At 40.2% G+C, this 58,518-nt stretch overlaps 2 protein-coding genes across 6 annotated transcripts; one reads left to right on the top strand and one right to left on the bottom strand.

The window, feature by feature from the left end:
* Positions 1 to 7,499: 7,499 nt before the first annotated feature.
* On the top strand, positions 7,500 to 53,392 carry MAPK6 (mitogen-activated protein kinase 6). Of its 5 annotated transcripts, none has more exons than XM_047766335.1 (7): positions 18,767 to 18,925; positions 24,958 to 25,001; positions 38,272 to 39,464; positions 40,320 to 40,464; positions 43,258 to 43,422; positions 49,736 to 49,937; positions 51,152 to 53,392. In XM_047766335.1, the coding sequence occupies exons 3-7, from the start codon at positions 38,910 to 38,912 to the stop codon at positions 52,251 to 52,253; spliced, it is 2,169 nt and encodes a 722-aa protein (XP_047622291.1). In that variant the 5' UTR covers positions 18,767 to 18,925; positions 24,958 to 25,001; positions 38,272 to 38,909; the 3' UTR covers positions 52,254 to 53,392. The 5 variants fall into 5 exon arrangements, with proteins under 5 accessions (XP_047622293.1, XP_047622291.1, XP_047622292.1 ...); XM_047766336.1 differs by lacking the exon at positions 24,958 to 25,001 and adding an exon at positions 19,647 to 19,779; XM_047766337.1 differs by lacking the exons at positions 18,767 to 18,925; positions 24,958 to 25,001 and adding an exon at positions 7,500 to 7,518.
* LOC125120754 (basic proline-rich protein-like) lies at positions 18,796 to 19,446 on the bottom strand. The gene has a single exon (XM_047769192.1). It carries the CDS (start codon positions 19,444 to 19,446, stop codon positions 18,796 to 18,798), a length of 651 nt encoding a protein of 216 aa, XP_047625148.1.
* Positions 53,393 to 58,518: the final 5,126 nt, after the last annotated feature.

Genomic DNA, 58,518 nt, shown 5'->3' with positions numbered 1-58,518 from the left:
CCAGAGTGAGGGCCGAAAGTAAGACTTAAAAACCCTTACCCAGAATACATGTCCTTTCCTGTCAGATTGAAACATTGGCCCTTTTAGGGTAGAAGGGTCTCAAGATAGTCAACTTGCCACCAACTGGTTGCTTGGTCTCCATGAGGAATGGTGCCATATCAGCTGATCTCTTTTGCTATCAAGTTGGGCATTTGACAGTGGCAATAACTGGATCAGCTCAGATAAGTGGGAACCCATGCTAAAGGGCCCCAAATATCCTCAATCTCTGCCATATGGTCACTTCATTCAAGTGTCCGTTGTGCCAGTACAGAGGTGGAGTCAACTGGCTGAATCATTTTATATTGAAGGATTTACACCTGCCATTTTTGCCATGTCTTTTTTTTTTTTTTTTGTCTTTTTGTCCTTTTTAGGGCCTCACCTGTGGCGTATGGAGGTACCCAGGCTAGGGGTCTAATCAGAGCTGTAGCTGCCGGCCTTCGCCATAGCCACAGCAATGCCAGATCTGAGCCACATCTTCAATCTACACCACAGCTCATGGCAACGCTGGCTCCTTAACCCGCTGAGCAAGGCCAGGGATCAAACCGGCAACCTCATGGTTCCTAGTCGGATTTGTTTCTGCTGCACCACAACGGGAACACCTGCCACGTCTTTTTTGCTCCTCTATTCCTATATTTTGCTGTCTTTTGTGTTAAAAATTATTTTCTACTGTAACACTTTAAAGTTCTCTTGTCATGCAGATACACATACACACATATATACGTGCATATATACTTAAGTTATTTTCTTAGTGGTTACCCTGGGGATTACAATTATCATCTTAATTTATAACAATGTTGTTCAGAATGATACCAACTTAATTTCAATTATATACAAAATCTTTCCTCCCGAAGAGTTCTATTCCCTACACCCTCTTTGTTTTCTTTTGCTTGTACAAACTGAGTAGTACCCTTATTGACTGCCCATCTATTTTTCAGCAAGTGACACCATGTTTTATTAATTTGGTCCATAATGCTCTGTAGGTCAGGTGCCTCTTGTTGCCACTTTGATCATGCCACTTATTATCATAAATGCATCCACATGGTTTCTGATACGTGTGTGATGCCATCTGGCTCAATTATTTCTGGGGTATATTAACTCCATTGCTAATAAGGAATTCAAGTTTATAACAGCATCACATACCATCAGTCCAGTCACCACTGAACTTCACAGTGATTCTGGTGCCACTTTACCAACATACACTTTTTTAAAAAATGTAACAATTTACATTTTAAAAATATTTAAAATTTTTATTGCAGTGTAGTTGATCAACACTTTTTTTTTTTTTTTTTTTGTCTTTTAGGAACATACCCACAGCATATGGAAGTTCCCAGGCAAGGGGTCCAATCGGAGCTACAGCTGCCAGTCACAGCCACGCCAGATCCAAGCTGCGTCTGCGACCTATACCACAATTCACGGCAATGCCAGATCCTTAACCCACTGAGCAAGGCCAGGGATAGAACCCGAATCCTTATGGATACTGGTCGGGTTCGTTAGCTCCTGAGCCATGATGGGAACTCCAATCAACACATTCCTTATTGCCTTGGTAGACAATGTATCCTCCAGGTCCTCCCATGGAACAGTCATCTGGTGGATTTTCTGGCTTACACAGCGTATCTATACCAGCACCCACTTCCTTAAGTCCTTTTTCAAACATTGAGGTAACATTACATACATAAACTTCTCCATTGTGACGTTAACAACTTAGTGGTTTTCAGTATGTTCACGAGGTTGGGCAAACATCACCACAATTAGAATATTTTCATCACCGCAAAATGTAACTCTGTGCCAGTTAGCAGTCACTCCTTATTCTCTCTACTGACAGCCCCTGGCAACCACCAATTTACTTTATGTCTCTATGGATTTGCCTACTCTGGATACATCATATAAATGGAAGCATGCAGAGTTCCTGTCATCAGTGGAAACGAATCCCGACTAGGAACCATGAGGTTGTGGGTTCGATCCCCGGCCTCGCTCAGTGGGTTAAGGTGCCAGCGTTACCGTGAGCTGTGGTGGTAGGTCACAGATGAGGTTTGGATCTGGCATTGCTGTGGCTGTGGTGTAGGCCGGAGGCTACAGCTCTGATTAGACCCCTAGCCTGGGAACATTCACATGCCGTGGGTGCAGCCCTAAAAGGACAAAAGACCGAAAAAAAAAAAAAAAAAAAAGGAAGCATGCATTATGCGGCCTTTTACTTCTGACTTCCTTCACTTAGCATAATGTTTTCAAAATTGTAGCATACATCAGAGTCTCATGCCTTTTTATAACTGAATGGTATTCCGTTGTGCAGATACAGCATATTTCATTTACCTGTTCATCAGTTGATGAACATTTTGGTTGTTTCCCTCTTTTTGGCTATTATGAATAATGCTGATATAAATGTTTGTGTGCAAATTTCTCTTGGGAATGAGAGGAATTGATGGGTCAAATGGTAACTTTAACTTTTTCAGCAATGTCACACTGTTTCACAAACTGTTTTTACTATTTTTACTATTTCGCTATTTTTCCTTTCCACTAGCAATGTATAAGGGTTCCAATTTCCCCACAACCTCACCAACATTTCTTTTCTTTTTTGTTGCTTTTTTTAGGGCTGAACCCTCAGCATTTGGAAGTTCCAAGGCTAGGGGGCAAATTGAGCTTCAGGACCTATGCCACAGCCATGCCAGATCCAAGCCACACCTGTGGCCTATGCCATAGCTCATGGCAATGCTGAATCCCTGACCCAGTGAGTGAGGCCAGGGATCAAACCCACATCCTCATGGATACTAGTTGGATTTGTTTCTGCTGTGCCACAACAGGAACTTCCTAACCTTCCTATTTTTATTATTATTATAGTCCTTCTATTGGTGTGAAGTAGTATCTTATTATGGTTTTGATTTAGAGTTCAATAATGATCACTGATGTTGAAAATATTTTCATATGTTTGTGGTCCATTTGTGTATCTTCTTTGGAAAAATGTCTATTCAAATCTTTTGTATATTTTAAAATTGGGTTATTTGTTTCATTATTATTGGGTAAAGTTTATATATATATATGTATGTATATTCTGGATACTAGACTATTATCAGCTATATGATTTGCAAATATTTTGTTCTATTCTTTAGGTTGTCTTTTGACTTTGTTTGTGATGTTCTTTGAAGCACAAAAGCTTTTAATTTTGATAAAGTCCAAGTTTGGTTGACCATGTTTTGTGTCATGTCAAAGAAACAATTGTCTAATCCGAGGTCACAAAATTTACACATTTTTTTTCTAAGAGTTTTATAATGTTAGCTCTTACATTTAAGACTATGATTTCATTTGCATTAATCTTGTGTGTTGTATGAGATTCACATATAAGGGCCCAAATTCTTTTTTTGCATGCGGATAGCACCTTTTGTTGAGAAAACTATCCTTTCTTCAAAGAACTTTTTTTTTCTGCATTCTTATTGAAAATCCACTGCCCATAAATGTGTAGGTTTATTTTCTGAACCCTCAACTCTGTTCTCTTCACCTATAAGTCTATTTTTATGCCAGTACCACACTGATTTGGTTACTGCAGGTTTGTATTAAGTTTTGAAGCTGGGAGTTGAATCCTCCACCTTTGTCTTTTTCAAGATTGTTTGGACTATTCAGGGTCTGTTACATTTCCATATGAATTTTAGGATCAGTTTATTAATTTTGACTAAAGTTGGGATTTTGATAGGGATTACACTGAATCTATACATTAACTTGGAGACTATTGTCATCTTAACAACATTAAGTCTTCCAATAAATGAATGTGGAATATCTTTTCATTAATTTAGGGCTTCTTCCTTTTTTTATTCCTTTTTAGGGCTACACCCATGGCTAGGGGCTGAATGGGAGCTGCACACATGGCTAGGGGCTGAATGGGAGCTGCAGTCACCAGCCTACACCATAGCCATGTCAAGGCCAGATGTGAGCTACATCTGTGAACTACGCATCCCAGCTTGTGGCAATGCTGGATCCTTAATCCACTGAGAGAGGCCAAGAATCAAACCCAATACTAATGGATACTAGTTGGGTTCTTAACCAGCTGAACCACAACAGGAATTCCAATTTAGGGCTTCTTTAAATTTCTTTCAACAACGTTTTATAGACTTCAGTGTATGCAGCTTGTCAAATTCACTTTGTTTGTTTATTTCAGTATAACTGACTTACTAAATTTACTCCTAGGCATTTTATTACTTTCAATTTTCCTTAGTGTTTTAATCCTTTCCTTTACTATCTGCCAAAACATTTATGGCATTTTGATGTCACTTAGCATGGGCCATCACTTTTTCCATGTTTTATAGGAGCTATCTTATTAGCAAGTTTGCACCAATTCTTGGGGTTTTTGATAAATGTAAATCTTGTATTTTGGGAGAATGTACCCAAATTTTTATCTAATCTTATGTTCTATCCTCCCTAATCAAGTATTCTCAGAATCTAGTCCCATATGTATTTCTCCCATCTCCTGCAATCCATGCTGGTTAAATTTTTTTTTTTTTTTTTTTTTTTTTGCCATGCCTGCAGCATGTGGAAATTTCCAGGCCAGGGACTGAATCCCAGCCATAGCAGTAACGCCAGCCACAGCAGTGACAATGCTCAGTCCTTAACCACCAGGCCACCAGGGATCTCCTGGTTAATCTTTCTATTCCTTTGGGATATGGTTTCTTTCCTCCCTTACCAGGCCTAGCATGTCCCCAAGGGAGTAATGCTGCCACCTACCATCAGTTACAGATTTACTGGACAGGGGAATCAGTAGGAGAACATCCTGGGAGAAACATATTTTATTGCAGGAAAAGACCTTGGCATTGTCTCAAGCAAGGGGAGTGTATGACTCTTAGCAGGAAAGGGTGGCTCACTTCTGCAGGCTCAGAAAATCAAAAGAAGCCTGGAAATATAAGATATTGGGGGCATCAACTCAGAGGTCCCCATCCCATGTGTCAGGGTCTCATTTTTCCCAACAACAGCCCTGTTTTGGATTAGGAGACCTAGTTTAGTTAGTAGTTTAACCTCCTTTGGCGCCTGGCCACATTGATGATTTGGTTTGGTCTAGTCCTCAGCTTTTTCTGCCTTCCCTCTGCAGGCTATGAAAGCCTCTTTACCAAAGAGACCCTCTGGCTTTCACGTTTGGCTTTCAGTTGCCTGCTAGTCACTCTTTCACCTTTTAGTTTTCTTCTCATAGAGCTTCAATAGAGCTAAGCAATAACCACCCAATCCCACTGTCCTTATAGTTACTATTTTCTCCACATATTGCACTAACTAATACATTCTCTTTTACTAGATACTATCTCATGTCACCCCTGGTGAAAGTTTGAGTACCTGGACCTTATGCCAGAGGCTATCTGTGCTCCATCCATCACCAGTGATGAGGTCCTCCTATCAGCTGGGTGGTGATCCAGCTCCAAAACCTCATCTTATCATCTGCTTTCTCAAATCTCTTTTCTGGCCCCAACTACAGCAGTTTCAGTTTTCCAGGAAGCAAACTCTGAGACAGACTTTAGTCTTCAGGATAACTATGAGGAAGGGTTCTTGGGAGCAATGTCTGTGGATTAGAGGGGAAGGAAACAGGATTAGGCAAAGGGGAGAAGCTAATCTGAGGTGTAGGCTGGGTAAGCTCAATGAACCCTACTGGGAGGTCTTGAGCAGAAATGCCCATCAAAGTTGCCCTGCACAGGGCTGATAGCCAGGCCTCCCTATCCTTTCCTTGAGCAGTCCTTGGATTTGTGCCATCTGGACCATCTGGGAAAGGGCATCTCCTTGGACAAGGTGAGTCTCTACAGACAAGGCAAACCCTGAAGGGAATGATAGCTGATAGTGTGTCGACCACCAGTCTCACAGTGGGGTTCCAAGTCTTTCCTTGGGGGACAACCAGTCAATGCATCTCAATGTCTACCACAGATATCACACAAGCAACTTACTATCAAATTGTTCAGGTAAAAAAAAAGTTCAGGATGGAGTTCCCATCGTGGCTCAGTGGTTAACGAATCCAACTAGGAACCATGAAGTTGTGGGTTCGGTCCCTGGCCTTGCTCAGTGGATTAGGATCCAGTGTTGCCGTGAGCTGTGGTGTAGGTTGCAGACATGGCTCAAATCCCAAGTTGCTGTGGCTCTGGCGTAGGCCAGTGGCTACAGCTCCGATTAGACCCCTAGCCTGGGAACCCTCATATGCCACAGAAAGCGGCCCTAGAAAAGGCAAAAAGACAAAAAAAGGTCAGGAGTTCCCACTGTGGCTCAGTGGTAATGAATCTGAATAGTATGCATGAGGACAAGGATTCAATACCCAGCCTTGCTGAGTGGGTTAAGTATCTGGCAATGCTGTGAGCTGTGGTCTAAGTCACAGATGCAGCTTGGGTGTAGTGTTGCTGTGGCTGTGGTGTAGGCCTGCAGCTGCAGCTCTGATTTGACCCCTAGCCTGGGAACTTCCATATGCCGCCAGTGCAGCCTTAAAAGACCATACACATAAAAAAGGGTTCATTGTGCTATGTGTGCAACATGCCTATAAGTTTGAAATACCCTTAAAAAAAAAAAACTTTAAAAAAATGAACATAAGAGTTCCTGTTGTGGCTCAACAGGTTTGGAACCCAGCTAGTACCCATGAGGATGTGGGTTCAATCCCTGGCCTTGTTCAGTGGGTTATACAAGGATCCAGCATTGCTGTGAGCTGTGGTGTAGGTCACAGACACGGCTTGGATGTGGCATTGCTGTGGCTGTAGTGTAGGCCGGCAGCTGCAGCTCTGATTTTTGTAACCTAGCCTGGGAACTTCCAAGTGGCGTGGATGCAGCTCTAAAAATGAAAACAAAAACAAAAACAAAAGAAAAACAGAAATGAAATGCGACTAAGGAAACGTCTAGAAAAGAGGTTTCTGTTGCTGACACAAAGGAAAGGAAATGGTGTTGAAAGGTGAATATTCATTTGAATGAGTAAAACATGGATCACCAGATGAGTTAGTGGGAGGTAAGAATGAAAAGGCAAGTTGAGGCTTCATCCTTGCTGATATAACATACTTCTTAATAGGGCAACAATAGAAAGTGCCTATTTCATCACAGCTAGACCTGCCTTTAATTTCACCTCACCTCTTCTGAGTAGGTAAGTCTTTCCGTGATTATCTGTAAGAGTTTACTGTTTCATTCCTCCCTTTTCCTTTTGTTCCTTTCCTACCCAAGGCCATTGTGGAATTTGGAATGTGAAGATGTGAGTCTTTGCTCAGCTTCCCATACTGGGATGAAGATTAGTTTTAAAATTAATCTCTGAGTCACAGAGGGAGGAGGGAAAGAATTGTTTTAATCTCTTCCTTTTCCCTTCTTCATAACCTGCTATACAGCTAAGTCATTTTTAAAATCTGTTTTTCCCCTCTTCCCCAAGAATCACTTGCCTTTTATTGTTCCTTTGGAAACAGTATTTATAAACCTTCAGAAGCTTCTAAAACTGGAAGAAATTTTTCTTTGCTGAATGGACCACCAGCTAAATTAAAGGAGACTGCCTTAAACTGCTTTCGCGTAAGTAAACCTATTTCATATAATACTGATTGCTGGAATCTGAGAGGTTACATACAGTTCCTCCCCATCCCTTTCTCACTGTACCCTGTCTGGCCTTTCCCTTTGTCTCTCTTGGGCTGTGTAGAAGGCATTCTTGCTTTCCATGGGACTTGCAGGCAGAGACTCTTCTGGCCTTCCTTCCACCTTTGCAGCATGCTATGGCCTGTCTCATGCTCACTATTTGACCACTTTTCTTTGAGGGATAAATAAGCATGGAAACAGTGAATGCTACATTTTTTAAAAGAGGGTTTTTTTTAAAAAAAAAAAAACAAAACCAATTTACATGTTAAATCTTGAAGAAAAAGCCCTACTGAACTAAATCACTCAGAAAGTGGGGAGAAAATTCTATTGTGGGTAAAGTAGGCACTTAAAGAATATCTGTGAGGAGTTCCTCAGTGGCCTGGTGGTAAGGATCCAGTACTTTCACAGCGTTGGGCCCAGGTTCAATCCCTGGTCGGGGAAGTGAGATCCCACATCAAGCCACTGCGAGCTGTGGCCAGGAAAAAAAAAATCTGTGGAATGAATTGAATGAAAGGAGAGCTGGCTTAACTTCAGGAAACCATGCTTTAAACAGGCAAGCTTCTGGATGGAGATATTAATAGCACCCCTTATTTATACAGTCATTTAAGATTTTCAGAGTGCTTTCACACACATTATCTCATGAAATCCTTGGAACAGCCCTGCAAGGGAGGTGAGGCATTTTTAATGATAAGATTAAATGACCTGCCTGGACTCTAAACAACTAATAAGTGGCATAACTGGGCCAAGTACCCAGGTCTGCTGACTATGGTTGGTGCCAGAATTCCAGATGGATTTTTCTGATTTCAGAGTGGAGTCTTCAAAGATTACTGCTAGGGGACCTGGTCTTATTTAAAATTTTCATTGACTTTTTGAAAGTGGGATCATATAAGAAAAGTCACTAGGCTGAGACGTCCTTAAGCTCTCAAGGGTAGTAAACACCAAGCAGATTGATTTAAATTGAAGAGAGAATACATTGCACAAAGCTATGTAAGTGGACAGAAATATGGCCAATGAGTTTCATTCTGTACTGATTTTGGATAATGTATTTCATATCGTTAGTCTGAAGGATACTTAAAAGAAGATGAACCTGGAGCTATGTTTTATTTTAAGAAAGAGAACCATGACTTAACTGTTGACTCTTTCCTAAAGTCATATAACAATAAAAGGCTAGTCCTCCTTGCTAAGCATGTCAAAAACAAAACTGAAAGCCCTGTTTTGTCCTACAATCGACAAAATGGTAATGAAGCCATACCCGGAATCAGGCATCTAATTCAGCCCTGAAACCTTAAAAAAGAGCCTAGTCAATACACCAGGTCATAGAAAAAGGACAACTAAAACAATCAAATAGATTCCCTAACCTAAGAAGAAAGTTGCTTTAAAAATAGGATTGAGTGAGTGGATATTGGGAGGAAATCCTTATTAACCTTTCTGAAATATATGTTATAGAGAGCAATTACAATATTCAAAAACACTTCATTTTCAACAAACATTTTATTGACTATAGTCAGACAATATGGTCAACACTAGCATTTAAAGTGAATAAAAAATAGAAGTTCACTATCATTGTCACAGAATACCAGACGGAGTGAATCTTTAGTCCAACTCAGCACAACTTTTCTTGTATTCTTAATAGATTGGCATCTGGTTTACAGATGCCAGTTGGGTTTGGTTGGTATGTGTTTATTGCCAGAGACCCATCAACCCCAGTGAACTTGCAATCAGGTTTTTCAAGTTGCAAATCTGAAGGACTGGACTCTCCCAGAAGATAAAGTGAAATTGTTAGTATTAATAACCTTCTCAGTAAGGTTTATCTGGGTCTTACAAACGCCAGTCTTCTCTGTGGTTTCAGCATTTCTTCTGAGCTAGGAAAGTACACAGTCCCTATATGACAGTTATGTTCCCCAAAGCTAACTTCTAATTTGGTTGTTTGAAACTGAAAATGCATTTTCCCCAGAGAAACAATGTGATAAATACTGGTTAGGTTCTCAGGCCAGCTCTTAAAAGCCCATTTAAGTCCTCAAGCAGCTCAACTATGAGAGGATGAGAACTGTGACCCATGACACTGTTTCCATGGGAAAATGTGCCCCAGGAGCGGAACAAGGACTTCCTTCCTCCCTCAGTTCCTACCTATCTGATTAGAAGCCAGTGTGTTTACTACAGGAAACACAGCTCCTGCATGCAGGCCACTGGGGGCCCTCAGCCTGGGGACACCTTATCCACGAGGTGGAGCTACGCTCACCACTCCCACCCTGACCCTGTCAGTGAAGCAGGTGGGGGAAGGCATGGAGTCTTTCCTAGACCCCCTTCTCCTGAGTAGGGCTGTTGGGACTCTTTTGAGGGGTGGAGGGTTCAAAGCTGGCTACATAATTTCTGAGGCCTCTTGTTCAGAAAGTAGGGGAAAGAATGGAGGGCACTAAAGGTACAAAAATACAAAGACTTTTTCTTTTCTTCTGGTCTCTCTTGACTTGTCATGGTGTTTAGATAGTCAATAATTATAACTAATATCATTCTAAGTAAGGAAAAATGAAAATTTTAAGTTGTCAGCATGAATTTTATTTATTTATTTATTTTTTATTTTTTTGCTTTTTAGGGCAGCACCTGCAGTATATTGAAGTTCCCAGGCTGGGGTCAAATCGGAGCTGCAGCTGCTGTCCTACACCACAACAACGTGGGATCCATGCTGAGTCTGCAACTTTCACCACAGTTCATGGCAACACCAGATCCTTAATCCACTGAGCAAGGCCAGGGATTGAAGACATTCTCATGGATACTAGTTGGGTTTGTAACCTGCTGAGCCACAGTGGGAACTCCTCAGCATGAATTTTAAAATGAATTTTTATATTGTACAACGCTGGTTTGAAATACAAATATAAGAGCATTTAACTCCTACATGAAATAACCAAAATGACACAATTTCTGTGTTGCAGCTCTCACATGCATGTATATTTTGTTATCACCAGAGCAGTGCAAAACACTTCAGAAAACTAACTTAACCCTTCTTGATATATACACATTCTACCAACACTCTATACCTTTGATTTACTGAGGAGTAAGAAAGGGCTGGAAAGAAAATGTTTTCAGCAGAGGCAGTTGGCTAATTCAGGGAAGTAACATAAGAAAGGATGTAATAGGGTTCCTTGATCTTTTTGTTAGAACACCATTGCCTTCTTCCTGTGTTTTAAGCAAGTTCTGCTTCTAATAGAAAGCATGACTTCTCAGAGATATGTGTAGACATAACACACTTTGCACTTGCTTTGTTTCACTGAACTCCAATGCATTGTGTGTCCACCAGGATTCTGTGCTCCTGGGGCAGTGAGAAAGCTTATGTGAATGGGTGGCAAGGAACAATGGACAGGCGCTGCGTCTATCACCTGTTCACATGCATGCTCCATTGTTCTATCCAACCTCACTACAAAATGCGAGTTCAAAGGTAAACACATTAGGAATTTCAAGATGGCAATACCAGAGTATTAAAAACCAAGTATGAGGTCTTTTTGAGCATGGGGTCCTGCAAAATGCCCTGGGTATGGGGTAAGGTGGGCTGCAAAGCAGGGAGACCTATGGTTGACTGGGATGAGAATTCACTGAGATAGAGCCTCTTGAGGGCTTGGCCACTTCCCTTCAGAACATCACACATAGGGTACTGCTAGAAACAGTGAAGGTGTCGGTCAAGACTCTAGAAATGGGTATCAGTGGTGGTAACTACCAGCTGGCAAAATATGTCAAATAGAAGGATATGGGATAGTGGAAGTGAGACCTACTAAATCATATCCTCTACTAGCTGATAACTTGAGCACTTATAATGACAAATGTAAACACATCTTCAGCACAAGTTTAGAGTTACAGATAGTGATTAGCTTCAACAGATAGCTTGATTATTTTGCAGTGCAAAAAGGAGGGGAAATGACCTTGTGTACTGAAAGCTGCTTTGTTCCCAGAATTAAAAATATTTATCACTCTGTGGATGGGCTGAAGGACACCTTGTCTAATCTTACTTTTATTTGCATTGGCCATGTGGCAGAGGCCCAGGTTGTTCTAAAAAATTATGGATAGTTAGGAGTTCCTGTTGTCGTTCAGTGGTAATGAACCCAACTAGTGTCCACGAGGATGTGGGTTTGATCCCTGGCCTCGCTCAGTGGGTTAAAGATCTGGCGTTGCTGTGAGCTGTGGTGTAGGCCAATGGCTACAGCCCCGATTTGACCCCTAGCCCGGGAACTTCCATATGTCACAGGTTCAGCCCTTTAAAAAAAGAAAAAAAAAAAAAAGAAATTGAGGCTAGTTATAGAAGTCTTTGTGGTCTCAAGAGTTCAAGTTTCTAAAATACAGACTATCTCCAGAACTCTGTTCTCACACTAACAGGGCTCTAGGGATAGGAGGAAGATGGATAGAGTGCAAATAAGAAAATCCTTTGGACCAATTTTCCCTAAAGCCGAATGTCACCATCTGTATGCTCCTGTTGAAGAGTGTGTGTGTCGGGGGAGAGGTGTAGGCTACAGTTATTATTATTTTGTCTTTTTAGGGCCACACCCACAGCATACGGAAGTTTCCAGCTAGTGGAATCTGAGCTATAGCTGCCATCCAATGAGACAGCCACAGCAATGCCAGATTCGAGCCATGTCTGTGACCTACACTACAGCTCACAGCAATGCCAGATCTTTAACCCACTGAGCCAAACCAGGGATCTAACATGCATCCCAATGGATACTAGTCAGGTTCATTATTGCTGAGCCACAATGGGAACTACTACGATTATTATGTTAGTAGTTTAATTCTACGATTTCTGCAAATTTACCTGTCTTCCAGAAAATACTGACTTCCAAAGTAGATAAACTGCAAGGAGGTTCCTTTGATTATTTATTGTTCTTATAAAATTACCCCAATAGGTATTTCCCAGTACATTTAAGAGTATAATTTTATAACCATTATTCAAAAAGTAAGTGTATAGATTGTTTCAGAGATTTTGTTACAAGGAAAGTCAGGTTTTGTATAAAAATTTTAAATAGTTTACTGAAGCTTTTCTACAAAATCCTATTTACCATAGCCTAAGAGAATGATATAATGCTTATAAAATGTCTACCTGAAATAGGTGACTTAATAAATGCTATTACCATTCTGCTGAGGGGTAAGCTCTTTGTTGCCCCATCAAGTTAAATATAGGATTGTTGATTTTCATTTACAGTTGTTTCTCACTTCAAAAAAATTACTGTGATCTGCCTCTCATTGAACTTTACACACAGCTTCAATGGGTTATGTCTAAAAATATTATCTTCATAATCTTTAATTAGTCAGTCCTTATTATTTGCAAATTATGAATTTGCCTACTTGCTGAAATTTATTTGTAATTCCTAAATCAATACAGCATTTTCAATCATTTTTGGACACACAGAGTGGTGAAAAAATTGTCACCTTTGTATACATTCCCACTGAGGTTGAAGAAGGGATACTTTGCCTTCTTGTTTCGACTCTCATACTATGAACAAATGTTCTTTTTGTGGTATATTTAGCATCATGTTTTTTGCATTTTTGCTGTTTTTGTTGGTGATTTAGCTGTTTAAAATGGCTCCCAAGCATAGTATTGATATGCTGGCTAGTGTCCCTAGGCATAAGAAAGTTGTGATAATGCCTTTTGGAGAAAAGTTAAGTAAGCTTCATTCAGCATGAGTTATAGTGCTATTGGCCATAGTTTGATGCTAATGAATTAACAAAATACATTAAATAAGGTGTCTTTAAATAGAAACACACATAAAACAAGGTTATGTATTGACTGGTTGGAAACTAATTCTGTATTTCCTTTAGAAGCAATGGTTCAGCAGTCACTAATTCAGTATTCAAAGTGACCTTACAGAATACAACTACCACAAACAACAAGAATCAATTGTACTTGGCAATGAATTTCTTCAGTGGAAGTTGTTTTGTTTATAAATCAAATTATAATGTATTCTTTTAGAAACTATGTCTAGGAAAGCAATCATTTTAAGTTCAGAGAATAAACACTGACATATAGAAGCTTCAAGTTAGAGGAAGACCTTGGATGTTATCACATCTCTGCAGGCCCCTCCTCCCCCCAGCAATTCCTTTTATAGCAGCCCTGACAGGTGGCCACTGTTTTCTGATTGAATGCTTCCAGTGATGTAGAGCTCACTTCACCAGGAGGTCCTGTCCACCGTGGTTCAGTTCCAATATCCCAAACTGTCCTTTCTTACCGTGAGCCAAAATCTTCCTCTCAGTAACAGCCCTCCTGATGGTCTCCAGCATGACGTGGAATAAATCTACTCTCTTCTCTGCATAACAACCCTTTAGCAAATTGCTTTTCTGCAGGTTAAGCAGACCCAATTCCCTCATCTTAAGAGAAAAAATGGTTTCTACACTCTTCCCGGGTGTCTCTGCTTAATGAATTCTGATTTGCTATGCACAGGTAGCTCTTTTCATGTGGTATCTATATTTGAACACATAAGTTCAGAAATCCTGAGCTAAATAGCACAGGTCTGGTACCCCTGTGACTTAAACACTGTTTTGCATTAACACAGTTTAAATTTTGTTAGTTTTTTGGCGAAGGCTCACACTGAATGATAATGTAACTTATTGTCACATTATCAGGTCAAATCAAGTCTCCCAAATCCCAGCCTCTTTCAAATGATTTTTCTGAATAAAGATACCATACTTTATATTTACTGCAGCAAAATGTTATCTATTTTCCTAAAAATTATTTTGATTAACTATTCTGTCATCATATTCTGATATGGGCTCTGTATATCTTTCAAATTTGATATCTTAACTCAAAACATCAATACAAAGATTACTTAGGTCTGAATAAAGGAGGATAAATCTTATTGTTTTGTCCTAAGAACTTGAGGCCTCAAGATTAATGTCACTCCAGTAATCAGCACTCTTTGAATCAAACTTTCTCTGCAATGATCTAAACCCATGTTTCTCATACTTATCCACAAAAGTGTCTTGACTTTTTTTTTGTCTCTTGTCTTTTTAGGGCCACACCTGTGGCATATGAAGGTTCCCAGGCTAGGGGTCCAATTGGAGCTGTAGCTGCCGGCCTACGCCAGAGCCCACAGCAATTTGGGATCCGAGCCTCGTCTGTGACCTATTCCACAGCTCATGGCAATACCGGATCCTTAATCCACCAAGCAAGGCCAGGGATCAAACCCTCAACCTCATGGTTCCTAGTCGGATTTGTTTCCACTGCGCCACGACGGGAACTCCTGTCTTGACTTTTTGAAATGACCAACATCTTTGTTTAGTAATGATCCTGTCAAGAATGGAAGTGGGTGGAGTTCCTGTCGTGGTGTAGTGGTTAACGAATCTGACTTTGAACCATGAGGTTGTGGGTTCAATCCCTGGCCTCGCTCAGTGGGTTAACGATCTGGTGTTGCCGTGAGCTGTGGTGTAGGCCGCAGATGCGGCTCAGATCCCGCGTTGCTGTGGCTCTGGCGTAGGCCGGTGGCTACAGCTCCAATTCGACCCCTGGCCTGGGAACTCCATACGCCGTGGGAGCGGCCCTAGAAAAGATTAAAAAAAAAAAAAAGAAAAAAGAAAGGAAGTGGTATTTCTTTGTCATGATTTACTTAAAAGAATCCATGATGACTCCTATTAACTGTAAAATTTCCCCGACACACTGTGTTCAATGATTTATATTAGAAAATTTCCAAAATTTGACATCAAACTTAGTGGTCTGTATTTCTAAAATCTACTTTACCCTTCATCTTGCAAATGAGGATGTGGACAGTTTATTTTCCTAGGAAGATGGTAATCAAATTGGAGAAAGATAAAACATGTAGCTTAATGAGGGAATTTAAACTCAAACAGGCAAAATGGGAGCACCAGGGTAACTCAAGACTTACCCCTTGCTCCTCTAAGCGTTCATCAAGTCCAGTTGATTTGGCCCCAAAAATATCACTTGTGGAGTTCCCGTCATGGCGAAGCGGAAATGAATCTGACTAGGAACTACGAGATTGTGGGTTCGATTCCTGGCCTCCCTCAGTGGGTTAAGGAGCCGGCGTTGCCATGAGTTGTGGTGTAGGTCACAGACACAGCTCGGATCTGATGTTGCTGTGGCTGTGGCATAGGCCAGCAGATGCAGCTCCGATTGGACCCCCAACCTGGGAACCTCCATATGCGGAGAGTGCAGCCCTATAAAGCAAAAAAGAAAAAAAAAAAGAAAAAAAATCACTTGTATTGTTATCCCCTTCCTGTGCCCAATAGAGACACATTCTCTCATGTTAAATTAAACCAAATTAAACCAAAATTTGTATTGAATTTTCTGTCACTGTAACAGAATTCTGACTTACACGGGACAGGGTGGCTCCTTAAAGGACACCAGACTAAGGCAGACTGGATGCAGAGCAGAAAAAGAAAAAAAAACAAACAGTGGATCCTCCTGCCCTCTGCCTGTCACCAACCTCTTGCTCATCTAATCTATCCTTCCCATTCATAGCAGAATCATCGTTCTAAAATACTAGTTGAATCATCTAAATTCCTCTCTTGCCTTTAGCATAAATCCAAAAGTTTTGGCATCTAATCAAGGCCTTCTCAATCTGGTGCTAACTTGCCTTCATCCCTCCAGGCCTGTCAGACTTCTCCTATTTTCCAAAGTGTGCCCGGCACATTCATGCCTTTGTACTTTCTGCCCTCCCATCCCAAAATGTCTTTTTCTTCACACTTTCTGATGGAATCAAGCCCAGCTCAAGTACTTTGTCCTCTGGTTCAAATTTTCCTGATGTCCTCAGTCCTTATCAATTGTTTCCTCCAATAAAAAACAGGTAATTTTGCATTTCTACTCATGAAGCACTCATCCCATATTGCCTTATGGTGTATTTATCTGCTCCTTTCCTGCATTCTTCCACTATAACAGTAGCTTTCAAACCCTTTTAACAATAGCATAGTTCATAGCAATAGCAAGCAATAATCAGTGCCATTGTGATCCAAATGGCACATTTATACATACCTTATAGTTGACCAATTTTAAAAAATACCTCTTCCATTTTAATGTCTCAGAGATATAACAATACAGTATCATTATTTTGATACTTTCTGCTTTCTTTTTTGGCCACACTGTGGCCTGTGGAAGTTCCTGGGCCAAGGATCTAATCTGAACCACAACTGTGACCTATACCACGTCAGCTCCTTAACCCACTGCACCACTGCAGGAACTCCATCACTTAATCTTCAACAGTACATAAAACAATGGTATGTCATAATCGATAACATCTTAGATTTGTTGGAATGTGATAAATAACTAAAACTTTCACAAAATAATGTTTATCCTTTGTTTTAGGTGATGCTATTTTTTTTACTCCATCTCATTAAGAAAAAAAATGCAGATCATAATCCATCAAAATGATTTCACTACATGGATGTTTGAAAAACTACTTAGAACTATTTGCAGCCACACAATAGGATTAAGAACAAAAATCAACTATATTACCATGACTTTATTTGCAGCCACACAATAGGATTAAGAACTAAAATCAACCATATTACCATAGTGATTAGGTCACTGAAAAAGTTTATGCAACTCTAGAATCTGCATAAACATGACTTTAATTCCAGGAAATTCTTTTTTTTTTTTTTTTGTCTTTTTGCTATTTTTTGGGCCACTCCCGTGGCATATGGAGGTTCCCAGGCTAGGGGTCTAATTGGAGCTGTAGCCTCTGGCCTACGCCAGAGCCACAGCAACACGGGATCTGAGCCGCATCTGCGGCCTACACCACAGCTCACGGCAATGCCAGATCGTTAACCCACTGAGCAAGGGCAGGGATCGAACCCGCAACCTCATGGTTTCTAGTCGGATTCGTTAACCACTATACCACGACGAGAACTCCACAGCTATCCTACTCTTGACCTCCCTCTTTGAGATGCTACATAAGTCTCTGTCAACACAGTGGGCTCTCTTACTCCTATAAGCAATAAACTTGGCTTTGCTTGATCAACAGGTCATTTAGGTGGTCTCAGGAGCTGACATAATAATAACCTCCTTGAGGGAAGATACAGTGCTTGTATTTATTCTCCACCTCTCTTCTGGTGATCAAACATTGATGGACGGGGGAGGAAAGGTATCTTTGGAATCTCAGGGGAGCCTAGAGCAGTGACAGCAGGAATGATAGTGGTCTCAGGGAAGGACTTGCAGAAAGGCTGCATCCACAAATAAAAAAATCTCTTTCTCTTGGTTTTATCTACTGACCAAGTCTTCTTCACACCTGGTGTTCAGCTGGTATTGTTTTAATATAAAAAATTCAAGCTCCCTGCCAACTTCTTAACTTCAAGCCACTGTTTGATCTTTGAAGTGGCTTTTGTCTCAATGCTTAAAACTTGAAGATGCACATAATAATGGATACAGGGCTGCCAAAGGATTGGTTCTCATCAGGAATGGTGATTAGGTCACTGAAAAAGTATGTTGACCTGCGTCTCTAATTTTATGAATACCTACATAAATTTCACATAAACACTGGAAAACCTCCAAGTCAATAAGTCATGATAAATAAAATAAGCTTGTTTTTCGTCCAAGCGGGCCCAAGAAATCACGAATCTACGATTCCCACTTAACTTACGGTACACCCCTGCCCAAATTTTACGCTTCCCTGAAGCAGGCCTGGGTCCAGTTGCTGTAACAAGCCAGGTGCTCTCCTCCTCCCTATCCCCTCCGCAGGAACAGCTACTCCCTCACTTCCTCTGGTTATATGGGCTCCTAATTTAGCTGAAAAAAATCGCAAACGGCAACCTCACTTATAGGCTCTCTTTAGCACCTGACTTTTAACGCGTTTGCTTTGTTCATCCGCTGTTGCCTTGTAACCTATCCATCTTCAGGTCCAGCCTTCTAGTTCTCCAGGGATGGGGACGAAGGCCTATTTCTCTAGCTTGCCTAGTGCCTCGCACGTAGTAGGTGCACAGTAAACGCTCGCCAAGAGTTTGGTCACTCTGTGGTCTAACGCTGAGGCAAGTAGCAGAGCGCTAAAGGCCGGTCCGTTCACTACCCGGTGAGACCCTTGGCCCGGCCCAGCCCACCGGAGGCGGCTGACAAACCCTTGTGCCTCTCCTGCCGCCCCCGCGGCGCGCTGGGCTCGGTCACGGGCGTTGGAAATTCCGGCGCGTGCCGGAGCGCTGGGCCCGGCGGGGGCGGGGGAACCCATGGAGTGAGCCTGTGACGTGAGGGGGCGTGGTTCCAGGAGGCCCCGCCCCCTCTTCCTCGCCCTCTCTCGCGGGTCGGGGTTACATGGCGGCGACTGCGGCAAAGCGAGAACCTCGGAGACGCCGCTGCCGCCAGCACAGCTGGAGACCTGAGCCGACACTGGGGGCTGTCCGTGGGCCCCGCACTCCCTCGATGAGTCGGAGAAGTCCCGTGAGTATATATGTGTACGTGTGCGGGGCGCGCCGGGGGGGCGGCTCGGGAGGGCGCCGCGGCGGGCCCGGCGGCGGCGGCGGCGGCGCCGGCTCCCTCCTCCATTGTGTGTGACCCTCCGGCGGCCGCCTCTCAACAAAGGCGCTTTTGTTCCGTCTCCGGCCCGCCCGCCGCTCGCTTGCTTGGGCCTGACCGGCGCGTTCCCTCGCGGGCCGGTGGCGGCGGGCCGGGGTCCCCGCGTGGGGCCGGCAGAGTGGCCGGCGTGCCCCTCCCATCCGGCACGCCCCTCGGCAGTCGCCGGGCCAGGCCGGGCCGGGCCTCGCCCGCCTGTCCTCCCGGGGGCCCGGGTGGCAGGCTGCTGCCTCTCTGCCCGCGCTCGGCTCCGCGGGTTCGAAGCTCGGCCGGCCTGGGCGCGGGGCGGTGGCTGGGAGGGGCGGCCCGCCCGGGAAGCGTGAGGTGGCGCGGAGTCTCGCCTTCCTGGCACGCTGCCTTTCGAAATGCTCCCGCGTCTCCTCCCCCATCCCACTCCGGTGACTCGGCCTCAGCTGACTCCGGCCGGGCAAAGTCTCCAGTGCGCTCGGCACATTGCGTAGCGCGCACCGCTCACCCGGCTGGGCTCAGAGCCGTGACACCCTCTGCCCAAGTTGAGTCTCACCGGAAAGGAGGTATAGAAAAACTGGTCCGAATCGGAATTCCTAATTTCCTCCCCTTTCTACTACAGCCTTGCCTGAGCTGCGTTCGGGACGTGGAGCGGTGGTGGTCTGTGAAGGTCCCCAAATGAAAACTTATTTTGTCACTTCACTAAAAAGGGGCCTCCTCGCTTCTCTGTGCATTTTTTTCTCTGACTTGGTGAGGTGCGTTGAAATTGTTTGGCTGCCTTTTGTTCCTTGGCTTAGTTAGACCGTACTGGTTCAGGTGTTATGTGGGAGCGCTCTGAGACAGGAGCTTTCTGATTCCTGCTTTATTTTTTCTTTTGCTTGCTCTTTCGGGAAAGTCCAGTAAAGGGAAACTGGTGAGGTGGAATGAGAAGACTACTACATTTGCAGCAAAATTCATGTTCTTTGCTTCATTGCTGAAAATGCCCCCCCCCGCCCCCGTAAGACTTAGTATTAACTTTTTCCAGGTACAAGGTGATTTATCAAGGGAAAGAAACATTAACAGGGGACACAATGGAGCGAAAGTAGCTTCCGAATAGTTTTCTGATTGCTTGGTTATTCTAGTCTTGTTCTTTTTAAGTTCTGATTGGACGTATTCTCTCTTTTCATTGTTGGAAACTGAGTTCGAAAAAGTAATCTGACTCGAAGAATGAAGGGCTCAAACAGGGCTGGGCCTTGAAAGGAAACTGCTTTTAGAGTTTCTTCTTAGAAAAGTTAGATTCTTATGTTTGAAATATAATTTTTAATTGGGTGAGAGAAACTTTACATTTCTTTAACGAGTAGTTGTTCCAACATGTTTACAAAGGGCTTGCTGTGTGCCACAGTGTAAAGTCCTTTCACATATATGTGTTACATCACTTAATAAGAATTGCCCAGTGAAACTTGTAAAATTGCTTATTGATGTCCTAAATTCCGTAATTGCAGTCATGTAGAAAAAAATGCCAGATTTGAGCAGGACGTGTTTTAATTACATTATTACTATTCAGAAAAAAGCTCTGGGAGATGGACAATTATTTATGAAAAATGTAAATACGACCGTATTTTGCAGTTCAGTTATTTGCAAAAGAGGATTAAAAGTGGTTGCTACTTTCTGTGACTAAGAATCCAGAGAAGATTGATTTGAAGATCAGTTAATTTTGCACCAGAAAAAGTACATGTTTTAATGACAAGTGTTAGTACTAAAAGTGTTACAGCATTTGCATAAGTTCATTTAAGCATCGTGAGAATTCATAACTGACAAAATAGTAAGGTTTGCTGACTCAGGGTACATTGCTGAAGGGGATAGGGTCGGGTAGGAGGAAGCTTAGAAGTGCTGCAAGTTTTGAGTTGGATGATGACTCATCCTGCCCACGGACTGCTACGTGGCCCTTTTTTTTTATACACTGTATTTTTTTAAATGATAGGCTAAAATGCTTCTGTCCACATTATAATTCTCACTCTCATAGAGGAGACACAGTTTTTCTGAAAAAGTAAGGGCTTCTTAAATTGCATTTTAAAAGGATATCGTATTTCCTGCAGGTGGAATTTTATGACATTTGTTGAGAGGAAAGGTGAAAGTAGTGCTTGATTAGTTGCTGCAATTTAATATTTGATACTAGCAGTTCCTTGGTTATTGAAAGAGATTCTTAATGGATTATTTACAAAGGACAGATAGTACTTTTGTGGCATGGATAGAAATTAACCTTTTGTTTTCATTGTTAATATAAAAGTTATCTTTATAGTATCTAGAAATCAGTTTAAATAAGTGTAAAAGTGCAGCAGTATTTAATCAGATATAGCTCTGACTGTGAGCCTTTCATTCTGATGGAATTATACATAGTGCTTTCTCCTTATTTTTATGAATTTAGTAAAGACAGTTTGGAATAGGTATGGTAATCACTGTTTTTCATCAGTCTTTTCCTAAGACAAGCTGAATGTACAGTGTCAAATTTAGGATTTACTTTGAAATTTGGTAATATAATATTTTGACTGATTGTAAAAAGCCATTGTTTAGCAGGTTGGCTTAAAATAAGATTGAGAGAAAAAAAGAGAATTTCAGTTTGTTTTAAAAGTGAAAAGAAGAAACTTCCCACTCCCAAGTGTTCCTTTTTTTTTTTTTTTTTTTTTTGGTCTTTTAGGGCTGCACACACAGCCTATGGAGGTTCCTAGGCTAGGGGTTGAAATGGAGCTGTAGCCACAGCAACGCAAGATCTGAGCTGTGTCTGCAACCTACACCACAGGTTACCGAAACTCCGGATCCTTAACCCACTGATCAAGGCCAGGGCTTGAAACTACATCCTTGTGGATACTAGTCAGATTCGTTTCTGCTGAGCCACAATGGGAACTCTCCAAGTGTTTCTTTTTATACGATTTATCGTCTCCAAAGTGATTTATTTGAAGAGTTTTGGAGGCAGTAATGTGTATTAATGTGAATTAAGTCTTAGAAGAGATTTTGGAAGAACATTGCATGATTTATGTAGAGGAACTTTAATAAAGTTTAATTCAAACTTTAATACATTTTCTCCTAAAGGAAATATAACAATACAAAAATATTCTCGATTTTCAAAATATCCTATCATTTAAAGGTTGAACATGTATTTCTAGTGTGTGTGTGTTTGTAAGAATGTAACTACTGAGCTGTCATGCTTAATTCAGAATTTATAAACAAACTGGATATGTTAGCCTGTCTCCTTTCTGTGAGGTATTGCCTTATGAACCTTGATCCTTATCACTGCTATCTAGTTCCTTGTTTGCATTGCCCACTTGAACTGTGTGTTACTCTAGGGTCCTGTTAAAATATAGAAGATGCTGCCAGCAGTAAATTCTTTGTAGCCTTGTTGACTGCCTGCTGTCAGAGGGGTATGGGGATTTGAGTCGGTTTTACTGATCAGAGCCCTATTTGACTTTACAAAAACAATAAGGTTATTGTAGTTATTGGCTTTTTCCTAGGAGTTGCTTTTCATGTGGAGCTGATGCATTTAAAGTAACAGTGGTGTATACTGAGTCCATCATTGGTTTTTTCCTTCTATGAACTGCATATTTGGAATATATAGTATACTCCTTTGATCGTTTTTAGAAGGTTTGTGTTACATACATGTCAGCCTTTTAAAGCCATTTCTGAAAAATTGTTGAGATTACATACATAACAAATCACACGTCCCCATTTATTTTCATTTAAATTTGGTGTATTTTTCATGGGAAAAAATGGCTATCACAAAAATTGTTAGAATCCTAGTGTTTACTTCAGGGAAGAGGCTGCCTCTGCGGAGTGTGAGAAATTTGGGTGCATTTAATTCTGTACAACCATAAAACTATAAAATGTTAGTTTTTACAGAAGCGTCTTGGACATTTTCTTGCCCCAGGTACATCATTTGACAGCTTAGGAAACTGAGGCCCAGAGAGAGCTAAGACCTTGGTACCCACAGTGTGATTTCTGGACCAGCAGTATTAGCCTCACCTGAGAATTCATTAGATGTGCATAATCTTCTACTCCATCTCAAGACTTACTGTGTTTGAACCTACAGTTTAACTAGATTCTTGGGTGATTCAAATGCACGTTCATTTCTGAAAGCACTGCTAAGTAATATATACATAGTTGGAAAACTCAGGTCTCCTGTGTTCCTCTCTGCTTTGGCCCTGCAGGAAAAAAGTCAAAAGGAAAATTGAAGATCTGATCTCTGTCCAGTAGAACTTTCTGTGATGATAGAAGTGTTCTATTCTGTGCTGTCGATTGAGATAACCACTAGCCACATGTGACTATTGAGCATTTGACAGGTGGCTAGTGCACCTGAGGAACTGAATTTTGGGAGGGGGTTGGGGGGGCGGTGCCTGTGGCATGTGGAAGTTCCTGGGCTAAAGATCAAACCCTCACTATAGCAGCAGCCCAAGCTGCAGTGATAACACTGGGTTTGTGCTCAAGAGAACTCCCTGAATTTTTAATTAATTTTTACTTAAATAGCTGCATGAAGTTAATGGCTACCATGTTGGACAGCACAAATTTAGATGATCTTTGCCCACACTGTTTAAAATAATCTAAACTATAATTTTGTAACTGATTAGGCTTAATTTGATGATTTCCTTCTTCATTTACAAATTGGAGAGATGGTGGATTTCTAACTACCCACTTTTCTAATATGCCCAGATATTTATTTTAGTAGTTATTATGAAATAATGCCAATTTTCTAATTGATACTCCTATATCCAATAATGTTAGGTAATCTAAGTTCTAAGAATATACATTTTACCATTTGTCTCAATGAAGATATTTTCACTTAGATTTTAAAAAATTAAAAATACGTTGGAGTTCCCTGGTGGCTCAGTGGGTTAAGGATCCAGTGCTGTTACTTCCATGGCTTTGGCGCAGGTTTGATCCCCGCCCTGGGAATTTTGACATGCCTGGGTGTGGCCAAAAAAAAACCTGTTAAGTAAATGTTCTTTAATTATCTTGTGAATAGTACTGAGGGGACAGTTTTCACCTTTAGCTTAGTACCTCCAGGCTTTTTGGTACTTGTTGATAGCTATCAGATCAGCCATTTATTATGTTATTTCCAGGTGCAGAAATATTAAGTGGTTGTTAACCTTCCACCTTATTCAGTGGGAAGATTTTAACCCTGGGGTAAGTCAGAGGCCTGTGTCCAAATCTTGACATTTACTATGTATGTGATTTCAGTGAACTTTCTGGGAACATCAATGCTCTTGTTCATAAAAATGAGACTCACACAGTGGTGGTTTTGAGTAACAGAAATAGTTTGTCACTTAGAACATGCCTGGCAATTAATAGATACTCTGTATTTAATATTTAGTCTTATGTTTAAGATTCCAACTAAATCTAAAGCATTTTCTGATTTCAAGTCTTGTTCCCATCAGTTTCATGACTTCATGCCTGCTTCATTCATGTTATGTCCCTTGTATATCCTCCACTTGTGCTCTGGATTCCTTCTCTTGACTTCTTAAGGATGCATATCTTGCCTGCATCATGAATTTTGCCCTTTCTCTGGCCATCTTTATTGGTATACAAATGTGCTCTAGAGCTATACTGTACAGTATAGTAGCCATTAGCCACTTGTAGCTATTTAAACAAAAATTAATTTAAAAAATTCATTTCCTCATTCATGCTGGCTGTGTTTCTGTCACTTAGTAGCCATGTGTAGCTATTGGATTCCGTATTGGACAGTGAAGACATAGAAGTCTCCTGTAAACCCTGTCCTGATTCCATATTCTTCTCTGGTTGCCGCCACATATCTCTGATCCTCTTTCAAGCAGTGTGTGTAAATTCCCAGGCCAGGGATTGAACCCATATCACAGCAGCAACCTCAGCTGCTGCAGCAACAATTCTGGGTTCTTAACCTGCTGCTTCACAAGAGAACTACCACTTTCATTCTTTTTTTTTTTTTACAGACTTCTCTCCTCCACCTGCATCTAGGTATTGGAATATTCCAAAGGTTAGTCTTGGACTCCTCCAACCCCTTCTCTTTCTAAATTCTTTCTGTAGGTGGTCTCATTTAATTTAGTTTTTTAAATCGCTGGGTGAATAATTTTCAAATGTATGTTTCTGGTTTAGACCTCTTGCCTAAGTAGACTTAATAGATCCAAAATAAAACTCTTTCTCTCATATTGTTCTTCTGTCTTCCCCATGTCAGTAATTGGCACCTAGGAGTTATCCCTGAAACCTATTTTCCCTTTATCTGTCATATCTAATCCATCACCAAGTTTTCTTGATCTCCAAAATATCATTTGGATTTGTCCTAGTTTCAGTCACCATCATCTCTCATGTGGCCTACTGAAATAGCTTTTAACTGGTCTCTGCTTTCACTTGACCATCTTCAGTGCATTCTCCTCCTAGTAGCTAGAAACATCTTCTTAAAAGTAAATGAGGAGTTCCTGTTGTGACTCAGTGGTAATGAACCCGACTGGTGTCTGTTGAGGACATAGGTTCTATCCCTGGCCTTGCTCAGTGGGTTAAGGATCTGGTGTTGTGGCATATGTTGCAGATGCAGCTTGGATCTGGCTTTGTTATGGCTGTGGTATAGGCCGGCAGCTGCAGCTCCGATTCGACCCCTAGCTTGGGAACTTCCATATGCTGCGGGTATGTCCCTAAAATGACCAATAAAATAATAATTAATAATAAATAGTAAATGAAACCATGCCAGTTGTCTGCTTAAAATCCATCAATAGCTTGTCTTTGCTCTTAATTATAAAATTCAGAATCCTGCCTCATGTGTTTTCTTTCTACTTATCCAACTTTATCTTCACATCAGACCCTGCTCTCTTTCTCAGGATGCTGTCATCTTTTCTTTTTCTCCAGAACAGCAAGTTCTGTCCTGCTGTAGGCCCACCTATTACATTTGATTTTTCCTCTGTTTGAAGCACTATTTTTCATCTCTTAGCAGTGCTGGTTCCTTCTTATCATTCAGATTGCAGCTCCTTAGATGGCCATTTCCAAGCTACCCAGTCATAGCACCTGACCAAGCCTGAACTTAGTCTTTCTGCACTAGAATGTAAACTCGTTTGGAAGCAGAAGAACCTTAACTGTCTTATTCTCCACTGTACCATCAAACAGTGCTTGACACATTTCAAGTGCTCAGTAAATTTTTGTACACTATGTAAAATGTTTGATGCCCTTAAACTTCTGAAGGGAAGATACATTGCACTCATTGTAACATGGGATTCTGAAGTGGGATTTTTAGTTTTCAAGTACATTGTTGGTACAACTGGTACAATTGCAGAAACTTAAATGGCATCTGAGTATTAGATGGTAGTACTATACACTGTTAATTTCGTGATTTTGATGATTATATTTTGGTTATGTAGAAGAATGTCTATAAGAAATATACTGTCATAGAGTTGGGAGTGTGTAGTATACTTGTCAGTAAATTACACTGTTATTTGAAAGAAGATCATGGCCTTTGGTTTACAAACCTGAGGTTCAGATTCTGGGGCCTACTGATGTGTGATTTTGGGTGCGTTATTTAAATTCTCTAAAGATCTTAGACCGCGAGTTCCTGTTGTGGCTCAGTGGTAAACGAATCCAACTAGGAACCATGAGGTTGTGGGTTCGATCCCTGGCCTTGCTCAGTGGGTTAAGGATCCGGTGTTGCCTTGAGCTGTGGTGTAGGTTGCAGATGTAGCTCGGATCCCGCGTTGCTGTGGCTCTGGCGTGGCTATAGCTCTGATTCAACCTGGGAACCTCCATATGCCTCGGGAGTGGCCCAAGAAATGACAAAAAGACAAAAAAAAAAAAAGAGAGAAAATGCCAGGCTAGGGGTCGAATCGGAGCTGTAGCCACCGGCCTACGCCAGAGCCACAGCAACGCGGGATCCGAGCCACGTCTGCAACCTACACCACAGCTCACGGCAACGCCGGATCCTTAACCCACTGAGCAAGGGCAGGGACCGAACCCGCAACCTCATGGTTCCTAGTCGGATTCGTTAACCACTGCGCCACGACGGGAACTCCCCGCACAATACATTCTTAATCAAGCTTGCTATTATTCCTTCTATTCGAAAATTCACATGTTAAAAAAATTACATTCTTGTGTTCAGTGCTGTGACTTTCTTTATAATATAAACATATTTTTTAGTAATTGTTTTTATGAAACCGGTTAACGTATTCGTATTATTATTGATGTGTAAGTACACAAAAACTCCTTGGCCAAATAAATCATTACCTACTATTAGTGATTTATTTGGTTTTCTCTCTTTTTCTTTTGCATTTCTCCTTTATTTGTTTATGTATTTATTTATTTTTTAATTTTTATGGCCTCACCTGTGGCATTTGAAAGTTCCTGGGCCAGGGGTTGAATTGGAGCTGCTCCTGTGGCCTGTGCCACAGTTGAGGCAACACTGGATCTGAAGTGCGCCTGCAACCTACACCGCAGCTTGTGGGAACGCCAGATCCTTAACCCACTGAGCAAGGCCAGGGGTTGAACCCACAACCTCATAGTTACTAGTCAGATATGTTTCCTCTGTGCCATGATGGGAACTCCAGTAATCTCTTAAAGACATTTAAACATGTGGATTTTCAAAAGGCTTTTTGTATTTTCCAATTATTTACCCTTTCTGGTGATTTTGTTCCTTTCTGTAGATCTGGGGTTTCCGTTTGGTATCATTTTCCTTCACCATAACGAACTTCTTTTAACGTTTTTTGTAGTGAAAGTCCACTGGAGACAAATTCTGTCTTTTTGAAATTGGTGGGTTTTTTTGTTTGTTTTTTTTTTTGTCTTTTCTAGGGCCACACCCATGGCATATGGAGGTTCCCAGGCTAGGGGTCCAATCGGAGCTGTAGCCGCCAGCCTACGCCAGAGCCACTGCAACGCCAGATCTGAGCCACTTCTGTGACCTACACCACAGTTCACGGCAATATCAGATCCTTAACCCACTGAGCAAGGCTAGGGATCAAACCCTCAACCTCATGGTTCCTAGTCAGATTCATTAACCACTGAGCCATGATGGGAACTCCCAAAAATGGTTTTATTTCATCTGCATTTTTGAATTATATTTGCCTTGATCTAGAGTTCTGGGTTGATAGTTTCTTTTTATTTTGGCACTTGGGATGATGATGTTCTATTGTCTTCTGGTATCCAATGGTGTCTAATGATAAATGGTGTCTAATGATAAATCAGCCATTGTTCCTATTGTTTTTTCCCTCATATATACTCTTTCTCTTTTCCATAGTTGCTTTTAAGAATTGTTTCTTGCACCCCCCACCCTCCTCACCCTCCAGCTTCCAACAGTACGACTGTGATGTGCCTAAGTGTGAGTTTTTTTGGTATTTATCCTGCTTATGGTTCATTGAGCTTCCAGGTCTGTGAGTTGATGTCTTTTACTAGTTTTGGAAGGTTTTTATCCATTATCTCATCACATATTTCTGCCCCGTCAGCTCGCTGAACCTTGAGGCTCTCTACTTTTCAGCCCAGTTGCCAGTTCTTTAGGTTGCTTGAACATTTTCTTTGCTTTATAGTACCATCTCAGATTTTCTGTACCTCATGTTTTTGCTCATTTTCTTAGGAAGAATATTATACTCAGAGAGCCTTGGAGGGGTTGTATCTCTTTCTTCTTGTCTTGTCCTCTACTGTCAGAGGGCATCTATCTTGGACGCACTCAAGGCCCATATGCTTTATGAAATTTTTTTTTCAGCTTTCCTGCCTTGCCTTCAGACTTGTGCACTTAGCGAAGACCCATGGGGAAGAATTGGCAGGTGGAGCTTGTAACTGAGCTTCCTCTGAATTTTAAGCTGTTACCTGAATCCACATACAGCCATTAAAATTTGTTTATAAATTTGGCTAGTTTCTCCTTAATTCTGTTAATGGAAAATTTCTTATTCTCTTGCCACTTTGCCAGGAATGAGAATAGCTATGGTCTTTTGTCTTATGAAAGGCTTAACATTTTCTGGAACTTATTTATAGTTCTTTGCATCTTTAGATTTTTGATAGGTTGTTTTTTTAACTACAGTTTTGTAGCTTTATTCAGCTTATCATGATTTATAGTGTTAGAGTAACGGTGTCTTGTAACTTCCTGCATTTTCACCAGAAGTGAAATCCTCAGCCTTTCATTAAACTTACAACATTTTAGAGCTGGAAGAGACCATAGAAATCATGTAGTTTAGCTACTGCATGATCATTTTCCTGATGAGGAACTGAGACATAGAAATGTGAGATTGCTTTGATTGCAAAGCTAATTTAGCCACAGATCCTGGACCTAGACTTCAGATCTCTTTAGTCGATGTTGGTTTTTTTATACAGCATTAATAAATTTTTCAGCAGAGCCGAATTGTAGTGTGAATCTAATAGGAAACTTAGACTATTTCTTAGCGTGCAAGCTTTGTTCAGGTCTGGAGAATATGAGAAACAAAGCAGGAAGGGTATTCCAGAAAAGTTATAGGCCATTATGAATCTTTTTTTTTTTTTTTTTTAATTGGGAACTCTCTAACCAAGCATGTGGCTGTCTCCATTTGATAAGGGTCCAGAAATGTTTTGTGTGGCCCTACACAATGTGATCTTTGGACCCTCATCAGAGTTAGCTAAAAAGTGACAGCCATTATATTTGATGTACAGTCTGGAAAGCTATGGCACATAGATCCTGCTAGGATGGACAGGAACAGTAAAATCAGAATAATGTCAATGTCTTGTGTATCTTCATGATACCTGCTTGTTATCACATGGGCTAGTAGGACTTTTTATAGAATCCTGCTCTTCTGGTTATATAGAACACTATTTCAGTGACACATTCATTCTCCATTACCTCAACAGAACAAACCAGGAGCTATAACAAAGCTGAAGTATTTTTGTTTCTTCAGTCTGAGTGGGTTGAAGTCTGTTGGTTTCTTCATTTGTTGGCAGACCTGTGTGTTCACCAGAGGGTAAGGCTCCTAGAGGAATGCCTGGAAAGGAAAGCACCTTATTATCTTGGGGTCATCACTGATGTTCCCTCACGGTAGTTCAGAATGAGATCGGATTCTGGAAAAAAAAAAATGGGGGTAGAGCTTGTCTTCTCCAAAACGTTCTACTACCAAGGAGACTATCCCATTTATAGTAATTCATTCAGTAGTTTTTGAGGTATCCACCAAGTACCAGGTACTATGCCCCCCCAAATGTCAGTAAATCTAGTTAGTCCCAGACCTTTTATTTTATTTTGTTTTATTTTTAATTAATTAATTAATTATTTTGCTTTTTAGGGCTGCACCTGAGGCATATGGAAGTTCCCAGGCTAGGGTTCAACTTGGAGCTACAGCTGCCAGCCTACGCCACAGCCACAGCAGCGCAGGATCCAAGCCACGTCTGCGACATACACCACAGCTCATGGCAACGCCAGATCCTTAACCCACTGAGCAAGGCCTCGTGGTTGCTAGTTGGATTTGTTTGCTCTGCACCGCGGCTGGAACTCCAGACCTTTTATTTTAACATAGAGCTATAACGAAGGGGAAGAGAGTGATGTTCTAGAAAAGGAAGTTTAGAGGATTTGAAGTTAGAGATGAGATTGGGGATGGATAGCAAAAGGCAAGAGTGCTATTAGAAAAGAGAAGAGAAAGAAAACTTAATGGCACAGGGAGGAATCTGCTGCAGTACTCTAGGAGTATGTGCTCCATGAGACCAGATATTTTTTTTAAGCTATTTTGACCCCTTCTCTACCTTCATGCCTAAAACAGTGCTTGACATTTGGTAAGCATGCAAAGTTTTGTTGAATAAAAAGGTAGTGGATGGATAGAAGAATTGAAGCTATGTTAGTGACAGCTGTTAACAACGTCTAGATTTTCTCTGCTTCTGGGCCATGTTGGGATTGCATTTCCCTGATGCCTTGAAGTAAGTATGGCCATGTGATCTGCTTTGGTCAATAAAATGTGAGTAGAAGTGAGTGTATCATTTTTGGATGAAGGTTCAGACACCAGTGAGATGTTCCCACTCTGGCTGGAACATTGAGTGGCAATGATAGAGATGGTAGGTACTTCAAGATGAACTTGTTGCATGAGCAAGACTTAGGGGTTTGTTAAGTCTCTGAGATTTGGGGGTTGTTACTGTAACACTGTCTAACCTGACTACTACAGAAATTTATACTCATGTTTGTTTGGTTGGAATCCTCAGATTTCCACAGATACTTGAAGAAAGAGGCTGCCCACGTGTCTCTTGCTTGTATATTTGCACCAGTGTTTCCTTAACACTAGTTAGGAGAGGGGACTTAGAAATAAAGGCTCGGGCAGAAGGAAAATATGAGAGAGATTAATGGTTATTATAATTATTTTAAAATTTCCAGGAGTTCCCGTCGTGGCGCAGTGGTTAACGAATCCGACTAGGAACCATGAGGTTGCGGGTTCGGTCCCTGCCCTTGCTCAGTGGGTTAAGGATCCGGCGTTGCCGTGAGCTGTGGTGTAGGTTGCAGACGTGGCTCGGATCCCGCGTTGCTGTGGCTGTGGTGTAGGCAGCGGCTACAGCTCCGATTGGACCCCTAGCCTGGGAACCTCCACATGCTGTGGGAGCGGCCCAAAGAAATAGCAAAAAAGACAAAAAAAAAAAAAAATTTCCAGCTGTAAACTTGTTGAAAGGATTGTGTATTTTTAATGATTGATTTATAGCAATTTCAATCACATTTCCACCATTCTGGACATACCACCATAATAAGTGGGAACAAAAATTAGTGAAGTAAGATATTTGTACTGTGCTTTCGTAAATCGTAGTTTTAGAATTGAAAGGGTCTTTAGAGATTCTTTGGCTGGTTTATCTGGCCTATGAAGTTTCAATATTCCGATATGGGTACCCTAAGGAAAATAGCAACTAGAAATGAACATCAAAAGAAATATAATGAGAAGTTTCCATTGTGGCTCAGAGGTTTAAGAACCTGACTTGTATCCTTGAGGATGTGGGTTCAATCCCTGGCCCCGCTCAGTGGGTAAAGGATCTGGTATTGCTGCAAGCTGTGGCTTAGGTCACAGATGTGGCTCTGATCTGGTGTTGCTGTTGCTGTGGTATAGCCTGGCAGCTGCAGTTCTGATTTGACCCCTAGCCTAGGAACTTCCGTATATAGTAGGTTCGGCCCTTAAAAAAGAAAGGAAGAAAAAGAAAGAAGGAAGGAAGGAGGGAGGAAAGGAAGGAAGGAAATGACATTTATTTTGTAATGGCCTTTTAAATGGTTGAAGTCCCTAATGTTAGAATGTATTTAGGCAGAGGTTCAGGGATAGAAGAGGAGTTTTTTCAAAACAGGATACTTTGTTAAAAGCTGTGTAAGCATCCATCTTTGGAAGTTTATCTCTGTAGCTCTGTAGTTACTGATAGCAGGCAAAGCCAGTTGGGCTTGAATGCTTAAGTGTAAAGGTTTCTTTTCCACTCCAGGTTCCTAAGATGATCATTCACTGACACTAGTTTGCACTTTGAACGAGATCTAAATCCTGAGAGGAGTCCCTCATAACTCTTAGGGTTACCCTACATTTGGAGCAAGGGCTTTGCCAGGAATGCATATGCATGAGCAGTTAAGCTGTAGCTTTGGCCTTCTCTGCCCTCGAAACTTAGTAGTGTTGTTGAGAGCTTGAGAACATGATCTTAGGGAAGGGTAACTTTGCTATAACAACACCATTCTGTGCCAGGGTTAGGAGACAGTCCTAGGTGAATATAAGTAGAGCTCAACCTTTCCCTTCTCTCCAAAAGCAACTGGGTTTTGGCTGAGGAGATATGAGTCTAGCTGAATACCAGTTAACTCAGATTACTTACTGGACCCTGGAAAAGAGCAAAATAGGCAAGGGCTGTTGAAGGGGTGGGGGTAGGACTGTGGGTGAGCGTGATCAGGCCCAGATGACCCATGTCAGTGTTTAACCTGAGAAGTAGCAGTCTGGAAGAGAAAACCAGACAAGTAACCTTTATGTTTAAGGTCCTTGCCTCAAACTTTGTGTTTTCTGACCCTGGCCAAGTTGTTCCTGGATAAGAAAGGAAAGAAAATCCAGTTTCTATAGAATGTGGAGTTGGGACAGAAGTTATTCTATGTTTTTATTTCTTTCATATGCATTTTATAATTTTCTTTCATACACCAGGGCTTGACTCAGAGTACCTGCATTTTTCTTTGTGTGGGGGTAGGCTAAGTGACAAAACAGGAGGCAGATTTAGGGAATAAAAGAGAACTTGAGGTGATAGTGTGACTAATGCAGTTTCAGAGAACTGCCTTTTATTGTTGGAATCTAGTACCCAGCCTGGGCTACATACAGAGCTTTTATTTCCATATTTTGGTGGATCTGAAGGAAGACCAAAGAACCAATTGGTTTTTATAGATCATTCTCTGCACTTCATTTTATTTACCAAATTGTTAAAAACAAAACAACATTGACCCAGCTAATTAAAACCTAACTAATCGTCTCTCTCCAAGCAACACAGTAGCATTGAAGTTGGTAAGAATAGGTAATATTTGTAGGTGGAGAAATTGGAAGGGTGGTGGGAAGAGTCTTTTTAAAGTTACTGTCCGGTCTTAGTTTTCCTTATCCTCCCTTGAAGTATGTAGAAAGTGCAGAAGGAATATAGAACTGTGATCTTTCCTGAGTCTAAACCTTGAACTTTGCCTTTATGAAGTTAACCATGAAAGATGGTGGAAAAAATGTCTAGAGGTTATTGATGTGGATGGAGGATGCAGTGACCAGTAATCTACTGATCCGCTTGAGGTGCATGTGCATGCTTTGGTCAATCTAAGAGTCTCCCAGATGGATGTGAAAGATGGAAGTGATTGTAGAGATCAGGATTTTGAATATGACTATCTTAAAGGTCAAGATGATAAAGAAGAAGCTATTTCCATGATTGCTAAGGGGGAGCCTGGAAGACTTTTTATGGCTTCCAGAGACACCCATCCTGACCTCTCTAATTAGATCAAATCCCCCACTGTCTAGGCTCTCTTAGCATCCTGTACTGCTTGTCTCTTCTGCATTCCCCTTTTTCCTGTTGTCAGTTTTTATTATTGTTGTTGTTGTTGTTGTTGTTGTTGTCTTTTTGCCTTTTCTAGGGCCGTTCCCACTGCATATGGAGGTTCCTAGGCTAGGGGTCTAATCAGAGCTGTAGCCGCTGGCCTACGCCAGAGCAACAGCAATGCGGGATCCGAGCCACGTCTGTGACCCCACACCACAGCTCACGGCAATCCTTCAACCACTGAGCAAGGCCAGGGATCGAACCCGCAGCCTCATGGTTCCTGGTCGGATTCGTTAACCACTGTGCCACGACGGGAACTCCTGTCAGTTTATTATTGTTTGTCTCTAGCCATACCATAAACTCTTGAGGGCAGGGCTCAAGCCTATCTTTACTTAACCATTTTATCCCAAGTTTTTAGTATATTGACACATAAATAATATATAATTAGCAAATACTTGCTGAATAGGGCAGGGCTGAATTGGAGACATTTCCTGTATCCACTTTATCATGCAGAAGTGTAACATGACCTCCAACTTACTCATTAAGGTGGGCTCCTAGATGTTAAAAGCTTTTGGTCATATGGATTTTGAAAGACTTTGAAAACTACTGCTCACAGAGCAGTGAGGCAACTCACTGGACAAACACTACTGTAAACAGTGGGATCTTCTCCCCCTCCCCCAATTTTTTATTGGTACAGTACTTGCTGTCTAGTGGAATTACAGTTTTATTGATAAATATTACCTTATCTCTTGAGATTGGTCTCATATTTCTGTAAGGTCTGCTCAAGGCTTTCAAAATAGTCATCCTCTGAATCTATAATGAGGACTCTGCAGTTCTCAGCTGCTGCTCTCAGCCTAGGCACAAACTCCTGCCTTCACCAAGATGAATTTTTATCCACTCCTTACCCCTGTAAATGTTGACCAGTCATTTATTTATTTATTTATTTATTTATTTTAGGGCTGCACTCTCGGCATATGGAAGCTCTCAGGCCAGGGTTTGAATCAGAGCCACAGTTGCCAGCCTACACCACAGCCACAGTAACGCCAGGTCTGAGCTGCCTCTGCCCACAGCACAGCCCACAGCAGTGCCGGATCCTCAACCCACTGGATGAGGACAGGGATTGAACCCGCATCCTCGTGGATCACAGTCAGATTTGTTAACCGCTGAGCCACAAAGGGAGCTCCCCAGTCACTGAAATTTCTGAAAGGGCATTCTCTTGCTAACATTTGTTTCTGGTCTGTAATGCTTCTTGGTCTCACTAAAATTGAAAGGGAGCACATGTTGGATGAAGGTCTTGAGTAGAGATCTCTCTCTCATAATCTGGATGCAGTTCCTACTATTGAGCTATTCTTTTGGATAATAGTGGTGTCATTTTTGGCAAAGCATTATTTGTGCTTTACTGTGATTGCTCTATTAGTGAACTAGCTTTAAGAGAGTACTTAGAGGTTTTACTGTTCTTATGTCAAGTCTGTTAAACTGAGATAAAAATGCGTATTTATCAAAAACTTAAAACTTGACTGAGCTTTAAGGAATTGTCTACATTAGAGTAATTTTTTTAATTCAAAAGATTATTTGCAAACCTTAATTTAATTTTCAAATGTTTTACTACAAATAGACTGATAAGGTTCAGAATTTTTAGAAGTCTGCTTTTTTTTTTTTTTTTCTGATTTCTGAGAAGCAGATGAAATACTTGCAGGCAAAAGACACAGTCTCTGCCATAGTAAAACAGAGAAAACCATTATGCTTTATAAACGTTCTTCACAGTGTTAAATAGATGTAAGAAACACTCATATTTACTAAAAGAACTGAGGAATATTAAATGTCAGCTTTTTAAAAAAACTGTTGCCATAAAGATCATTTATCTACTTAGTCTCTGAGTTATTAGTATCCTCAGTTTCTCTTTTATACTTTTTTTTTTTTTTTTGGCCATACCCATGGCATGCAGAAGTTCCCAGGTCAGGGATTGAACTCATGACACAGCAGTGACCTGAGCTGCTGCAGTGACAACTCCGGATTCTTAACCCACTGAGCCATACGGGAACTCCTTTCATACCTTATTTTTAATGTTTGTGTTTAATTTCTCAAAATTGAAGATTTTCTCAGATTAAGATAAATACTGTTATTTTTCAGAATCTTGTATTGGTATAAAGCTTCGCCACTGCAAAACAGGTGATGTATTTCAGTCCTAGCAGGTTTTAAGCCACACCTGAAGGCGATTGACTGTTGTCACATCTTCAGGTTGAGAATGGACTGCTTTATTTCATACACTGACAACACTTCTTCTTGCGTTTAAAAGATTAGCTCTTTGAACAAAGGAATATGTCCTAATTCCAATCCCTTCAGATTTATTCAGAAAATAGCACTGTATATGCATCTATACCAGCTTTAAGATCAAAAGTCAGCAACAGGAAGACTTTCCATTTAAAGGGTCAGCTGTATTATATTCTTATAGGCCTGTATATTTAAATGAGCTGCTGCATTGGCCTCTTAGTTGCTTCTGAAACCTGACATGCACACTTTCATCTTAGTGGTTTGGGGTCTGCAACAGTTATTCCCACATAGCATCCCTCGGCCCCCCCATTCCTTACTTCCTACCTCAGAGCTTTCTTCCAGCAACACCTTATCAGAGAGGTATTTCTTAACTACCCTCCCCATCACCTTTCTCTGTTTTATTTTTCCATATCTCTTTTGGTTATCTAATATCTGTGTGTTTTGCTTGTCTTCCTGTATTCCCCTGCTATAATGTGAGCTCTTCATATACATACTACCTAACTCAATAAGATTATAATAATTGTCATGCTTCATTATTTTAAAGAAATAACACATAAAAGATATAGTTGAAACATGCTATGTAACGCCACCTTGATCTTATCCTTCCTTCTTTCCTCAAGGTAATTATCATAAATTTGTTATTTACCCAGTCTTATGTTTCTTATACTTTTGCTATGAATATATGCACTCTAAAATAGCATTATTTTGCATGTTTATCTACCTGATATAACTGGTTTCAGCAGGCACATTTCTATCTACAGTTTGCTTTTTAAATGTAGTGTGTTTTTGGTGATTTCAACCATCTCTATTCATTTTTACTATTATATAGTGTTGACTGTGTGAATATAACTCATTCTATTATTGTTGAAAGTTTAGGTTGTTTTTGATATTTTGCCATTACAAGAAAAAGCAAACATTTGTTCATTTGCAAGCATTTTTCTAGGGAATTTCCTTGGAGAAAAATTACTAAGGCATAGTACATTATTTACTCATCTGCTTATGTATTTATTTATGCCAGATTGCTCTGATGTTTTTACTGATTTAAACTCTCACCAATATTGTATAAGTTCCTGTTTTTCCACATTTCCCCCCAAACTTGCTGTTAACAATGTTTTTTCCAATATGAAATTTCCTCATGAAATTATATGTTTTCCTCATGAAATAATATGATTTTTCTAATTATCAGTAAAATTAAACATCATTTCATAGGTTTTCTTTATAAGTTTATTCTCTAAATTCACTCTTTGTAAATTGAGGAACTTCCTTGGCAGATTTTTTATTTGTACTGCTAGATTTTTAGAGAAATGCTACTAATGTTTATCCTTCAGAACTTCTAAAGGAAAAAAAAAACTTCTAAAAATTCATGGAGTTTACATGTGGCTTAGTGGGTTAAGGATCCAGCATTGCCGCTGCAGTGGCTCAGGCTGCAGCTGTTACATGGGTTTGATTCCTGGCTTGGGAATTTCCACATGTCATGGGCATGGCCAAAAGTTCTAAAGAATTCTGTAAAGAAATACTGTGAACCTTCTTTTGCTCATTGGCATTTAAGAAGTTATCCAACCTAATGATCTAAATAATGTAAAGAATCTAGTATGAAAAGTTCCCATTGTGGCTCAGCAGTAATGAACCCGACTAGTATCCAAGAAGACGTGGGTTCCATCCCTGGCCCTGCTCAGTGGTTTAAGGATCCGGCGTTGCCATGAGCTCCAGTGTAAATTGCAGACATGGGTCGGACCCTGAGTTGCTGTGGCTATTGTATAGGCTGGCAGCTCCAGCTCCAATTCAAGCCCTAGTCTGGGAGCTTCTATATGCCATGAGTGTGGATCTAAAAAGAAAAAAGAGAGAGAGAAAATCTAGTGTTGGTAGAATCTAGAGTCTGAGTTAACATGTGAATTGCTTGCAACATGGATAGCTATTTTTGATTGAGGGTGATCTTTCCATTTAGTGACTATAAATAAATGTTTAGTGTACCAGTAGTAGCCTATAGCTAAATGCCCAGTTTGTGTCATTTTACAAAGTTGAATAAAAGAGCATTTCCTACAGTGGTGACTCTTCCATCTTTTCTCATCCTCCAGGTTGTATCTGAGTAAGATGGACGGTAGCTTTGATTGTGATTGTGGTGAGCTGGAGCCACCTGATCACTAACAAAAGACATCTTCTGTTAATAAACAACCGCCAGGGCTTCCTGTTGAAATATACAGCAACAAAAGAAGAAACGAAGCAAAACGGAAATAGTGCTTACCAGCACCTTAGAATGATGCTGCTCAGGACCAGTCCAACACTGAATGTATCTGCACTGTGAGGAGAATGTTCATAGAAGCCTGTTGTGTGCATATTTATTCACATTTTTGTTAAATGTTAAATCCTTCAGCACAGTAAATCTAGGTGCATACATAGTATGTCATTTCATTCCGTTTGAGTTTCTTGAGTGTTTTCTTTAAATGTCTGCAGAGTTGCTGCCCCTTTCTTGAACTATGAGTACTGCAATCTTTTTAATTCTCAGTATGAGTAGAGCTTTTTGAGCTTTAAATCTAAGGGGAACTCAACGGGCCCGGTTGGCATATGCAATGAACATCAAGAAACCATCTTGCTGTGGAAGCAAAATTATTTTTCTTATCCCTTTTTGAAAGATCTTTCCTTTTGATGCCAGTTTTCTTCCTTGTTTACAGAAGTTCAACAATTGAAAGGAAAAGGCAATAGTAAGGGTTTCAAAATGGCAGAGAAATTTGAAAGTCTCATGAACATTCATGGTTTTGATCTGGGCTCTAGGTATATGGACTTAAAACCATTAGGTTGTGGAGGCAATGGCTTGGTTTTTTCTGCTGTAGACAATGACTGTGACAAAAGAGTAGCCATCAAGAAAATAGTCCTTACTGATCCCCAGAGTGTCAAACATGCTCTACGTGAAATTAAAATTATTAGAAGACTTGACCATGATAACATTGTGAAAGTGTTTGAAATTCTTGGTCCTAGTGGAAGCCAGTTAACAGATGATGTGGGCTCTCTTACCGAACTGAACAGTGTTTACATTGTTCAGGAGTACATGGAGACAGACTTGGCTAATGTGCTGGAACAGGGCCCTTTACTGGAAGAGCATGCCAGGCTTTTCATGTATCAGCTGCTACGTGGGCTCAAATATATTCACTCAGCAAACGTACTGCACAGAGATCTCAAACCAGCTAATCTTTTCATTAACACTGAAGACTTGGTGCTGAAGATAGGTGACTTTGGTCTTGCACGGATCATGGATCCCCATTATTCCCATAAGGTACGTGGAAAGTCAGCTGAGGCAGACCTTTAAACTGATAATGGATTATCAGATTAGGTACTTGTATTTATTTTGTGTGCTGTGGCAGAATTTTTAGTTTATTGTATTCGACTGTATATAGTACCTTTTTAAAATTCGTGATCTCCCTCTGAAATGAAAGTAGGGTTGAGTCCTAATTAAATACAAATTCCTAAAAATGTGTGGTCATTTATTATAATTTAAATTCTCCCTTATTTAAAAATATGATACATCCTTATGTGTTTAGGGCAGGAGGTGGTTCTTTCTGAAGGTAATAGGGCATACTGTTTCAACTTTTATGCCTTTTTATCCCTTTGAGTCAGTGCTATTCTATTATACTTGTTTAGCAAACTTAATTTAGTTTGAAATCTAAATTTACATCAAGATAAAATAGGTAATAAGAATAGCCAAAAGGATTCATAGTAACTCTGCCTTAGATGATAGCTTGCTTTTGTACAAGAAGTTAATAACGTTTCCTGAGCTGGCCTCTGGGTTTTTTGTTGTTGTTGTTGTCTTTTTAGGATCATGGGACATGGAAGTTCCCAGGCTAAGGGTTGAATCAGAGCTGTAGCTGCCAGGCTATGCCATAGCCACAGCAATACCAGGTCCGAGCTGAATCTGTGACTTACACCATAGCTCATGGTAGCGCCAGCTCCTTAACCCACTGAGTGAGGCTAGGGATCAAACCTGCGTCCTCATGGATCCTAATTTCATTACTGCTGAGCCACCATGGGAACTCTTACAGTTTGTTTTTAGATTAGGATTCTTTATGAACCGTGTGTTTTTATGTACTATTCTTCAGCTAGAATGTAAAATGTATTTTTGTTTCTTTTTCAGGGTCATCTTTCTGAAGGATTGGTTACTAAATGGTACAGATCTCCACGTCTTTTACTTTCTCCTAATAATTATACTAAAGCCATTGACATGTGGGCTGCAGGTTGCATCTTTGCTGAAATGCTGACTGGTAAAACTCTCTTTGCAGGTCAGAAATTTAAAAATATATAGGAAAATTTATTTCAAAGAGAAAAATAATTTTCCATGTATCTATGAAGCAAGATTTACATAAGATGTTTTTTTTTTTAAACACACACACACACACACACAGAGCAACACTTTATTAGATTTTTTTTTTTTGTCTTTTTGCTATTTCTTGGGCCACTCCCGCGGCATATGGAGGTTCCCAGGCTAGGGGTCCAATCGGAGCTGTAGCCACCAGCCTACGCCAGAGCCACAGCAACGCGGGATCCGAGCCGCGTCTGCAACCTACACCACAGGTCACGGCAATGCCGGATCGTTAACCCGCTGAGCAAGGGCAGGGACTGAACTCTCAACCTCATGGTTCCTAGTCGGATTCGTTAACCACTGCGCCACGATGGGAACTCTGATTTATATGAGATTTAGAGCAATTTATTGTAGTCTAGAATATTAAAATGAAATAATAAAATGGTATTTTCAATATCTAAAAATTTGATAAAATATTCACTGAATTGTTCACTTAATAAATTTAGTTCTAGTGTTCTTTTTTATATATCTTACTTCTTAAATATAATTGCATATTTTGTCGGTCCATGATATTTGCTGCTTATTTTGTGTTAAATGATACATACATAAGTTGCCTGTTTCTGTCAGTGTTTGTTACTTCCTGGTAAAATGTTTTTAGTTGTTGAAAATTCACTAATTCTTTCTTTGCCCTCTATCAATCCTGTTGCCTGACTACTGTGATATTTCAGAAACACCCTTTTTTTTTTTTTTTTTTTGCTCATTTTGGTGTTCTCAGGGAGTCTAAAGAAGTGTGAAAGAGTTAAGGTGAATTAAAAAACAAAAACAAATTTTAAACCCTTGTAAATTTTAAACATTTAATTAAAGAGAACTGTTTGTGAAGTGATTTGAAAGATCCAGTGTGGTTCCCATCTGAAGCCTTTTTAGTAGGTTTGTGAACCACTTAGTAAAAGCAGCATGAGGGAGATCTATGTCTGTATTAGTATAGGCTTCAAGTTAACGGAGAAATGTGTGTATTTTTAACCTATAGTATCTCAGATTTACTAGTATCTCAAATTTAACCTACCTAAAAACTGAACTCTTGATGGTTCTCCTTCATATTTCTGTTTGCTGCCTTCCTTATCTCAGTAAACCAGATTTACTTCTTGTTGCTGGGCCCAAAATCTTGGCATTGTCCTTCACTGCTCTCAGTGTAGATCTTGTGGGCTCTTGCTTCAAAATATGTCCCAAATCTAACTGCTTGATGGTATCTCTATCCATACCCCTCCTCCCAGTTCAGTAAGCCATTATGCCTCTTCTGGTCTAATGCAGGACCTTCTAACTAACTTTCCTGCTTTAACCCTTGCTGTCTGTGATCAGGTTACCACATAGCAGCTGCAGTAGTTCTCTGACAAATCAGGTCATGTCATTTCTCTGTTCAAAGCTCTGTCATGGCTTAGCAAATTTAGGCTAAAGCAGACTTGTTGTGTTCTGGTACTACTCTGACTTCATCTCCAATCACTCCCCTGAGCTATTCTACTTCAGCTACACTTGCCAAATTGTTGTTTCTTAGACACAGCAAGCCCATTGTCTTCTCTGGGCCTTTGGGCCTTTTCTCATCTTCCTGGAAGTTCCTTCCTGCATATGAATGTATGGTGGTTTCTAACTTCCTTGATTTTCAGCTTCTCCGTAAGGCCTTCCTTGGTCATCCCGTATAAATTAGCAGTCCTACCCCCAGCAGTGCTCTCTATCCCCTTAGCTTATTCTGTTTTGCTTCACAGCATTTGTCACCATTTGACATAAATGTTTGCAGAATTATTATCTGTTTTCCTCCACTATATGTGAGCTCCAGGAAGGCAGGAACTTGGTCAGTTTTGTTTCACAGCTGTATTCTAAAGTGCCTTGCTCATAGTGGGTGGGCTCTCAAGAAGAAATTTGAATGTCAAATGAATTTCTAGAAATAAGTAGGAAAGCAAATTTTTTTTCTAAAAAATTAGTTGCCCATTTAGCCTAAAGTTACCCCTTGTATTCCTTTAATAGTGGTCCTGAAATGTTAAGTGAGCCCAACACATAACTATAAAACTTTGTTTCACAAGTCTGGTCCAAGCCTCTATTTTATTAATAGAGAAATCAAGTCATTACCATGTTAAGTATTCTCAAAGTTATAGTGAGTTAGTGGTACAGTTAAGACTAGAATCCAAGTCTTTTGAATCTTAGTTCATTGCTTTTTTCACTACTTTTTGACACCTTAAAATGAGTCCAGGAGTGCCCGTTGTGGCTCAGCGGAAATGAATCTGACTAGGAGCCATCAGGTTGCAGGTTCATTCCCTGGCCTCGCTCAGTGGGTTAAGGATCCAGCATTGCTGTGAGCTGTTGTGTAGGTCACAGATGTGGCTTGGATCTGGCGTTGCTGTGGCTCTGGCGTAGGCTGGCAGCAACAGCTCCAATTAGACCCCTAGCCTGGGAACCTCCATATGCCGCAGGTGTGGCCCGAAAAAGACAACAACAACAAAAAAGGAGTCCAGACTTCAAGTCAGTTTCTTATGGAAACAAAGCAGATAAAACTAAATATATCAGTGATCAGAAATTGAAATAGATGTGCTTTTTGAGCAGATTGATGATATTCAAAGCAATGAAATCTGATTAATGACTCGGTTAAAACCATTTTCCCATTGGTGGTCATTACAGTATTTAAGTTAGCTTTGTATAGCTTTAGAATGTTTACTGCCAAATAAGTAAACATTGAGGAATGCATTTATTAATGTTGCATTTGGTGTTTTTCTTTAATCTCACTCAGGTGCACATGAACTTGAACAGATGCAGCTGATTTTAGAATCTATTCCTGTTGTGCATGAGGAAGATCGTCAGGAGCTTCTCAGCGTAATTCCAGTTTACATTAGAAATGATATGACTGAGCCACACAAACCTTTAACTCAGCTGCTTCCAGGAATTAGTCGAGAAGGTATTGTGACTCCAGTAACCGTCATGTAATGGTGTGGTGTGTAAGCAGTACCTGTGTAGGGAGCTTTAGCTTTTTACCCTTAGTTATGTGTAGCATTCTCCCAAATAGTCTTTTAAACACTTTCGGTATACCTAAACCTTTAGCTCTCGCTTCCCTTTGTTGGCCTGGCACTTAGACCGGGATCTTTTTCTTTGCTGTGAATAATTTTCCACATTCCAGAAAGTGAACCCCTCTCTCCTGGTTCTAATAATTCCACTTTTTCAGCTTACCCCTCTGATGTCTACATTAGGTGAGCGTATTGAATCATTGACTCTCTCTAAGCTCGAATGGGCTTCTGTGAGGGTTGTAAGATAAGTAAGTGTGGGTATGAACATGAATGTGATTTAGATATGCAAGAGGGAATTAAGTTGGAGGAAAGAAAAGGTTTCAGGGCAAGGAAGAGATGAAGGAGAGACCAAAACTTCATGTGAGCAAACTCATTACATAAAAGTTTCCAGATTGGTGTTAGGAATATTAGGTGCTAAATGTGAGAGTTTATGCAAACTTGAAAATAGGAAGTTGGAGAGAATCAAAACTCCTTTGGCCACTAACGCAATTAATTTTATCCTCAAATATAGGTATCTTTAGGCTTTATTTATTTATTTATTATTTATTATTTATTTATTTATTTATTTGTCTTTTTGCCTTTTCTTGGAGGTTCCCAGGCTAGGGGGTCTAATCAGAGCTGTAGTCGCCAGCCTACACCAGAGCCGCAGCAACGCAGGATCCGAGCCGCGTCTGCAGCCTACATCACAGCTCACTGCAACGCCGGATCCTTATCTCGCTGAGCAAGGCCAGGGATCGAACCCACAACCTCATGGTTCCTAGTCGGATTCGTTAACCGTTGAGCCACAACGGGAACTCCTCTTTAGGCTTTATTTGTATAAATAAGAAGTCTAAAATTTTTTTAGTTATCTGTAATACTTTTTTCCATTTTTTTAAAGATTTATTGAAGTATAGTTGATTTATAATGGGATAATTTCTGCTGTACAACAAAGTGATACAGTTACACATATACACATATCCCATTCTTTCAGATTCTTTTCCCATATAGGTTTAAGATAGCATTTTTGAAAGAGCATTAGATTTGAAAAATATCTTTCTTAAAAGTTGATTGTATTGTGTCTTTAAGAATTATTATATTGTATTTAGCTGCATCAATGCCAGGACTGTATAGTTCTTTCATGTATCATAAAGTTAGGTTCAAATATAGTTTCTTAAACATTTTAAACTTTCTCTTAATTATATGTCTATTATTCGCATCACTCACTCCGATCATTATGTGTGGTTGAGGTTGGTGTATAACAAAGTGTTTTGGGTTTTTGTTTTTTGTTTTTGTCTTTTAGGGCCACACCTACAGTATATGGAAGTTCCCAGACCTAGGGGTCAAATTGGAGCTATAGCTGCCAGCCTACACCACAGCCCCAGCAACGAAAGATCTGTGCTGCATCTGTGACCCACACCACAGCTCACAGCAACACTGGATCCTTACTTAACCCACTGAATGAGGCCAGGGATCGAACCTGCATCCTCATGGATACTAGTTAGGTTCACTAGTGCTGAGCCACGATAGGAACTCCTAGCACTATAAGTGTTTATTTATTTATTTATTTATTATTTTATGATTTAAAAATTTTCCATTATAGTTGATTTACAGTGTTCTGTCAGTTTCCACTGTACAGCAAAGTGACCCAATTGTGTATATATATATATGACATTTCTTTTTTCACATTAGCCTCTCATGTTCCATTACAAGTGACTAGATATAGTTCCCTGTGCTATACAGCAGGATTTCATTGCTTATCCACTCCAAATGCAGTAGTTTTCATCTACTAACCCCAAACTTCCAGTCCATCCCACTCACTCTGCCCTTGCAACCAAAATCTGTACTCCAAGTTCATGAGTTTCTTTTCCGTGGAAAGGTTCATTATATCATATGATATTTGTCTTTCTCTCTCTGACTTACTTCACTTAGCATGAGAGTCTCTAGTTCCATCCATGTTGCTGTAAATGGCATTATTTTGTTCTTTTTTATGGCTGAGTAGTATTCCGTTGTGTATATATACCACATCTTAATCCATTGATCTGTCAATATACATTTAAGTTGTTCCATGTCTTCGCTATTGTGAATACTGCTGCAGTGAACATACGGGCACATGTGTCTTTTCAAGGAAAGTTTTGTCCAGGTATATGCCCAAGAGTGGGATTGCTGCTGGATCATGTGGTAGTTCTATATTTAAGTTTTCTGAGGTGCCTCCATACTGTTTCCATTCCCACTAACAGTGTAGGAGGGTTCCCTTTTCTCCACACCCTCTCCAGCATTTTTTTTTTTTTGTCTTTTGTCATTTCTTGGGCAGCTCCCATGGCATATGGAGGTTCCCAGGCTAGGGGTCTAATCAGAGCTGTAGCCACCGGCCTACACAGAGCCACAGCAAAGCAGGATTCGAGCGCATCTGCAACCTACATCACAGCTCACAGCAACACTGGATTCTTAACCCACTGAGCAAGGCCAGGGATCGAACCTGCAACCTCATGGTTCCTAGTCGGATGTGTTAACCACTGAGCCATGACCAGAACTCCCTCCAGTAATTGTTATTTGTTGACTTGTTAACAATGGCCTCTGACTGGTGTGAGGTAGTTTTGATAATAGTTTTGATTTGGATTTCTCCAATAATTAGTGATGTTGAACATTTTTTCATGTGCTTTTTGGCCATCTGTATATCTTCTTTGGAGAAATGTCTACTCAGGTCTTTTGCCCATTTTTCATTTGGGTTTTTGGGTTTTTTTGCTGTTGAGTTGTATAAGTTGTTTGTATATTTTAGAGATTAAGCCCTTGTCAGTTGCATCATTTGAAACTATTTTCTCCCATTCTGTAAGTTGTCTTTTTTTTTTTTTCTTTTTTAGGGTTTCCTTTTGCTGTGCAGAAGCTTGTTAGTTTGATTAGGTCCCATTGGTTTATTTTTGCTTTTATTTCTGTTGCCTTGGGAGACTGACCTAAGAAAACATTTGTAAGGTTGATGTCTGAGAATGTTTTGCCTATGTTCTCTTCTAGGAATTTGATAGTGTCTTGTCTTATGTTTAAGTCTTTAAGCCATTTTGAGTTTATTTTTGTGCACAGTTTTGTGAGGGTGTGTTCCAGTTTCATTGATTTACATGCAGTTTAGTAAAGTGTTTTAAATCATCAAGTGCTATTAGGTTAGCGGTAACAACCCAACTAGTGTCTATGAGGACAGGAGTTTGATCCCTGGCCTCACTCAGTGTGTTAAGGATCCAGTGTTTCTGTGGGCTGTGGCATAGGTCGTAGACACATCTCGGATCCCACATTGTTGTGGCTGTGGTGTAGGCCAGCAGCTTCAGCTCCAATTAGACCCCTAGCCTGGGAACTTCCATATGCCACATGTGTGCCCCTAAAAAGCAAAAAGAAGAAAACTAGCAAGTGTTTTGAGAAATAGGCACTGGATGGCAAAACCATGAGGACATTTTTTTTCCTCCTCAGACATGCTTGGAACTTAGTAAAGGCCAAAATGAAAACGAGGCATTATATTTAATTTCAACAGGTTTTGCAAGCTTCCTTATCAGTAGTTCTACATTTCTAATCCGTCTTTTAGACTTTTCACAATCAGCCAATATGTTGCTGGCTTTCTTATTCCTAACCTTGTAGCCACTCAGGACATCCTGTTTACAACTGAACATTAGTCGTGTAACACTTGACTATACCTCAGAATTGTCCTTGGGAGCTCTTTAAAAAATGCAGATTATTGGTGTTCTCGCTGTGTGGCAGTGGGTCAAGAATCCAACTGTGGTGGTTTGAGTCGCTGTGGGTTCGAAGCCTGGCCCAGTGCAGTGAGTTAAAGGATCTGGTGTTGCCCACAGCTGTGGCTCGGTTTCAGTTCCTGCCCTGAGAACTTGCACATGCTGTGGTTGTAGCCAGTTTAAAAAAAAAAAAAAAGTGCATTATTAAATCAGAATCCAAAGGTGAGGTGTCGACCAAGCCATGTGTCTGTGTTTTTAAACCTTTGGCAGTATGACTCTGCTCAGCCAGGTTGAGAGATAGTGCTCAGAAATAACCTGGATTGACTTTGGAGTCGTCACCATTGCTGGGTCTTACCAAAAGTGGCAAACTATAGAATAGAGAACAGTGCTGTTTAAGCATTTGTAATCTAGTTAAATTTAAATCCTCTTTTCCCTACCTTCATTAGGGTGGGAACCATGAGTTAGTCAGATGATAACCAACCTGAGTATTTGGCTGCTGGCTGAGGTTTATTCATAATCTGTTAAATGAATGTCTTTGATAATAGATGCATTAAATTAACCATTGGGCAAAGATCCTTGGTTTTCACAAGCGGCAGAACTGTGCTCACATGCAAGTGCAATGCAGAGTGTTTAAAGTTCCTGGAACTAAAGATTTATTATATAGATATATTCTACATCAATTTCTTACTGATTAACACTGGAGTTTTATTTTTGGGCAGAGTATCTTCTGAGGCAATGGGGAACTCTTAGTAGGAATAATACAAAATGTTTTCTCATATTCTCTTCATGATCTTCAGACAAAAAGCAAATTAAGTACATATGAATCAACACATTAAGACTGCTAGGAACCATGCTCTGGTTAGTGTCTTTAGGTGAATACCAAATCTTTTATATTTCAATCTATGCTTTCCTTTCTCCTCCCTGTCTCTATAGTTTACCACTTTATTTCCATATCATAGCATATTTCAACACCATTGTAGTAAATAGAACAATTTCTTCTAGAGCAGTTCTATCCAATAGAATTTTCAGCAAATGGAAATATTCTATATTTGCATACATTTGGGAGCTCAGCCTGACTAGTTTGTTACCCTTTGTTTCTGCCTACTACCTACTGTTGCCAAATGCTAGTGATTTAGAATGTATTCTTCCTGTATAGGTGGATGTATTTCCCTCAGAGAACAGCGATTGTGCTGGGTCAGCCATCCATAACTCTGCGTTACAATATCTCTTGCCTTGAGACACATGGGCCCTGGTGCAAGACTTTTGTGGGAGAACCAAGAACAGCTTGACATATGTATCATGAAATAACTTCCAGATTAGAGTAATATAATAGAAATGGGAAAGGGGGTAGCTCAGGAAGGAGCCTCAGCCCTGGGTCACTGAAGGGAATGAATACAATGAGCCTTAGGTTTCTTTACCACCTTCTGGCTGATTTGAAGATTGAATGAGATATGAATGTGAAAGCACTTTGTCAAGTTATAAATGGTTATAAAGATGTCACCTGTTTTCTTGTTAATGAGAGGTTGGGAATTGAGAATAGGGTCCTTTCTAGAGTGCAGTTTAGTTTTTGAGTGAAGGGCTAGCTTGCTTTCCTTTGAGACAGAAAGTCTGGATGAGTAGACATGTGACAGACCATACTGAAATAAATGTTAAGTGGGTTTATCTGTTGAGAAGGATAAAGATTGTGAATGTAAAGAGGTGGTATGGAACATTGCTGTGCAATAACAAAGGCCAAATTGAAATTCCTTAGTATGTGAGCCAGATACAGATACACATGTGATTTTGCATGTAACTTTCATCAGTACTATATGGCTAGAAAAAGAAAGTGGATGGTGGAAATCATTCAGAGTTGAAGATTGGTGTAAAATCATAAAGCATACGTTTGTGGTGTGGGGCTGGTAACAATGTGGTTCAAGGTGGCTAAGGAGCTTAGGAAGGCCCAAAAGACTGAATTAGTGGGAAGAATTGGGTTTGTGGTTGCTCCACCATAGCCCTAAAAATGATCAAGTGCACTTGTGATTTGCTGTAGTGTGATTGATGTGAAACAGACATCTACAAATTAGTACAACCTGTCAGTGAGATAAGGGGAGGAAAGGGCTTTATATTAAGCACTAGACACTATACGTTTTAATTTGTATACTTTTTTTTTAAAGGGCCACACATGCAGCATATAGAAGTTCCCAAACTACGGGTCGAATAGGAGCTGCACCTGTTGGGCTATGCCACAGCCACAGCAGCACTGGATCTGAGCCGTGTCTGCCACCTACACCACAGCTCATGGCAGCGCCAGATCCTTAACACACTGAGCGTGGTCAGGGATCAAACCTGCATCGTCATGGATACTAGTTGGGATCGTTACTGCTGAGCCACAACAGGAATTTCCAGGGCACATGTCTTTAAAAATCTATAAATTGGTTAGTTTTATTTTTCTGAACAAAACTTAATTAATTGTGTAATAACTGCTTTTTCCTTTATAGGTTGGTGGACCTCTGGTACAATTATTTATTTCTCTTTTTTGCAGCACTGGATTTCCTGGAACAAATTTTGACTTTTAGCCCCATGGATCGGTTGACAGCAGAAGAAGCGCTTTCCCATCCTTACATGAGCATTTATTCTTTTCCAATGGATGAGCCTATTTCAAGTCATCCTTTTCATATTGAAGATGAAGTTGATGATATTTTGCTTATGGATGAAACTCATAGTCACATTTATAACTGGGAAAGGTAAATTGGCTGTAAATTAGGGAAAGATTTTATTTTCAATAAACCATAATGTTTATTGAAATTTTATTTTAAAATTGTGTATAGGGAGTTCCTGTCGTGGCGCAGTGGTTAACGAATCTGACTAGGAACCATGAGGTTGCAGGTTCGATCCCTGCCCTTGCTCAGTGGGTTAAAGATCCGGCGTTGCCGTGAGCTGTGGTGTAGGTTGCAGACATGGCTCGGATCCCGCGTTGCTGTGGCTCTGGCGTAGGCTGGCGTCAACAGCTCCTATTAGACCCCTAGCCTGGGAACCTCCATATGCCGCGGGAGTGGCCCAACAAATGGCAAAAGACAAAAATAAAATAAAATAAATAAAATAAAATTGTGTATAAGACAATGCAGAAGTCTTAAAATTTAGTAACGGTCTCTTTGGGTTTCTGCTAAACTTATTGCTGTCTTTGAATAGCCATTATATAATTTAAATATTTATTTAATTGTTATTAAATTGTTTATCTTAGGATATACATAATGGGAAAAGTTAAATGCTGCTTTGAAACAGGAGTAGTTAATGTTGAAATTCGTTTGCTAACTCCTAAAATGTTGAGGTATTTCTGAGTATGTGTACACATATCTGCCAACCATTTTCTTAATCTCATTTCTTGTTCCCTTCTGCCCCACTGTTTTTCATGTGTGTTTCAAATGCCTCTACTTGGCCTAGTGTCTTCACCTTGCTGAAATGTGTCAGTAAGAGGATACCACATTCAGTAGCACATATGTGTGGAGAGTTGTTGGGGTGGTTTTTCATTTGTTTGCTTATTTTCTATTCATGGTGATAAGTTCAAGCAAGCCTCTTCTATTTTGCCTTATTACCAGTAGAGTGAAAATTGGTAAGATTCTTGATTGAGATTAGAGATCTGCATTTTGTGGTCGTAAAGTATTTTTTTTCTTTGTGTGAAACTGTTGGAATCCAACAGTCACTCAAATGTTTATCTGCAGTTTGTATAATTATATACTTCATTGGTAATTATTGCTTCATATTGCTTTATATAGTAACAGAGTGTATCTATCCATTAAGTTTATAAATTATAAGTTCCTGGAAGAAGGCCCATTATTTATACCCCTATTTATCCCTTCATAGACCCAGCGAGCACAGTGCTTTGACCTAAAAGGCAAGCAGTGAATTTGAAAGTGAGATCACATACCTGGACTAACACTAATGCATTAATTTTTTTCAGGTACCATGATTGTCAGTTTTCAGAGCATGATTGGCCTATACATAACAACTTTGATATTGATGAAGTTCAGCTTGACCCAAGAGCTCTGTCTGATGTCACTGATGAAGAAGAAGTACAAGTCGATCCTCGAAAATATTTGGATGGAGATCGTGAAAAGTATTTGGAGGATCCTGCTTTTGATACCAATTACTCTACTGAGCCTTGTTGGCAGTACCCAGATCATCATGAAAACAAATATTGTGATCTGGAGTGTAGCCATACTTGTAACTACAAAACCAGGTCATCATCCTATTTAGATAATTTAGTTTGGAGAGAGAGTGAAGTTAATCATTACTATGAACCCAAGCTTATTATAGATCTTTCCAATTGGAAAGAACAAAGCAAAGAAAAATCTGATAAGAAAGGCAAGTCAAAATGTGAAAAGAATGGATTGGTTAAAGCCCAGATAGCCCTAGAGGAAGCATCACAGCAGTTGGCTGAAAAAGAAAGGGAAAAGAATCAGGGATTTGACTTTGATTCCTTTATTGCAGGAACTATTCAACTTAGTTCACAACATGAGCCTACTGATGTTGTTGACAAATTAAATGACTTGAATAGCTCAGTGTCCCAACTAGAATTGAAAAGTTTGATATCGAAGTCAGTAAGCCGAGAAAAACAGGAAAAAGGAAAGGCAAATTTGGCTCAGTTAGAAGCCTTGTACCAGTCTTCTTGGGATAGCCAGTTTGTGGGTGGTGGAGAGGACTGTTTTCTCATAAATCAGTTTTGTTGTGAGGTAAGGAAGGATGAGCATATTGAAAAGGAAAATAATTACACCAGTTACCTGGACAAGTTCTTTAGCAGGAAGGAAGATACTGAAATGCTAGAAACTGAGCCGGTAGAAGATGGGAAGCTTGGGGAGAGAGAAAATGAGGAAGGATTTCTGAATAACAGTGGGGAGTTCCTCTTTAACAAGCAGCTTGAATCCATAGGCATCCCGCAGTTTCACAGTCCAGTTGGGTCACCGCTTAAGTCAATACAGGCCACATTAACACCTTCTGCTATGAAATCTTCCCCTCAGATTCCTCATAAAACATACAGCAGCATTCTGAAACATCTGAACTAAAAAACACTCAGCAGACATTTCTCTTTGTATTCTTCATGAAATGTGTTTTGTCTTTTTTATTACTAGTGTTTAGTCATTTTTTTACTTGAATCAGATGGTGTCATTTAGAAAGGATTTTATTCTTGGTTTTTAAAACCCAGACTTTTTTTTCTACATGTGAGAAGGTTTTCATTTTAACTGGCATGTCGTTTGCACACAAAAATAAGAAAAGAGCAAAATAATGCAATGCAGGAGGAGACAAAAGAAATGCACTAAGACAAGTAAAAACATTCTCTCATAGAACAATGATCTGTTTTACAGGAAACAAAATTTTGCCTTGAAAATTTACACAGTGAGACTGTACATAATTGCATGGAAATATCTATTTTTTTTCCTAAAACATTTTTCATTCATGAGTATTTTCAAGTTTTTCATACTGTACACATTTCTTAAAAACACATGATACCAGCAGCAACTGAAAATGAATGCCGAATTTGGTACACATGTGTTATCTACCTCAAGGTAACAAAAGTATGTGGCAAAACATATACCACCCATAGTGCTTCACAAATGCACTTCTATTTAGCCAGCGTTTATTGTAGTAAACTATTCTTAAATAAGATTCACTCACCGTTTATAAATGTTCTGGTATGCATTCTTTATAGTGAAGTGTTACTACATCACATCTTATTTATTTTAGAAAATCAGTATGTTTTCTGTATTTAATTATAAAAAGTTAACTTAGTTTTTAAAATTTTATTTGCAAATACACTTTTCTCCTTTTGGCACTATGGTTTGTTGCCTACTTAGCTGATATATAATGTCAGCTTATCCTAAGGCTGTCCACGTACTTAATTTACTTAAGTATTCATTTTAAGTAAAGAGCTCACTGTGTATAGGAATTTGTATTTTGGAGGTGCTTGATCTATCTACAAAGAAAAATTAGGAATTACTTATATAAAATGCTCCTAGAAGTCTTAATTGTGTTTATTTTTTAAAAAAACCTGTTAGACTTGTGTGCATGGAAGTAATTAAGGTACATCATTATTGTAGTTTAAAAGTTGTACATGATAAGACATATTTTGTTTTTACTGTATGTTTTTACTGAATGATCTATTCCCCATCCCAAGGCAAGCATGAATAAAATTAGGTTAAATGTAGCATGTGGCATTGCCGTCTCTTAGAATTTGTTTCATCTATTTTTTATTGAATACTGTCTGTATCTTTGGTTATTCTGTTTGAAAAAAAAGGACAAATAAAACGTGGCCAGCAAATATGGCTTCTGTTTAACTCTTCAGGTAATGAAAATTACCCACTAGAATGAAATCACTAGCAGAATCTTAGCTAGTTTCTTTTCAGCATTTTGAATTGAGGTTGGAGTTTAAGCTACATTAGGGTAAAAGGCTTAAAGAAAAAGATTCTTTGTCTCCACACAAAATCTCTTAACTTAACCTCACACATTAAAATAGAATAAGGCTTTATTTATTTCAAAACTATTATGTAAGATGTATGTGGAAGCTTTGAGCTATGCAGTTGGAGGATCCTCCTTTAAAAGTATTTGCTTTACAATACATCTCTCTTTTGCTGAAGAGCTTACTCATTTACGTATCCAAATAAAACCATTCAGAGTTTCATTGAGACTGAGTGGTTGAGACTAAGTGGTTACAAACGAACCTGAGTAGTATCCATGAGGATGCAGGTTAGATCCCTGGCTTTGCTCAGTGGGTTAAGGATCTGGTGTTGCCTTGAGTTTTGGTGTAGGTTGCACGTGCTGCTTGGATCCCATGTTGCTGTGGCTGACAGCTGCTTCTATGATTCCTAGCCTGGAGAGCTTCTCTGTGCCATGGGTGTGGCCCTAAAAAGAAGCAAACAAAAATAATAAAATGCATGTATTTTCAGTGAATTCATTGATTTCAGTGAATATCATTGATTGCCACATGTTGTGAATGTGAATATATATTTGTTGCCTTAAAATGGCAAACCCTTAGAGGAGAAGCTTTGTTTTTCACCCTTGAATATGATGTTAGCTGTGGATTTTCTTATATATAGCCTTTATTGTGTTGAAGTAATTTCCTTCTGTTCCTATTTTGTTGAGTGTTTGGTTTTTTTTTTTAATCATGCAGAGGTGTTGAATTTTGTCAAATGCTTTTTCTGTATCAATTGAGATAATCATGTGGGTTTTATCCTTCATCTCAATATGGTCTGTTCACTGATTGATATTCATATGTTGAACCATTTTTATATTCTAGGAATTCCATTTGTTCAAAATGTATAATTCTTTTAATGTACTATTGGATTTGGTTTCCTAGTGTGTGTGTGTGTGTGTGTGTGTGTGTATATATATATATATATATTATTATATATTTTTTTTTTTTTTTTTAGGATTTTTCTATCAGTATTCACCAGGTATGTTGGTCTGTAGTTTTCTTATATCTTTGTCTGATTTTGGTATCAAGAATGCTGGCCTCATAGAATGAGTTTGGAAATATTCCCTAGTCAGTTTTTTGAAGGAGTTTGAGAAGGATTGGAGTTAATTCTTCTTTAAATGTTTGGTATACTTCTCTAGTGAAGCCATCTGGTCTGGGCTTTTCTTTGGGAGGCTTTTGATGATTGATTCAATCTCCATTTCTTCACAGTTCACCCTTGGTAGGTTGCATGTTTCTAGAAATTTATCAGTTTCTTCTGGGTTATCCAGTTTGTTGGAATACAGTTGTTGGCATTATAGTCTCTTATGATCCTATTTTTTTCTCCTTCATTTCTTTTTTAAAAAATTGAAGTATAGTTAATTTCCTCTTTCATTCTTTTTTTTTTTTACTGTTTTTTATTACTCAAATGAATTTATCACATCTGTAGTTGTATAATGATCTTAACAATCTGATTTCACAGGATTTCCATTCCACACCCCAAGCACATCCCCCCACCCTCCAAACTGTCTCCTCTGGAGACCATAAGTTTTTCAATGTCTGTGAGTAAGCATCTGTTCTGCAAAGAAGTTCAGTCTGTCCTTTTTTCAGATTCCACATGTCAGTGAAAGCATTTGATGTTGGTGTCTCATTGTATGGCTGACTTCACTTAGCATGATAATTTCTAGGTGATCCATGTTGCTAAGACTGCCGGTATTTCATTCTTTTTAATGGCTGAGTAATATTCCATTGTGTATATGTACCACCTCTGATCCACTCCTCTGTCGATGGACATTGTGGTTGTTTCCATGTCTTGGCTATTGTAAATAGTGCTGCAGTCAACACTGGAGTACGTGTCTTTGCGAGTTGTGGTTTTCTCTGGATAGATGCCCAGGAGTGGGATTGCTGGATCAAATGGTAGTTCTATTTGAGGCATCTCCATACTGCTTTCCACAGTTTTCTGAGGCATCTCCATACTGCTTTCCATAGTGGTTGCACCAATTTACAATCCCACCAGCAGTGTAGTAATGTTCCTTTTTCTCCACACCCTCTCCAGCACTTATTGTTTGTAGACTTTTTGGTGATGGCCATTCTGGCTGGTGAAAGGTGGTACCTCAGAGTGGTTTTGTTGCATTTTTCTAATGATGAGTGATGTTGAACATCTTCTCATGTGTTCTCGGCCATCTGTATGTCTTCTTTGGAGAACGGTCTGTTTAGATCTTCTGCCCTTTTTTTTTTTTGTCTTTTTCTTTTTTGTTGTTGTTGTTGTTGTTGTTGCCATTTCTTGGGCCGCTCCCGCGGCATATGGAGGTTCCCAGGCTAGGGGTCCAATCGGAGCTGTAGCCACCGGCCTACGCCAGAGCCACAGCAACGCGGGATCCGAGCCGCGTCTGCAACCTACACCACAGCCCACGGCAACGCTGGATCGTTAACCCACTGAGCAAGGGCAGGGACCGAACCCGCAACCTCATGGTTCCTAGTCGGATTCGTTAACCACTGCGCCACGACGGGAACTCCTTCTGCCCATTTTTTGATGGTCCGCTTTCATTTCTGATTTACGTTTATTCCCTTCTCTTTCTCTTATTCTAGCTAAGCATTTATTGAATTTATCTTTTCTATTGTCTATTTCATTTATTTCTGTTCTAATTGTTATTATTTCCTTCCCTCTGATGATAACTTTGGGTTTAGTCCTTTTTTTTTTTTTTCCTAGTTCCTTGAGGTGTAAAGTTAGGTTGTTGATTTGAAGATTTTTTTTTTTAATGGACTTTATTTTTTAGAGCAATTTTAGGTTCACAGCAAGATTCTACAGAAGGTATAGAGATTTCTGATTTACCTAATGCCCCCCATATTATCAGCATCCCCCACCAGAATGGTACATTTGTTATAACTGGTGAACATTGACTGATGTCAGTATCACCCTAAATCCAATTTGCATTAACTAGGATTTACTCAATATTGTACTCACTGTAGGTTTGAACAAATGTATACTGACACATATCCACCATTGTATAATACAGAGTAGTTTCATTGCCCTAAAAATCCTCTGTGCTCTACCAACTCATTCTTCCCTATCCCCCCAAACCAAAGCAGCAACTAATCTTTTCACTCTCCATAGTCTTGCCTTTTCCAGAATGTTCTGTGTTGGAGTCATATAAAATGTAGCCCTTTCACACTGGCTTCTTTTACTAATATGCATTTGTCCACTTGATTTTGTCTTCATAAATTTCTTAGGCTTTCTTCACTTTTGATCATTCTTTTTTTGTTGTTGTTCCTCTGACTTGGTAACTTCAAATATACTATCTCTGAGTTCACTGATTCATCTGCTTGATCAAGTCTGATGTTGATCCCTGCTAGTGAGTTAATAGTTTCTAAATCTGTTGTATCCTCATTTTGTTCAAGCATTGCTTTCCTGATTTTGTGTAATTATCTTATCTGGGTTCTCTTGTAGCACCTTGAGCTTCATTATTTTGAATTATTTGTCAGGTAATTCATAGTGTTTTTGTTTTGGGGTTTTTTTTCCCTGCACAAAGCTGTCTTGTTTCCATTTGCTCCAAGCCTTGGGAGAGGGCTCCAAGGGTAGTTTAAAAGCTGCCTAGTGGTTGCAGAGAGGGGTTTCAGGCAGAAACCCTGACACTGGAGAGGTTCCTCAAGGGCCACTGGGCTCCAGAGGCTCCTAGTTGTGCTTGAGGGTGAGCCTTTTGAAGAGATATTTGCCTAGCCCAACCTGGGGACCAGCCAGCCTGCAGACCATTCGTCAGGTAGTCAGTTGCCTGTTTTCATGAGCTTCACCTCCTCATCGAGGAAGTGGCTCTCCAGGAAGTCACAGAGGTGAGGGTCTGCACAGGCAAGACCCCAGGCCATGCAGATCCAAAAGGGCCTGGATCAGGTTCTTCTACAAGGATGGCGGCTTCCGTAGCACTCTGGGATTTACCCCACTCATCTTGAGATGGCTTCTACCTGTCCTGGAAGAGGGCATGGCTGCCACTCTGGTTTTGCATTTTAAGAGATGCTCAGCATCCTCATGCTTCTCCTCAGTTAATTTGCAGAAAAAGTGGCCCGTACCCTCCAGAGCCATGTTGTTAAATGGAAGCCCAGAAAGATAAGTGTAAGGAGGCCCACACGTGCGTGTTGACCAGGCAGTTGATGGCCTCCACCTCAGTGGAATAATTCTGATGAATCTGGAGGCTCATAGATCAGTAATAAGGAGTTAAGCTCAGAAAATGGTGTTGGCTGGTCCTGGAGGCCAAGAATAGTTGCTGATTCCAAAGACTGCAACTGGGAAAAAGGTTGGAGGGTGGTCCAAGGCTGGAGCAATGTCCCTTGGTCCATTTGGGTCCCAACACTGTTGAAGCAAGAGACAGATCCGTAGGCCTGCCAAGGCACTCTAGATCTCCATTTCTTTTTGGTCAGTTTATGGAGATATATTTTGTTTCTTCCTTATTCACGTTTTTGTTTTTGTTTTTTTTTGACTAGCATTTGAAGAAACAGATGCCTTTGCCTGTCTTTGCAGACTGGCTTGTACTGGAAACTATCTTCACCAGACATCCCAGCTAGAGATCTTCAAACCTTTTATAGGATTGTGTCATTACACTTGGTGTGTAATCCCCCTTAACCCTCCATTCCCCCCACCAGGTTTAACAGTTTTCTTTTCCAAGAAGTTACAGCCTCTTGTCGCTACTACAATTGTCTGAGCGCTCTCATTTCTTCTTGGTGGCTCCTGGGCATCCAAAGTAGGGCTTTGAGTCAGGCCAGACTGAAATCAGTCTCTTGGGCAGCCGCCCAAAACCTGGAACATTGGATGATAGTTCTAGTCTTATCTTTCTCTCTCATAGGAGAAGCTGCAAGATAGGCTTTTTCCCCTTCCATGCGTGAGCCATGCGGGC

The sequence above is a fragment of the Phacochoerus africanus genome, chromosome 2, assembly GCF_016906955.1.
Source record: "Phacochoerus africanus isolate WHEZ1 chromosome 2, ROS_Pafr_v1, whole genome shotgun sequence".
NCBI classification, from domain to species: Eukaryota; Metazoa; Chordata; class Mammalia; order Artiodactyla; family Suidae; genus Phacochoerus; species Phacochoerus africanus.
Note: the sequence above shows the minus strand (reverse complement) of the source record. Positions and strands in the feature narration are given on the sequence as shown.

Bases quoted from the DNA above. Each gene is read 5' to 3' on its own strand.
- LOC125120754 (XM_047769192.1), bottom strand. From the start codon at position 19,446: ATGGGGGAGGAGACGCGGGAGCATTTCGAAAGGCAGCGTGCCAGGAAG.
- MAPK6 (XM_047766337.1), top strand. From the start codon at position 38,910: ATGGCAGAGAAATTTGAAAGTCTCATGAACATTCATGGTTTTGATCTG. The intron at 40,465-43,257 runs GTCAGAAATTTA...AATCTCACTCAG, and splicing joins TGGTAAAACTCTCTTTGCAG to GTGCACATGAACTTGAACAG. The intron at 49,938-51,151 runs GTAAATTGGCTG...AATTTTTTTCAG, and splicing joins CACATTTATAACTGGGAAAG to GTACCATGATTGTCAGTTTT.